The 72,089-nt window shown below is 45.7% G+C and overlaps 1 protein-coding gene and 1 long non-coding RNA gene across 2 annotated transcripts; both read right to left on the bottom strand.

The window, feature by feature from the left end:
• Nucleotides 1–37,277: 37,277 nt before the first annotated feature.
• LOC143783468 (uncharacterized) lies at nt 37,278–38,525 on the bottom strand. Its single transcript, XR_013217189.1, has 3 exons — nt 38,420–38,525; nt 38,257–38,343; nt 37,278–37,425 (listed from the first exon to the last, which is right to left on the bottom strand). It is a non-coding gene; the product is annotated as an uncharacterized LOC143783468 (long non-coding RNA).
• A 5,994-nt stretch (nt 38,526–44,519) lies between these two features.
• LOC143783223 (uncharacterized) lies at nt 44,520–46,246 on the bottom strand. The gene is made up of 4 exons (XM_077271641.1): nt 46,194–46,246; nt 45,906–45,949; nt 45,535–45,848; nt 44,520–45,124 (listed from the first exon to the last, which is right to left on the bottom strand). Exons 1-4 carry the CDS (start codon nt 46,244–46,246, stop codon nt 44,594–44,596), a joined length of 942 nt encoding a protein of 313 aa, XP_077127756.1. The 3' UTR covers nt 44,520–44,593.
• Nucleotides 46,247–72,089: the final 25,843 nt, after the last annotated feature.

Below are 72,089 nucleotides of genomic sequence, written 5' to 3'. Positions count from 1 at the left end.
TTTGGCCATGTGAGGGCTCATTTTTTGCGGGACGAGTTGTACTTTTGAACGACATCATTGGTTTTACCATGTCGTGTACTAGAAAACGGGAAAAAAATTCCAAGTGCAGTGAAATTGCAAAAAAAGTGCAATCCCACACTTGTTTTTTGCTTGCCTATTTTGCTAGGTTCACTAAATGCTAAAACTGACCTGCCATTATGATTTTCCAGGTCAGTACGAGTTCATAGACACCAAACATGACTAGGTTCTTTTTTACCTAAGTGGTGAAAAAAAATTCCAAACTTTGCAAAAAAATAAATAAATAAAATTGCGCCATTTTCCGATACCCGTAGCGTCTCCATTTTTCGTGATCTGGGGTCGGGTGAGGGCTTATTTTTTGCGTGCCGAGCTGGCATTTTTAATGATAGCATTTCGGTGCAGATACGTTCTTTTGATCGCCCGTTATTGCATTTTAATGCAATGTCGTGGCGACCAAAAAAACGTAAATCTGGCGTTTCGATTTTTATTTTCATTACGCCGTTTAGCGATCAGGTTAATGCTTTTTTTTTATTGATAGATCGGGCGATTCTGAACGCGGCGATACCAAATATGTGTAGGTTGGGCTTTTTTTTTATTGATTTATTTTGATTGGGGCGAAAGGGGGGTGATTTAAACTTTTATATTTTTTTTATTTTTTTCACATTTTTTTTTACTTTTTTTTTTAACTTTTACCATGCTTCTATAGCCTCCATGGGAGGCTAGAAGCAGGCACAGCCCGATCGGCTCTGCTACATAACAGCGATCATCAGATCGCTGTTATGTAGCTAAAATGCAGGTGTGCTGTGAGCGCCGACCACAGGGGGGCGCTCACAGCCACCGGCAATCAGTAACCATAGAGGTCTCCAGGACCTCTATGGTTACAATGCACAAGCATCGCCGACCCCCGATCATGTGACAGGGGTCGGCGATGCGCTCATATCCGGCCGCACGGCCGGATGCGGTAGTTAAATGCCGCTGTCTGAGTTTGACAGCGGCATTTAACTAGTTAATAGCGGCGGGTGATCGCGATTTCACCCGCCGCTATTGCGCGCACATGTCAGCTGTAAAAAACAGCTGACATGTCGCGACTTTGATGTGCGCTCACCGCCGGAGCGCACATCAAAGCGGGGGTCCCGACATGTGACGTACTATTACGTCACATGTCGGGAAGGGGTTAAAAAGGTGAAAAACATATTTCCCGGTAAATATAATTTTAACTTTTTACTAGTACTTTATCTAGGCTTGTGGTGTCTGGGACATGGTGAGACACATCCTGGTTAATTTATGAAGGATGGACTGTGATATGCCGCCAAGCCCATGCAGACAATTAAAGAACTGTTATTAATTAGAAGTAGGAGGGACTAAGATACACACTGTATTACACATAAAAGAGGGTCACATACACATTCTGTTAAAATTCTTAGTTACTGTGACTCCTACATTCATAAAGCCAATGAACTATGCACTATGTGCAAAGGCTAACAAAAATTAGAGGGAGGCTCTCTGATACACCATGCAAGTGAGGGCATCAGACGCAAAGACACATAAAGGAGAGACTCTGATAAAATTCTGGTACTATTTGTAAAAGATTTTGACTCCAAAACTGGCAAAGGCTATGCAGTCACTGGGAAGCCTAGCTAAATTTGCAAGGAGTCATTGCTATACAACTAACAAGACACGCAGAGGGGGGACTCTGAATACATTTTTAGCCAAATTTAAAAATATTGCCAGTTGGATTGGATGAAGAATATATTTTTGGGCAATTTTAAAAAGATTGTCAATTGGATTGCATAGAATAGGGCAACAAATGCATTGAAAGAAGGCCTCATGCTGTGTCCATTTTTGGACAATTTTAAAAAGATTGTCAATTGGATTGGATGAAAAACACATTTTTGGACAAGTTTAAAAATATTGTCAGTTGGATTTGATGAAGAATACATTTTTGGGCAATTTTAGAAAGATTGTCAATTGGGAATTCCTGTCTACCCATGACAATAAAGAGACAGTATCGAATAATCAATGCATGGACAGAAGAAGAATCCCTACCAAATATATCATATAAACCTAATAAAACCCTTGGAGGATAGGAAGCCTCTTGAAACCTCTTGCTTTTTGGCCCAGTCATAAGCGAACATTGAATATATGATAGTTGTAAAATCGTCGTCACCCTGCCAAAACCCACAGGGTAGGGATTAGGAATTGTTAAACCAAAATAAGAACAGGTTTTCGGACTTACCAGGTTTCACTCGTATCACTGAGCATGAGATACTCACTGAGCCTCATGTTCTGGTCAATTTAAAGCCTGGTAAGATTCCTGAAGCCCACCAGCAGATAATCTCAAAGGAGGTTAAATGTTTACCAAACCAGAGGGTAATTGAGGAGTCAAAGAGTCACATGTTAAGCCCCACAGTGTTAGTGCCAAAGCCAGATGGGGAATTGTGATTTTGTAATGACTGCTGAAAACTTAATGTGGTTTCTAAGTTTGAAGCCTACCCAAATTCCCTGTGTAAATGAGCTTATTGAAAGGCTAGGGCCAGCTTGATACAACAGAACCCTAGATCTCACAAAAGGGTACTGGCAGATTTCCCTATCCAAGGAGGCCAACTAAAAGATGACCTTCTCAATAGCAGAGGGATGTTATGAATATGTCAGGATGCCTTTTGGGTTACAGGGGGCTCCAGACACTTTTCATAGATCCATGGACCGGGTTCACTCCTCGCAAAAATTATGCTGCTGCCTACTTGGATGACATTGTCATCTTCAACCAGGATTGGGGGAGTCATTTGAGTAAAGTCCAGGCAGTTTTCAAGGCTCTAAGGAAAGCTGGTGTTACTATTAATCCAAAGAAATATGTCATGGGATGTAGGAAGCCAAATATAAGCAGGGGCAAGATCAAACCTAACGTATTCAAGGTGGAGGTGATAGAAAGCTGGTCATGCCCCTCATGAAAAAACAGGACATAACATACCTGGGAACCGGGAATCATAGGCTATTACAGTAGATTTGTTCCTAATTTTGTTGTAATAGCAGCGCCTCTACCCAATCTCCTAAAGGGCATAAAATCAGTTATGGCTAAGTGGTCTGCCGAGGACAAGAAGACAATTCAAAACCTAAAATTTTCCCTCTATAGGCAGCCAGTGTTGGTAGCGCCAAACCACTCCAAAGAGTTCCTATCCCTTACAGTTGCATCAGATGTCAGGCTAGGGTTTATCATATCCCAGGAGATCAATGGGGAGGAACACTCAATAGTCTACTTTAGTAGAAAGCCTTACCCATGCAAAAAAACTATTTAGTTGTAGAGAAAGAGTGCATGACCATCAAATGGGCATTGGATGCTTTGAGATATTACTTGTTGATCTGAAAATTTAAGCAGGTATCAAATCATGGCCCGCTAATGTGGATGCAGGAGAAAAGCGGGAACAATGCTAGGGTAACCCGCTGGTTTTTGTATCTACAAGATTTCAATTTTCATATAGAGCATAGACCCCAGAAGCTACATGTAAATGTGGATGCTCTGTCAAGAGTACACTGTTTTTTGACAGGAGGTGACCTTTGGCTTTGGGCAGAGGGGGTCTATGTAAGAAAGCAGGAAGTAAGATCCTGGAAAGCAGATATGTGTTGCAGAGGCGGTTGACCTCGGTGATGTAAGCACCATGGGAATAAGCATCAAAAACAATCAGTTACTGAGATGGTTTTATTTTTGACTGGATTTTGAGTCTGGGATTTAGGAGTGACCAAAAGAGCCTGTGTGGAAAAGGTTGCACTCATACGCCATTCCTAGTCTTTCATGTCTAAGAATCGGCAGCTGGGTTAGCTCAGCAGTATGTGTTGTGTTTCTGGGTAAAGACTGTTCATGGTGGACAGTCTTCTTTCCTAGAGCTTGAGAAGTACCTGTAATACCAAGTTGGTGAGACCGTTTTGATTTATTTTCTCTTACCCAAAGAAAGGGCTGTTTTGTTATTCATCTGTGCTGAAAAAAGGGACTGTTTTGCTATTCATTTGTGGTGAAGAAAGATTGTTTTCATTTTGAAACTGTAAAGTCTATGAAGGACAATACATTTTATTCTGTTTTGATATAAAAACCCTGTGCCTATGCATATCCACGCGGCTACCAAAGAGCAGAAACCCCCACACCGGGTTCAGACAGCCCTATTAAAACTTGTGCCAGACACGTCCACAAATTGTGGATGTGACTGGCTCGGTGTGAAGCTCCATGTGCTTGTCCGCAGAGCAAATGAGTTGAGGAACTGTTTGCTATTTAAATTAACTAGTCTGGTCTATAAATTGGACCAAAATGTTGCATAATGTGATTTTATCTTTAGTAGTGCAGAACATTGGCCATGTTCCCTGGCACACTGGCTATAAGTGGCTCATGCGCTCTCCATGTGCTGTCTCTGGTACACAAGGACAGGGCATGTACATACAATACTCTCTTCTCAATGAGCTCTAAGGTGGTTTGTCAGTATCTTTTTCTAGAATCTTCAATTTGTAGTAAATAATCCCACCACTTGAGCAGATTATTTAGCCAGTTAGGAAATAGGTTTGCAATCAGTTTCCAGCTGTCCACAGCACATAAAAATTATGGAGAAAATGAAGCGCTAAGGTGTTTCACTTTGGCGATATTTTCATAGTCTGATTGCTGTTGCATATTTTAATAATTTCCTTTCACAATAATGTGTCTGTAACCATGATCCCTTTTCTTTGTATTTTGGTTTAAACAATAGAGCCATGTACAAGCCTTCAGATGAAGCAGCAGGGAGGTAGCCTAAGTGAATAGGTTACTGCTCACCGTTTTTTATTTGTGCCTGTGCTGTATGAATTATATATGAATTTCTATTCTTAGGCATAAAATTTTGATGACATAAAATCCCATAGCTGTGTGTCATTGCCAAGTCTCATCTGAGATTCTGGTTTAGTCTGTTGGTAAATAAACTTCATTCTCTTTCTTTATTTTTAAACATTTATCTTGTGTTACAGTATTTGTGGCTTGGATTTTTCTCCAAGGCTGAAGAAATAAATATATACGTATATAGGATTTATCAACAAAAGAAAATATTTATATAACGGTTAGAATAAACCTTCTACAACTACAATGAAAAATAGCAATAAAATAAATGAAGCATGAGAAGCAGCCATAAATGCAATTTCCATACAGTTGTATATTATTTATCTGTAAGGCCCTATCCACGTGTCTAAGTTTTGCAAACGTATTCTATTATTTTTTGCGACTTTTCCTATTTTGTTCTGATTTACATATCAAAGTCGCTCATTCAAGTAAATGGGCATGAAAAAAAAACAGGCAGCAAATGGATGGCATGTTTGTTGCACCTGAGTGCGGTCCGTTTTTCACTGACTAAGGCCTTTTTCACGCTTCTGTCTTTTGGCGTCAGTCTGAAACCGCCATTTTCGTCAAATAGCGGATCCGCCATTTTTTTTGGGCGGATCCGCTATTTTCCCATAGACATGCATTAGCGACGGATTGTGGCGGATGGTCGTCTGTTCCATCCGCCATGCGACGGATCCGTCGACATCATCTAGACATTGACGGCCATTGGAACGTTTTTTGTCTGCACCAAAATGGCGGTTCACGACGGATCCGTCGAGTCCGCCATTCCATAGAATGGGCGCCTATGGGCGACAGATCTGTCGTGACCGTCATTTCGGCGGATCCGTCGCCCCAATCCGCTTTTTCAATTGCGCATGCTCCAAAAAGTAGATACTTTTCCCAAGTAACGGATCCGTCAAAAAAACGGATCCGTTAGAACCGTTTTCTCAACAATTGTGACGGATCCATCGATCTGTCACTATGTCGGAGCTGACTGACGCCAAACAACTGAAGTGTGAAAGAAGCCTAAGGATGGATTCAAATGACCATATAGCTTGTCATTCATATGACATCAATGTGAAATCCATTTCTCTGCATCAACAATTAAAAAAATTTACAAGGCCAAATACAGTTTCCTATGCTAAGAATAGGAATGTAACAGCTAAATATAAAATCCATAGTGCCCGCTTGGCATCTGCTTTGATTACACACTTATTACTTTTATTGGTAAGTCTCATCTGACAAAATGGATCAATGCATGCTGGTATTTTTAATTGTGAACCATTAGTCCACATGTAAAAAACCTTAATATGAATAATCCCATTCACTTGCATTAGTTCATGTGCAGTCTGTTTGGCACACGAACAATGTACAGACCAAAAATTGGGATACCTCAACCAGTTTTTATTTTTCTCATTTGAGAATAATGGATTATACACAGAACACACAGACCAAAATCAGATGAAAATTAGATCCAGGATCCAGTCCATTTTTTTTCTCAAAAGAATAAAAACTGACGTGTGAATCCAGCCTTAAAATCATGGGGTATGAGGTCCCAGTTCTGTTTTAACGTAAAGTGGTTGTCCACTACTTGGTAACCCCAGCTTAATCACTTCAGGCCTATATAGAAACTAAAAACAATCTAAACTCACTTTCTGTCGTGGGACCGTTCCGTTGATCTTGTCGCTGATATTCCCGGTGGGTCAAGTGACATTGATGTCACATAAATATTGCAGCCAATCAGCAGCCACTGATCAGGTGTCACTCATCAATACTGCATCATTGTGGACGTTCACTCTGATGAAATAGTAGAGGCTGCAGCAATTTGTGGCCGCTGATTGGCTGCTGTTGTGTTATGACACAACAATGTCACATGATCTGCCAATCATAGCATCTGCAACATCTCTGGATGAGCACCGCTGTGGTAGGTGAGTATAGTTTGTTTTTATTTTCAATAGGGGCTTGATGTGCTTTAATATTAATATGATAAGACTAAGATAGGCTGAGAATTTAAATTAGTGAGACCATTCTTTTTTTTTTAACATGTATAACATTTGTATATTTCATGTAGTCATAGGTTGCAGTGTTCTGACACACAGTGTACGTATATATGTTTGCATACTGGCGTATTTGTCCACCTGCATATTAATGTAATTAATTTGTAAATCACAGATCAAGCTATTCACAGTCAAACTGAATCTGCTGGTCCTGCACCTCCATATATCTCTCTTGAATATTTGCATTATTATTCACACACTGAGACTAGCACAGCAATTGCCAATGTGATTCATCACTGCAGTAGTTCACCACAATCAGATATAGGGCTTTTTACATACTTATGTATAATGAGCTGTGAACTTTGACCTCCTATCCATAAGCTTGCCGTGTCCTCCTTTTTTATAGTCCCCCGACCTGCGGCCTACAGAAAGGAGAGCGGTAGTGCAGGGAGATTGTGTCTCTCTGCTCTGCCACAGAGCTTAACTATAGCGGTATACTGCGAATGCTGATATAGTTAACAGTAGCATTTTTTTGTGATCTTTGTGAATCGAATAGCAAATAGTCTAGTTTGTTAGGAAAAGCGAATTTCTGAAAACTCAACTTGAAGTACATTTGCAGTTGATTGATCAGCTTATTTCTAGCAATAACTATTATTTGTACAGCATTATAGCCCTGGGAAACACAATTATTGTTGAGTCAGATCTGACATATTTCAATAAACTTTTGACTTCTGAATCCAAAAGTGACCCCAGTATTTTTTTAATCACAACAACTTTTTTGCTACAGGAATGCCTTACTTTGTCTATAAAATCACAGAAAATGTACATACAATGGAAAATAATGGATAAATAATCTTGGAGGAATCATTTGCATTGCTCATCACTAACTGCACCAAGGTTTTCAGGGTAGTTAGCAAGATGGCTATGCAGAAAATGCACCTTGATGCTCATGTTTCAACCAAGCATTTTGTAGCTCTCCAAGAGTTTCTGGACAATTTCAGTTTAATTGCTTTCTCATATATTTCCAAGAAAATCATTGTCAAGGTCTTTGAATGATAACCAAGCATTCTTTTAGAGCTCTGATATTGTTTAAGGATGAAATGTTTATCTTTAATGAGCTGCTGAATCTGTAGACCATGAAAAACAACGGCCTTTATTTTCTCAAATGACAGTGTCACACTGTCATGGTCTTTGGAAAGGAAGGGGGGCTTCAGACTGTCCCAGGAACTGAGACCCTAACTATCCCTGTTCCGGGAGTACTTTTAAAGGCCATAGTCTCCGATCTTACTATGCTCCTATTAAAACCCTCATCTGTCCCCTCCTCCACCCCATGAGACATGGGACAGAAATCTAAGGTAAACAAGACACAAAGACACAACAAGGATAACAGAAAACCTCTATCATACAAAAGCACCAAACAACAATAGGGAGGAGGATAGAGACAGGGAGGAATAAACTAAATGGAAACAGGGAGCAGGAAATAAACACATATGTACTACAGCAAACCACAGAACACTACTACAACAACTCTACTTCAACCACTTATCTTTAGCACATAGAACAGGAAACAAATCTTTCACTGGCAGGGCCAAGAAGAACAGCCCAAACAACCAATCAATGGATTACCAGAGAAGCACCACACAGGTAATAGATTATAAAATGCCTTTATTAATTATTGATGGCACAATTAACAAACAAATATCTGTGCGCATGACAGGACTAATCAGCAACACATATAGTTGCTTACACACCAAAAAAATAAATAAAATAGTAATGGTCGACCCCACATATATATATATACTGTAGATATATATATACGAATGAATCCCTCAGTGATAAAACTCTAAAATGTGCAAATATATAATTATGTGCTCAAATGATTCAAAAAAATATATACATAGAGTGTATCAAGTCCAGGTGTAAAACATTATCATATACAAGGTGCAATGTGCAAGAGCAGCAATTCAAATATCAATCTAATCACACAACCAAGTGTTTCAATAGAGCCAAAAGTGCTATGTGCAAAAAGAGGGATAAACAAATAAAAAAAATATACTCAGTATCTACCTTATGGGGTCACCACGTCCCGTAATTGTGCACCCCGATGCGCGTTTCGGAGGTTATCCTTCGTCAGGGGGCCAAGAAGCTCTGACCAGTTTTAATAGGAAGAAGTAATGACCAAATCAGAAACAGCTGAAATGGAGCTGCATGTTTCTGACCAGCATAGAAAGGATCGCTAACCTCTTCAGCACAAGAGAAAACTAAATCCATTTAATATGGGACACAACTCACACCATCTCTAAGGAAGACCTACGATTCATCACACGACATGGTGATCTAACTACAGGTCTTCCAGGAGGATGTGAAACCCTTGTGACAGACAGGCTAGGAAATGCCAAAATAAGGTACTTGAAACAGTCTCCTTCAGTTGGCAAAACTTTAACGAATTGCTTCATGAGACCAAGTTTCATGTGCAGCTATGGGAATATAATGTTCTTTCTGTCAACAAGTTGCTCATGTACAATGTTTGGCTCATTAGGTTCGAGGTCAGATCTTGGAGGCCAATTTCTGTCCACCCCTTCCTTCTTACAAGCTCTGCTGTCCCACATACACAGAAAAGAAGGATACTTGGTGTATCTGCATTGCTGAGCAACAAGTAAGCATACCATTTTAAGGTCAACACAGACGATCAAATTGTGTTTGTGATATTGCAACAACTCAATGACTCTGAGTCTCTTTATGTCTTCGCATTCTTCCCAAAAATGAAATGAATAGCCCTCCGGCTGGGATCCGTTTTGAGCTATTAATGAACAATCGCCATTCATTTGAGTTACAAATTGGAATGACTAATTCCTCAATTAAACTATGTATGTTATAGAATTACACAAAGCCACCATCACTTCTAAAGTGTTACAGGAATATACTTTCTCTGTATCACGCTGCTGCAATGCAAGTAGAAGCTAGCTCTGCTAGGTGGTGATAGAGTGGAGAGAAGTCATGTACACAGATGAAGCAGACCTGCCATGCAGCCGTGAAGCTACCACCATGTGGCAGCAGACAAGTCAAACAAGCCAGGTAAAATCCAAGACTGTAGCGCAGTACCAAAGGAATAAGCAAACTCAGGGTCAGAGAAAAGTCAGAGGACCAGAAACGGTGAGGAGCAGATATGCCAAAGACAAGAGACAAAAGCAGGTCAGGGTCAAAGCTAAGTTAAAGTACCAAGAAGTCCAGACACAAAGGAGACACACAGAGACAGGACAGGGATCAGGGTCTAACACAGACACGGGTTGAGTCAGGAATAACAGCAGAACAAGTCAGGTTGAAACAGAGCTACTCACGCCATAGGCAGAACCATAACTGACACCACCTGCAGGATAAAGTGAAGAGAAATAGCTAGCCTAAAGTCAAAACGAGGCAGAGAAAGATTAACTCTTGACATTATCAGACCGGGAAAGAAAGACAGAATACAAAACCCGGTCTGGATAATGACATTCTGTATCGAAAGTAGGATTCCTTTGCTCTTTTTTCAATCAAGTTTTCTCATGTTGTCTTGATGCTAGGAGTTCTGAAGCCTTTTTTTTAGAGTTCCAAATCTCATGTCAAATCGTTCAACTCATGCTGGTTAAATCCTTTATGAACTAAGACATTTTCAATTTCAAAATCTTAATCATTGCTGTAGTTTGTTCTTCACCATAATGCTGTTCTTGAAAACAGGGTAATTCAAGGAAAACTGCACTGGGATTTCAGCTGAATGAGGAGCTGGACGAATAGCTAATGGTAAACTAGGATTCTCTATTTTACATTTATTTTTCTTGATATATCCTGAAGTTTTCACTTTAAAAAAGTAACAGTCACTGGAATGATCTCTTGGCTCTCACCAAACCATAGGTATACCAAATGGCATCCCATCACGTCTTCGTCCACATCCATAAATTCTCTGAACACTGCTTTCAAACTTTGTGTGGGGCCCAAGACTTATCTTGATCACCAAGTTTTACTTTGAAATATGCAAAATAGGCTTGTTGACAAATGTTCTGATGTTCGTCCTGGGAATGGTGAAACTGCCACAGATATAACAAAGGAATCAGGGCTGTTTAGGCACTTACGACCAGAAATAAAAGGGACAGATATGATCTAAAAGAAAAGAAATAAGTATATAAATAAAAAAAATAATTCTGCTTACCCCTTGTATACAGACTTTCAGAATACGTTTCAATGTATAGAGCGGTCTCCAAGCTGTCACCACACTGTCTCACATGTATCTGAATAGTCTACAAAAACAGCAACCTGTTGCCGGTTGCAAAGGTCATCCTCAATCCCTCTCCACTCGAGGGCGGTTTGCTCTTGGCCAATAGGAGATCATTACCACTACCCCCGATTCAGCTTGGAGTAATCGTTTTAAGATAAGCTGTGGAGAAAAAACCTGACGTAATAAAAGAAAACTAACCACAGTTTTGAAATCAGCATGTCTATTTAAGTCTAAAGCAGCAGAAAAATCAAACTCAACAAAAATTATGTTCAAAATTCTTTACCAGTATAATTTAAGAGCAATGATAACTGACAGTTTCATTATTGATCTTATCTTTGACTAAACATGAGCAATCAGCATTGATCAGATATGTGCAATTCACTAATTGGTGAGTGTAAGTGGGTCTTTATTGGGGACATATTCAGTCTGAATGCCTAGGGCAGTACCAGCTGTAAATACAGCCCTGGAGAAAGAGGTAAAATAAGGTAATGCATTATATTACAAAAATTCAAAATATTGCAATGGCTTATCAATAGTGTTGAGCATTCCGATACCGCAAGTATCGGGTATCGGCCGATACTTGCGGTATCGGAATTCCGATACCGGGATTCCGATACTTGCCGCGTATCGGATACCGGAATCGGAAGTTCCAAGATTCAAAATGCAGAAATTCAGCCAATGAGAATGATTCCAAGTGTGGGCACATCCTGTTTAGCATGGAGGGCATGAAACTACTGGCAAGGCTGTGATTGGCTGCTGAAATGATGTCATGATGCAGTTTAAAAGTCGCTGGCGCCATTTTGCGATCACTCTGCTGTGAATTCAGTTAGTGACAGGACGCTGTTTGCTGACTGAGGGACAGTTTAGAGATAGCGATTTGCTTCTTTGTGCTTTCCAAAGGCTAATTTAGCAACCGCTGTGTTCACCTACTATTCACCTTGCTTTTGCCTTGTAGCGCTGTTTTCACAGCGATCTGCAAGGTCTGTGTGTGTGTGTGTGTGTGTGAGTGCAGCCCACTCTCTAGTCTGAGTGCAGCCACATAGGCCATCCATAGCTGGTTGTATTCAGTTCAGGGAGGGTGGTTCATTGCCTCATACTGTTCTTTTTTTTTTTTTTTTTTCAAGTAGTGTAGTCTGCTGCTAATTTATTCAAAAAAATCCTATTAGTGTCTTTCCACCCGTCTCCAGCTAATTTGTGGAAAAACACTACATAGGATAACGTAGAGGAGGGTTTTTGGGCCTTGCAGCGCCGTTTACGGCTGTCTGCACGGTCTCCGTGTGATTGCAGCTCGCCCTGTAGTCTGTGAGCAGCCATAGCCTGGTTGTCTCCAGCTCAGGGTTGTTCACTGCGTCATACCGCCAAATCAATTTTCATTTTGTTTTAAGTAGTGCAGGCTGCTGCACATTTTTTCAAAAAATTCCTATTAGTGTCTTTCCACCCGTCTCCAGCTAATTTGTGGAAAAACACTACATAGGATAACGTAGAGGAGGGTTTTTGGGCCTTGCAGCGCCGTTTACGGCTGTCTGCACGGTCTCCGTGTGACTGCAGCTCGCCCTGTAGTCTGTGAGCAGCCATAGCCTGGTTGTCTCCAGCTCAGGGTTCTTCACTGCGTCATACCGCCAAATCAATTTTCATTTTGTTTTAAGTAGTGCAGGCTGCTGCACATTTTTTTCAAAAAAATCCTATTAGTGTCTTTCCACCCGTCTCCAGCTAACTTGTGGAAAAACACTACATAGGATAACGTAGAGGAGGGTTTTTGGGCCTTGCAGCGCCGTTTACGTCTGTCTGCACGGTCTCCGTGTGACTGCAGCTCTATCCGTTGTCAGTTCAGCCCCCAAAAAATAAATAAATAATAAATTTCACCAAACACACCAGTGACACCACTTTACATTTGTGTAGGCCACATTAGCTCATATTAAAGTCTAGTCCACACTTTAGAAAATTAGTGTTTCTTATACCTGTTAGGAGGAGTTGCTCAGGAATAAGCACACAAAGCCGTTAGTACTTTTCTGCTTATCTTTATCAGTCAACCAAGATGAAGAAGGCAGTGAGTAAGGCACGTGGGCGTGGGCGTGGGCGCGGAGCAGGGAGGGGACGTGGGGATTCTGTGCCTGCTGCGGGCACCGGTGACTCATCAGCACCCACTTTCACCAGGCAACAGTCATTCTTGCGCAGCTTTGTGTCAGAGCGCCGTACACCGCTGCTGCGTGAAGATCAAATTGAAGCCGTTGTCGGATGGATGGCAGCTAATGCATCAACTTCAATTAGTGCCACATCCTCTCAGACACAGAGCACTGGAGAGCAGCCATCTGTCTCTTCACCACCTGCCAAATTGCCCAGGCAGACAGAGAGCCCAGGACAGGAGCCGTCTCTACTTCTGTTCTCTGAATCTCTTGGCTTGGAAACAGGGGGCCAGCCAAGCAGCATTGGAGAAATGGAAGAAGAGGCAGGGTGCAGTGATGCCCAACAGCTTTTTCTCTCTTCCTCTGAAGAGGCGGGTGGGCCAGTGGCTCCGGTCACCACATCGCAGGCCGCATCAGCTGATGATGACACTCAGGTGCCACTTACTGGTGCGTGCTCTGCTGCTGAGACTACCCAGGAGGAGCAGTTGGGGGCAGAGGGTAGTGTAGATGATGAGGTCCTTGACCCATCTTGGCGTGAGGGACAGGAAGGTGGTGGGAGCAGCTCTGAGGAAGAGATTCCCCGTACGGCCCAAAGAGGGAGAGGGAGGGGGAAGACTGCGGATCCTGCAGCCTCCGCTTTGGCACCCGTTAGGAGCATGTCTCTTCCAAAAGCCAAAAAGGGCGCTCCCAAGACTTGCAGTGCCTGGTCCTTTTTTGACACAGTTGCAGATGACATTTGCTATGTCAGATGCAAGGTGTGTCATCAAAAAGTCAAAAGAGGTCGAAATGTCAGCAACCTCAATACCTCCAACATGTGGAAACATGTGCGCAACAGGCACCCGGCGGAGTTAGAAAAACACACTGAAGAGCTAGGCCAACCAACAGCGGCAGCTACCACCTCTTCAGCTCGTGTTGCCTCTTCCTCTAGCTCACACGCAGCTGGTTCGGCTTCCTCCCAGGATCGCCGTGGAAGAACCTCTGGCCCTGTTGTCCAGAGACCCGCTGTAATTCCACCCGCAGCACCACTTTCCCAGTCATCCACACACTCCCAGCCCAGTTTACAGCCATCGGTAGTACAGGCATGGGAGAAAAGGCGGCCTTTCTCGTCAAACCACCCACGAGCACAGGCTCTGACTGCAGGCATTGCCAAACTTCTGTCACTGGAAATGCTGTCATTCAGGCTGGTGGAGACTGACAGCTTCCGTGACTTGATGTCATTGGCAGTCCCACAGTACAATGTGCCCAGCCGCTTTTACTTCAGCAGGCAAGCCGTCCCTGCCCTGCACAAGCATGTGGAGGGACACATAAAACACGCGCTACTGAACGCCGTCAGTAGCAAGGTCCACCTCACCACCGATGCGTGGACCAGTCAACATGGACAGGGGCGATACCTTTCCCTCACTGCCCATTGGGTTAATGTCGTTGAGCCGGGTACAGACCGTGCGAGTGGCGCAAGACGTGTCCTGCCCACTCCAAGGATTGCAGGAATCCATTCTGTACGCATTGACTCCTCCTCTTACACCAGTTCCTCAGAATCATCGCTGCAGGAGCCGTCACAGTCCACCTCCACATGGACCCGTGATGAACGTGTACCTGTTACGACCGACATGAGCACAGCCGTGGCCAAACGTCAACAGGCCGTCTTGAAATTAATTTTTTTGGGGAATCGTAGCCACACAGCGCAGGAGCTCTGGAATGCCATCAAGCAGGAGAGCGATGTGTGGTTTGTGCCAGCGAATCTCCAGCCAGGCATGGTAGTGTGTGATAATGGCCGAAATCTGGTGGCAGCTCTGGGCCTCGGCAACCTCACTCACATCCCATGTCTGGCACATGTGCTCAATTTGGTCGTGCAGAGCTTTTTGAGGGACTATCCAGATCTTGATGCACTGCTGCACAAGGTCCGCCTAGAGTGTGCTCACTTGCGGCGTTCCAGCACGGCAAAAGCGCGCATTGCGGCTCTGCAGCGCCGACACCGCCTGCCGGAACATCGCATCATATGTGACCTACCTACCAGGTGGAATTCCACGTTACATATGTTGGAGCGGTTGTGTGAGCAGCAGCAAGCTGTAATGGAGTACCAGCTGCTTCAGGCGCAAAGAAGTCGCACTCAGCGCCGTACAGACTTCACAACCACAGAGTGGGCCACTATGAATGACGTCTGCCAGGTTTTGCGTCCCTTCGATTATTCCACGCGGATGGCGAGTGCAGATGATGCACTAGTCAGCATGACTGTCCCCCTTATCTGCCTGCTTGAAAAATCACTGCAAGCGCTAAGGGATGATGTTGTGGAAGAGGTGGAGGATGAGGATTCACCATTTCCATCATCTTCTGGACAGTCAGCGCCACGTGGTTCCTCACAAACGCGTAGGCAGGGGACAGTTTGTGAGGAGGATGAGGAGGAGTCAATGGAGGAGGAAGACATCCGTCCAGAGGAGGGAGTTACCGAATTGTCCAGTACTCAGTGTGTACAGCGAGGGTGGGGTGATGACGAGCGGGCAGATATCACGCCTCCAGCAGGGGACAGCGTTTCTTGGGCAGTTGGCAGTCTGCAGCACATGGTGGATTACATGCTGCAGTGCCTGAGAAACGATCGCCGCATCGCCCACATTCTCAACATGTCTGATTATTGGGTGTTCACCCTCCTCGATCCTCGCTACCGGGACAACGTAGAAAGCCTCATCACACCGTTGAACCGGGAGCGAAAAATGCGGGAGTACCAAGACACACTGGTCAATTCCATCATCTTCTCCATTCCAACTGAGAGAAGTGCTGCTAGTGCATTCCAAAGCAGCTCAGTGCGTCCAGGCAGTGGTGGAGGCTCTGCACAAAGAGGGAGCAGAAGCAGTGCCTCTGCCCAAGGCAAGACCAGTATGGCCCAACTGTGGCACAGTTTTCTGTGCCCCCCACAAAAGTCTACACCATCACAGATGGCTCCAGTCAGCAGGAGGCAACGGTTCCGTCAGATGGTGACAGACTACATGTCTTGCCCTCTTGCTGTACTCCCAGACGGCTCTTCCCCTTTCAAGTTTTGGGTCTCAAAGCTGGATACATGGCCAGAGCTAAGCCAGTATGCATTGGAGGTGCTGTCTTGCCCTGCGGCCAGTGTATTATCGGAACGTGTCTTTAGTGCTGCAGGTGGTGTACTAACTGACCGTCGCATGCGACTATCCTCCGATAACGTTGACCAGCTTACTTTCCTGAAAATGAACAAGGCCTGGATCTCGCAGGAATTTGCCACTCCTCCTCCTGATTAAATAATTAGGTCACTGTATACGTTATCCAGGTCTCCTGTTGTGTTCATCTTTCTACCACCTGAACTTAAATTCCTGGGCTCCAACACCGCCAGTTGAGGCTCAGAAGTGCCGTCTGCACAGTCAAAACATACGACCCAGTGTTATGTAATGCTGCACAAGGAAAAGGTAGCTATTTTGGTTTAGCTCCTTGCACACGCAGAACTTAACACTTATAAAATGTGTCCACTGATACCGTAAAACCGTCCCGGAGGTGGGACTTTCCTTCGTAATATGACGCAGCACAGCCGTCATTCCTCCCCCCCCCGGCGCCGTGCCCCGGCTCCTCAGCGTTGTTTGATTCCGTCCCGGAGCCTGCGCTGTTATGTTATCCCGTGGCCAGGCACACTTAGCGCTGCCCGTCTTCTGGCATCATTTGGTGTCAGGATGGCTGCGCCTGTGCGGCCGCGCTGGCCGAGGGCCCGCCTCGCAGTGTCTTCTGATTTAATCCCACTGGGGGCCTGGGATCCATGGACATGCGCAGTGCATATCTGAACCTCCACCTCTCACTCATCTCCCTACGGCTTCTTCAGACTGTTCGGTGTCAGCTGGTCCCTAATAGCATGCCACGGCCGTGACACCGCACAGTCTTAAGAAGCCGTAGGGAGGGGAGTGAGAGGCGAGGATATGCACTGCGCATGGCCATGGATCCCAGGCCCCCAGTGGGATAAAATCAGAAGACACTGCGAGGCGGGCTCTCGGCCAGCGCGGCCGCACAGGCGAAGCCAGCCTGACACCAAATGATGTCAGAAGATGGGCAGCGCTAAGTGTGCCTGGCCAAGGGATAACATAACAGCGCAGGCTCCGGGACGGAATCAAACTACGCTGAGGAGCCGGGGCGCGGCGCCCGGGGGGGAGGAATGACGGCTGTGCTGCGTCATATTACGAAGGAAAGTCCCACCTCCGGGACGGTTTCACGGTTTCAGGGGACACATTTTATAAGTGTTTAGTTCTGTGTTTGCAAGGAGCATGATGAAAAGAGCCACCTTTTCCTTTTGCATCTTTTGTGCTGCACAAGCTGGCTCTTTCAGCTACAAACGCCTTGGTGGGGGGTTAAAGGTTCCCTTTCGACTTTCTCAGGCTTCGGCCTACATTGTGTTCCTCTGCTTTTCCACCTGTCCCTGGGCTCCAACACCGCCAGTTGCCGTCCAGAAGTGCTGTACGCACAGTCAACAGTCCCTCCTCTGTTATTGGGGTTCAGTAACGTCAGCTGTTCCCCTGCTGTGTGTGTGGCAATCCCTCCTACCTCCTCCTACCTCCTCCTCCTCCACCTGTCCCTGGGCTCCAACACCGCTAGTTGTTGCCTGGTAGTGCTGTACGCACAGTCCCGACAGTCCCTCCTCTGTTATTGGGGTACAGTAACGTCAGCTGTTCCCCTGCTGTGTGTGTGGCAATCCCTCCTACCTCCTCCTACCTCCTCCTCCTCCACCTGTCCCTGGGCTCCAACACCGCCAGTTGCCGTCCAGAAGTGCTGTCCGCACAGAGCCAAACACCTCGCCAATGTGTTAGTGGGGTTCAGCACCGCCAGCTGTTCCCCTGCTGTGCAGCCGGCAACGTGTACTGCGACCGCCACGCAGGCACAACAAGTTAAATTTAAGGGAACCTGCCCCCCCCCCCCAGGCGTTTGTTACTGAAGGAGCAACCTTGTGCAGCAGTAATGATGCAAAGGGAAAAAGTGCCTCTTTTCGTGGTGCTCCTTGCACATGCTGATCCTAACACTTATGAAAAGTGTCCCCTCCTACCGTGATACCGTACGGTTGGTGGAACTTTCCTTTGTGATGTGACGCAGCACAGCCGTCATTCTTACCCCCTTGGAGCCGTGCGCCGCCTCCTCAGCGTTGTTTGAATCAGTCCCGGAGCCTGCGCTGTTAGGTTAGCCCTTGGCCATGCACACATTTTGCGCTGCCCGTCTTCTGACATCATTTGGTGTCAGGCTGGCTGCGCCTGTGCGGCCGCGCTGGCCGAGAGCCCGCCTCGTACTGTCTTCTGATTTAATCCCACTGCGGGCCTGAGATCCATGGACATGCGCAGTGCATATCTGAACCTCCACCTCTCACTCATCTCCCTATGGCTTCTTCAGACTGTTCGGTGTCAGCTGGTCCCTAATAGCATGCCACGGCCGTGACACCGCACAGTCAGAAGAAGCCGTAGGGAGATGAGTGAGAGGTGGAGGTTCAGATATGCACTGCGCATGTCCATGGATATCAGGCCCCCAGTGGGATTAAATCAGAAGACAGTACGAGGCGGGCTCTCGGCCAGCGCGGCCGCACAGGCGCAGCCAGCCTGACACCAAATGATGTCAGAAGACGGGCAGCGCAAAATGTGTGCATGGCCAAGGGCTAACCTAACAGCGCAGGCTCCGGGACTGATTCAAACAACGCTGAGGAGGCGGCGCACGGCGCCAAGGGGGTAAGAATGACGGCTGTGCTGCATCACATCACAAAGGAAAGTTCCACCTACCGGACGGTATCACGGTAGGAGGGGACACTTTTTATAAGTGTTAGGTTCAGCATGTGCAAGGACCATAATTAAAAGAGCTAAGTTTACCTTTTCCAGCATTAGTGCTGTACACGATGGCTCTTTCAGCTACAAACGCCTGGGGGGGGGTTAAAGTTTCCCTTTCAACTTGCTCCAGTGCAGGCTTCGGCCTACACTCTGCTCCCTCTCCTCCTCCTGCTGACCCTGGGCTCTAACACCGCCAGTTGGGGCCCAGATGTGCTAGCTGCACAGAGCCAAACACCAGCCAATGTGTCAGTGGGGTTCAGCACCGCCAGCTGTTCCCCTGCTGTGTAGCCGGCAACGTGTCCTGCGACCGCCACGCAGGCACAACAGACCCAAAGCTGCCGCCAGTGCAGGCTTCGGCCTACACTCCCCTCCCCCTTGCTCCTCCTCCTGCTCCTCCTCCTGCTGACCCTGGGCTCTAACACCGCCAGTTGGGGCCCGGTACTGCTAGCTGCACAGAGAAAAACACCAGCCAATGTGTCAGTGGGGTCCAGCACCGCCAGCTGTTCCCCTGCTGTGTAGCCGGCAACGTGTCCTGCGACAGCCACGCAGACACAAGAACTGAAATTGAAGGGAACCTGTCCCCCCTCCCCCAGGTGTTTCTATGCTTTACAGCCACCTCGTACAGCGGTAATGCTGCATGTGTGCAAGGTGGCTCATAAACGTATTCTCCTCGCACATGTGGAACTGAAAACACGTCTAAAATGTGTCTTCTGTGTGACCATTTAACCGTCACGGTGGTGTGACTTTCCTTTGTAATGACACGCTGCAACCCCCTTGGTAGCGCTGCCCGTCTTCTGGCATCATTGTTTGGCTGCCTGCTCCTCTGCGGCCGCCCTGACCCACACAACGCCCCTCGGTGTCTTATTTATTGGGACTGCGAGGGTGTGATTGATGGGCATGAGCGGTGCATATCTTCGCCTGTTGTCACTCATCTCCTTCCGCCTTCTTCAGACTGTGCGGCTTCATGGCCGTGGCATGCGATAAGGGATCAGCTGACGCCGCACAGTCTGAAGCAGGTGTAAGGACCCGAGTGCGAGAGGCGAACATATGTGCTGCGCCAGGCCATGAATCCCAGCCCCGCAGTGTTTTAACAATGTTAAGACACTGCGGGGCTGGGATTGATGGTCATCGCCAACCGCACCGGCCGACATTACATGAGGTCAGAAGATGGGCAGCGCTAACAGCGCTAGGCCGGGGGATAACACGACAGAGCAGACTCCTGTACAGCAAATAACAACGCTCAGGAGGCTGCACCCAGCACCAAGGTGGGATTCTTGACATCTGTGCTGCGTCTCATTACAAAGGGAACTCGCGCCTCCAACACAGTTTGACTGTATAAAGGGCTAAATGTTATACGTGTTTCATTCGGCGTGTGCAAGGAGAAAAATTAAAAGAGCAACCTTTGACCTGTGCGGCACTACTGCTGCATAAGCTGTGGCTCTTCTAGTTTGTAACCCCTGAGGGGGGGTTAAAGGTTACCTTTGAAATTGGTTCAAGTAGGCTTCGGCCTACACTCTGCTCCCCCTGCAGAGCCCGGGCTCCAACACCGCCAGTTGGGGCCCGGTACTGCTAGCTGCACAGAGCCAAACACCAGCCAATGTGTCAGTGGGGTTCAGCACCGCCAGCTGTTCCCCTGCTGTGCAGCCGGCAACGTGTCCTGCAACTGCCACGCAGGCACAACAGACCCAAAGCTGCCGCCAGTGCAGGCTTCGGCCTACACTCTGCTCCATCTCCTCCTCCTGCTGACCCCGGGCTCTAACACCGCCAGTTGGGGCCCGGTACTGCTAGCTGCACAGAGAAAAACACCAGCCAATGTGTCAGTGGGGTTCAGCACCGCCAGCTGTTCCCCTGCTGTGCAGCCGGCATCGTGTCCTGCAAAAGCCACGCAGACACTTGCTCTTGTACCTTCTGCTCCCCATCCTGGTTCCAGTACCGTCAGCTGGTTCTGGGCAGAGCCTTTGGCTTAGGTGCCTCCCTCTGGGTATCCGAGTTCCACCAACGTCAGGTGGTCCTTGGTAGTGCTTTCAGGCACGGGTACCTCCTGCTTAGTAACCGGGTTCCAGTAACGTCAGCTGGTCCTCGGTAGTTCCATTGGCTCTTGGACCTTCGGCTACCCATCCGGGTTCCAGCACCGTCAGCTGGTTCTCGGCAGTGTCTTTTGCTCTTGTACCTTCTGCTCCCCATCCTGGTTCCAGTACCGTCAGCTGGTTCCGGGCAGAGCCTTTGGCTTAGGTGCCTCCCTCTGGGTATCCGAGTTCCACCAACGTCAGGTGGTCCTTGGTAGTGCTTTCAGGCACGGGTACCTCCTGCTTAGTAACCGGGTTCCAGTAACGTCAGCTGGTCCTCGGTAGTTCCATTGGCTCTTGGACCTTCGGGTAGCCATCCGAGTTCCAGTTCCATCAGCTGGTTCTCGGCATTTTCTCAGCCTTCTTGTACCTTCTGCTACATTTCCAAGTTCAAGAGACTAAACACGATGACCCGGAAGACCACCCCTAAGATGACGACGACACCAGAGACGACAACCACCATGATGACGACGACCCTGGAGACGATGACCCTGAAGACCACCCCGATGACGACGACCCCGGAGACGACGACCCTGGAGACGACGACGACCTGGAAGACCGAGAAGCAGAAGAACAAGAGGCTGCAGAACAAAGAGCAGAAGAACATTAAGCATAACACTAAATATCAGAGCAAAAAATATTATCTAAATTATAAGCAGAAGAAGACTAAGCAGTGTATGGGGGTGAGTCCGTTCCTCCTCGTGGTGCCCCTGGATAAAGCCTGATGCTGCAGGCCAAACTGAACACGGACAAATGTAACTCTTTTGTGACAGGCAGAACGGAAGGTGTAATCTTCAAACTTTTATAGATAACAACTACGGGAATGCCTGTCACAAATAAGAATATGATGAAGAAGTAGAATATGATGAAGATAATAGTAAAATAAAAAGAATATGAACAATGTAACCAAAAAAATAATAGGTAGAAGATGAAGAAGAAGATGAATAAGGTGAAGAAGTTGATGTCAAAGAAGCTGATGATGAGGATAATGAAGAAGAAAGTGTGGGAGAAGTAAAAAAGAAGGTGAAGGGCGTGGAAGTAGTGAAACATCAATATCTGACAAAATAAAAAAAAAATTAACATAGTCAAAATCTTTCTACCGACGAACGTCATAAAAAAACCCAAAATCCTGCTATTCTATTACATTGGGCTAAACCTCTGTGCCTTTAATGTCTCCGCCACGTCCCCCAATACATCCTACATTATTCTTAGTTGTTTTCCTTCATGTAGAATTAACCTACAAGGAAAGAAAGGGTTTATTTTAATTCCGATATTTTCGTCCCATTGACTTGCATTGGGATCGGGTATCGGTATCGGATTAGATCCGATATTTTGACGGTATCGGCCGATACTTTCCGATACCGATACTTTCCGATATCGGAAAGTATCGCTCAACACTACTTATCAATAAATAAAAATAGTTTAGTTGCTCTGTAACGTGATTGCTAATGAGGTCCATTGGACTCACCAGTTACACAAAGGTACATGCAAGAGTGAATGTGAAGCATAGTGAGTAAATGTGGCTATTGACTTCGTGTTGCTTCGTGTGGGATAACTGACACTGAACAATATGAGTCAAGAATTGAGCTAATAGCAACGGTCACTGAGGAGGTTGTATATAAATTGAGTCACATTGCTAAAAGTAATAATGAACAGTACATTGTCACCAAGAAGGACAAGGGTGCTAATATTGCTGTAGATAAAAAGATAACCCACAGGGGCCTAATCAGTTTCCTTGTAATCATATAACTTTTACTGTTGGGGTGATCCGAAGCCACTGACCTCAGTAATATAACGCATGACACTGCTGAGGGCAATTGTTGGCTGCAGCGGTGCCTTGGGGGTAGCAAATAGGACTATAGAGCAGCGATGCCAAAGAAACAGGAGATATATCAGGTAAGCCATTTTTTTTGTTATTTTAAGCCTAATTTTTGTGGATACTTCAAAAATCCTCTGACACCTTGCCTATACGGTTAGGGCACATACACACACAGCTCGGTCAAGATAACGCTAAGAATGATGTGAAAAGAAAATAATCTGGTAAAAGGGATCAAAGGGACTTCAACAAAAGGGGTCAGAGCATGATGGCAAGTGTCACTTTAGAGACCAGGCAGGGCATATCAAAGCAAATTGCTGCCGAATGTAACGCAGGTGCCACAAATGCAGACAACCAGTTTAAAACTATTGTCGTCCAAGGGAAACAAAAAGGCAAGACTCAAGTAAGTAAAAATTGGATCATTGACATGAGAAAAACATTGCTGGTCAGATGATTTCAGATTCCTGATGCTCTATTCTGATGGAGAGTCCAACATGCTACTAGATCGGTGTCTTTAATGAAGTGGCCAATCATTGTTTTCAAAATGTCAGCAATCGTTCCATAATTGTGAAAAGTAAGTTCTACTATGGGTATTATGCAAGCAAATATGTATCTCATGATAGCCAGGACACGCCTGTGCATAACCAATGCTAAATGCTTTGAGTTGAGCATATATAAAGCCAACAAAATAAATCCAAGACGTTTTGAGAGAGAAACAGGTTTTAAAGGTTAAATGCAAGCACAGGAACTTGGCAGCTTCATCTTGAAACAATAAGGCTCTCATCAAGCTTTTCAAATCAGTTAAACATCCATATATCACATGTTAAAACCCCAAATCATGCCAGACACCGCAAGAGACTGGGTGACACACCCATCCAATATAAAACGTAGAGTTGTCTTCTAAATGCCTATTCAGATTCACTTTTCATTTATTTTGGCCAAGATTTCCTTTTCTTCTCATATGAATCATAATTACCATGTACATAACCCTTGGAGGCTCCAAGATATCTTTTTTCTTTCAGTAGTAAATTCCATAGGCTGTCAATAAAATACATTCATATTTAGGCCAGTGTTTTATATGTTTATTTTATGATACAGCAATATCGAAAAAAAAAAGAAATCAGGAATGTGAAAATTAAAGCTGTTATAACGCAATAAAATATTTATAAGTTTGGCTTTTTATAAGAAAAGCAACTGATAGTTGTCTTGGAAATTACAGTCATTGTACAATATTTGAAACTTAATAAAGTTGTGGTTTCTAGTTATCTTATTAGTCATACCGCTTTGTGTAGAAATTACAAAGAAAATGTTCTGGAACTTGAGAAGTCTAGTGGAATTGAAGAAGAAAAGTCTTGAGTACTTGGAAGGCTGAAGGAGATGAAATCTATTCAATAATGTTTAGTTTTGCGTGTTTGGAAGGACTTAGGTCTTGTTCACAGAACGCTTTTTTAAAGGTGGTCAAAAACTACAAGTTTTTCAAGTAGAAACTGCTTCAGGAAACACTGGTGTTTTTTGTGTCCTGATGTGTTTTTATTTACATTTTCTATAATGTTTTGTATACCTTCTTCTTATACATTTTCTTTTAAAAGTTTTTTAAGCATTTTTCAGTTTTTTTAAGCAGTTTGGTCACATTTTTTAAAATCTATTAAGCAATGAATAAAATGCTATACAGTAGAGGCAAAATTTAGACGCTTACAAAATGTTAAAAAATGTGTCCAGAACCTTTTATTTTCTTATACCCTTTCGACAGACTTCAATAATAAAGTATGGCAGAAAATGACTTCCTTCGACCGAATGTTGCTTTTGTATAGCGGTTCAAACAATTGTCCAAAGTCTGAACAAATGCCATTGTTCAATAAGAATTAAGTGAAAGAGTCTATCAAGCATTTTGTGAGAACTCTTTCAGGTGTTTGTGGAGCTGACCCACTTTTAGAAAAATGCATGAAAAAAATGTGTGAATATAAGATAAGTGTGTTTAAAGAGGATCTGTCACCAGATTTCAAAATACGGAGTGAAACCTTTGTGAAACCAATATATTACACACTAGCTGTACTACCCGGCTTCGCCCGGGTTAATAACTGCTGTTAGCGAAATAGAATGTGTTAACAAAAATTTATTCATGTCTGCAAGCCTCGCTTCCCTCTCCTCAGAAAGTTCATTGGCTCTTGAGGAAGCAGCTCTTGTTCTCTTGTCTGCAAGCCTCACTTCCCTCTCCTCAGAAAGTTAATTGGCCCTTGAGGAAGCAGCTCTTGCTTTCATGTCTGCAAGCCTTGCTTCCCTCTCCTCAGGAACTTCATTGGCTCTTGAGGAAGCAGCTCTTGTTTTCATGTCTGCAAGCCTCACTTCCCTCTCCTCAGAAAGTTCATTGTCCCTTGAGGAAGCAGCTCTTGTTTTCATGTCTGCAAGCCTCACTTCCCTCTCCTCAGAAAGTTCATTGTCCCTTGAGGAAGCAGCTCTTGTTTTTATGTCTGCAAGCCTCACTTCCCTCTCCTCAGAAAGTTCATTGGCTCTTGAGGAAGCAGCTCTTGTTTTCATGTCTGCAAGCCTCGCTTCCCTCTCCTCAGAAAGTTCATTGGCGCTTGAGGAAACAGCTGCTGTTCTCATGTGTGTCAGCCTTGTTTCTCGGTCTTCACATTTTTCATTGGCCCATAATGCAACTTTTCTTTTCGCATTAGCTGACATTCATGCCATGGAATTCTTTTTCTTATAAGGCATTATTGTGGTAAAAATAGTCTGTAACTGGCAGTTTCTATATCCTCTCACATAGAGGTAATGTGACTGACATCAGCCTTTCCACCAACACACCCTAAGTGACATGTGTTATGATCCTTAGTGGTTGAGGATCACAAATTACTCCAGCAAGGTGACTAAAAATAGGACAAGCTCTAGGGAGGTGGAAAACTGGACTGACCGCAAAACTGAACCTATCCAACCACACTAGAGGCAGCCGGTGAACGTGTCTAAAATCCCAGACGTCTCGAGCCAGCCTGAGAAACTAACTACCCCTAGAGAGAAAGAAAGACCTCTCTTGCCTCCAGAGAAATAATCCCCAAAAGATATAGAAGCCCCCAACAGATAATAACGGTGAGGTAAGATGAAGGCACATACACAGGGGTGAAAGCAGAGTCAGCAAAAGAGGCCCACTTATTCTAGATAGCAGAAAATAGAAAAGAGGTCTATGCGGTCAGTAAAAAACCCTTACAAAATATCCACACTGAGATTTCAAGAACCCCCACACCAACTAACGGTGTGAGGGGAGAAACTCAGTCCCCTAGAGCAACCAGCAAGTAAGAAATCACATTTTAACAAGCTGGACAAAAAACATGATGAACGCTGATAATCAGAAACTGAACAAACAAAAACTTAGCTTGTCTTGGAGAGACTGGGAGCAAGGTAGTCACCAGGAATCTGAAGAGCACTGAATACATTGATAGCAGGCAAGGAACTGAGTATCCAGGTGAACTAAATAGGAAACCAACCAAGGATAACGAACCAGGTGATGAAGCCAACCTGCAGAAAGACAACACTACACAGTACCGCTTGTGACCACTAGAGGGAGCCCAAAAATAGAGTTCACAACAGTACCCCCCCTTGAGGAGGGGTCACCGAACCCTCATCAAGACTCCCAGGGCGATCAGGACGAGCTGCGTGGAAGGCACGAACCAAATCGGCCGCATGAACATCAGAGGCGACAACCCAGGAATTATCCTCCTGACCATAGCCCTTCCACTTAACCAGATACTGAAGTCTCCGTCTAGAGATACGAGAATCCAAAATCTTCTCCACCACGTACTCCAATTCGCCCTCGACCAGCACCGGAGCAGGAGGCTCAACAGAAGGAACCACAGGTACCACATACCTCCGCAACAAAGACCTATGGAACACATTATGGATGGCAAAAGATGCCGGGAGATCCAAACGAAAAGACACCGGGTTAAGGATTTCCAAGATCTTATAAGGACCGATGAAGCGAGGCTTAAACTTAGGAGATGAAACCTTCATAGGAACATACCGAGAAGACAGCCACACCAAATCCCCAACACGAAGTCCGGGACCCACACCGCGGCGGCGGTTGGCAAAGCGCTGAGCCCTCTCCTATGACAATTTCAGATTGTCCAAATCTGCTGCAACCTATCCACCACAGAATCCACCCCAGGACAGTCAGAAGACTCAACCTGACCCGAGGAAAAACGAGGATGGAAACCAGAATTGCAGAAAAAAGGTGAAACCAAGGTAGCAGAACTAGCCCGATTATTAAGGGCAAACTCGGCCAATGGCAAAAAAGTCACCCAATCATCCTGATCAGCAGAAACAAAACATCTCAAATGAGTCTCCAACGTCTGATTAGTTCGCTCAGTTTGGCAATTAGTCTGAGGATGGAAGGCCGACGAAAAAGACAAATCAATGCCCATGTTAGCACAAAAAGACCGCCAAAATCTGGACACAAACTGGGATCCTCTGTCAGACACAATGTTCTCCGGAATACCATGTAAACGAACCACATTCTGAAAAAATAGAGGAACCAAATCGGAAGAGGAAGGCAGCTTAGGCAAGGGCACCAAATGGACCATCTTGGAAAAACGATCACACACCACCCAGATGACAGACATTTTCTGAGATACTGGCAGATCCGAAATAAAATCCATGGAAATGTGTGTCCAAGGCCTTTTCGGGACAGGCAAAGGCAAAAGCAAACCGCAAGCACGAGAACAGCAAGGCTTAGCCCGAGCACAAATCCCACAAGACTGCACAAAGGAACGCACATCCCGTGACAAGGAAGGCCACCAGAAGGAACTAGCCACCAAATCTCTGGTACCAAAAATCCCAGGATGACCCGCCAACACCGAAGAATGAACCTCGGAAATAACTCTGCTGGTCCATCTATCCGGGACAAACAGTCTCTCTGGTGGACAACAGTCAGGTCTATCCGCCTGAAATTTATGCAGCACTCGTCGCAAATCTGGAGAAATGGCAGACAAAATCACTCCCTCTCTGAGAATACCAGCCGGCTCAGAAACTCCCGGAGAGTCAGGCACAAAACTCCTAGAAAGTGCATCAGCTTTCACGTTCTTCGAACCAGGCAGGTACGAGACCACGAAGTTGAAACGGGAGAAAAACAACGACCAACGAGCCTGTCTAGGATTCAGGCGCTTGGCAGACTCGAGGTAAATCAGATTTTTGTGATCAGTCAGGACCACCACACGATGTTTAGCTCCTTCGAGCCAATGTCGCCACTCCTCAAATGCCCACTTCATAGCCAACAACTCCCGATTACCAACATCATAATTTCGCTCGGCAGGCGAAAACTTTCTTGAAAAGAAAGCACACGGCTTCATCACAGAGCCCTCAGAGCTTCTCTGTGACAAAACAGCCCCTGCTCCAATCTCGGAAGCATCAACCTCGACCTGGAAGGGGAGAGAGACATCTGGCTGACATAAGACTGGAGCTGAAGAAAACCGGTGCTTAAGCTCCCGAAAGGCCTCCACGGCCCCAGGAGACCAATTAGTCACATCAGAGCCCTTCTTGGTCAAATCCGTCAAAGGTTTAACCACACTAGAAAAATTAGCGATGAAACGACAATAAAAATTAGCAAAACCCAAGAACTTCTGAAGACTCTTAACAGACGTGGGCTGAGTCCAGTCATGAATAGCCTGGACCTTGACTGGGTCCATCTCCACAGTAGAAGGAGAAAAAATAAAACCCAAAAAGGAGACCTTCTGTACTCCGAAGAGGCATTTTGAGCCCTTCACAAATAAAGCATTAGCACGCAGGACCTGAAACACCATCCTGACCTGCTTCACATGAGACTCCCAATCATCAGAAAAAAACAAAATGTCATCCAGATAAACAATCATAGATTTATCCAGATATTCTCGGAAAATGTCATGCATGAAGGACTGAAACACAGAAGGAGCATTAGAGAGTCCAAAAGGCATCACCAAGTACTCAAAATGGCCTTCGGGCGTATTAAATGCTGTTTTCCATTCATCTCCCTGCTTAATGCGCACAAGATTATACGCACCACGGAGATCTATCTTGGTGAACCAACTGGCACCCTTAATCCGAGCAAACAAATCAGACAATAGTGGCAAAGGATACTGAAATTTGACTGTGATTTTATTCAGAAGGTGATAATCTATACACGGTCTCAAAGAACCGTCCTTCTTGGCCACAAAAAAGAATCCTGCACCAAGAGGGGAAGAGGATGGGCGAATATGTCCCTTCTCCAAAGACTCCTTTATATAACTCCGCATCACGGCATGCTCTGGTATAGACAAATTAAAAAGTCGTCCCTTAGGGAATTTACTACCAGGAATTAAATTTATAGCACAGTCACAATCCCTATGAGGGGGCAGGACACTGGACCTGGGCTCATCAAATACATCCTGGTAGTCAGACAAAAACTCAGGGACCACAGAAGGAGTGGAAGAAGCAATAGACACCAATGGAGTATCGCCATGAATTCCCTGACAACCCCAACTAGACACAGACATAGCTTTCCAATCTAAAACTGGATTATGAGCCTGCAGCCATGGCAGACCCAAAACGACAACATCATGTAAATTATGCAGAACAAGAAAGCGAATCACCTCCTGATGAACGGGAGTCATGCACATGGTCATTTGCGTCCAATACTGAGGTTTATTCTCAGCCAATGGCGTAGCATCAATTCCCCTCAGAGGAATAGGAAATTCCAAAGGCTCCAGGACAAAACAACAGCGCCTGCCAAATGACAAATCCATCAGATTCAGGGCAGCACCCGAATCCACAAAGGCCATAACCGAGTAGGACGACAAAGAACAAATCAAAGTAACAGACAAAATAAATTTAGGCTGTATAGTACCAATGGTGACAGGTTTAGCAACCTCTTTTAAGCGTTTAGAGCATGCTGAGATAACATGAGCAGAATCACCACAGTAAAAGCACAACCCATTTTGACGTCTATGACTTTGTCGCTCAATTCTGGTCAGAGTTCGATCATATTGCATAGACTCAGGTCCCTGTTCAGAAAATACCGCCAAAGGATGAGCAGATTTGCGCTCCCGCAAAAGCAGATCAACCTGAATGGCTAAAGCCATAGAATCACTCAGACTTGTAGGGGTGGGGAACCCCACCATAACATCCTTAATTGCTTCAGAAAGACCTTCTCTGAAATTTGCAGCCAGGGCACACTCATTCCATTGAGTAAGCACTGACCATTTCCGAAATTTTTGACAATACACCTCTGCTTCATCCTGCCCTTGAAAGAGGGCCAGCAACGCTTTTTCTGCCTGATTCTCAAGGTTAGGCTCCTCATAAAGCAATCCAAGAGCCAGAAAAAACGCATCCACATTAAGCAATGCAGGATCTCCTGGCGCCAGAGAGAAAGCCCAATCCTGCGGGTCGCCACGCAACAAGGAGATAACAATTTTTACTTGCTGAGCGGAATCACCAGAGGAACGAGGTCTCAGAGATAGAAATAACTTACAATTATTCTTAAAATTCTGAAACCTAGATCTATCTCCAGAAAACAACTCAGGAATGGGTATCTTTGGTTCTGACATAGGGCTATGAATAACAAAATCCTGAATACTTTGCACCCGTGCAGCAAGATGATCCACACTAGAAGTCAGAGTCTGAACATCCATGTCTGCAGCTGAGCTCAAAACCACTCAGAGTTCAAGGGGATGAAAGAAGCTAGACAGACTGCAGCACAAAAAAAAAAAAAAAGTACTTAGGTCTTCTTTTAATCCCACTTCTGCGATGCATAAAACACTTTTTGGCCTGCTATACTGTTATGATCCTTAGTGGTTGAGGATCACAAATTACTCCAGCAAGGTGACTAAAAATAGGACAAGCTCTAGGGAGGTGGAAAACTGGACTATCCACAAAACTGAACCTATCCAACCACACTAGAGGCAGCCGGTGAACGTGTCTAAAATCCTAGACGTCTCGAGCCAGCCTGAGGAACTAACTACCCCTAGAGAGAAAGAAAGACCTCTCTTGCCTCCAGAGAAATAATCCCCAAAAGATATAGAAGCCCCCAACAGATAATAACGGTGAGGTAAGAGGAAGGCACATACACAGGGGTGAAAGCAGAGTCAGCAAAAGAGGCCCACTTATTCTAGATAGCAGAAAATAGAAAAGAGGTCTATGCGGTCAGTAAAAAACCCTTACAAAATATCCACACTGAGATTTCAAGAACCCCCACACCAACTAACGGTGTGAGGGGAGAAACTCAGTCCCCTAGAGCAACCAGCAAGTAAGAAATCACATTTTAACAAGCTGGACAAAAAACATGATGAACGCTGATAATCAGAAACTGAACAAACAAAAACTTAGCTTGTCTTGGAGAGACTGGGAGCAAGGTAGTCACCAGGAATCTGAAGAGCACTGAATACATTGATAGCAGGCAAGGAACCAGGGCCGGACTGGCCATCGGGCACTTCTGGCAAATGCCAGAAGGGCCGGTGCCAGTAGTGGGCCGCTGCACTGTTTCTCCCCCTCCCCCCCCCGCCAGTGCCGCCGCCGCATTTAACTAGTTCAATAGTTCAATGCAATGACGGAGGAGAGAGCGTCACCTGACGCCCCCTCTCCCATCATTCCCCGCTCTGCCTCTGACACTGCGGGTGCGCGATGACGTCATTTCATCGCGCACCTGCTGTGTCCCGGGCAGACTGCAGCCGCCGAGACAGGAGACAGGAGCCAGGAGCAGTGCGCAGCGCGGGCAAAAGGAAAGGTGAGGAGAGTGTTTGTTTTTTTTTAACTGGACTGTGGGGCCATTATCGGGGGGGGGGTGACGAGATGTGGACTCTGCTGTATATACCCCTGTGTGGGCTCTGCTATATACACCCCTGTGTGGGCTCTGCTGTATACACCCCTGTGTGGGCTCTGCTGTATACTGTGTGGGCTCTGCTGTATACTGTGTGGGCTCTGCTGTATACTGTGTGGGCTCTGCTGTATATACCCCTGTGTGGGCTCTGCTGTATACTGTGTGGGCTCTGCTGTATATACCCCTGTGTGGGCTCTGCTGTATATACCCCTGTGTGGGCTCTGCTGTATATACCCCTGTGTGGGCTCTGCTGTATATACCCCTGTGTGGGCTGGGCTGTATATACCCCTGTGCTGTGCTGTATATACCCCTGTGTGGGCTTGGCTGTATATACCCCTGTGTGGGCTTGGCTGTATATACCCCTGTGTGGGCTGGGCTGTATAAACCCCTGTGTGGGCTGGGCTGTATATACCCCTGTGTGGGCTGGGCTGTATATACCCCTGTGCGGGCTGGGCTGTATATACCCCTGTGTGGGCTGGGCTGTATATACCCCTGTGCTGTGCTGTATATACCCCTGTGTGGGCTTGGCTGTATATACCCCTGTGTGGGCTTGGCTGTATATACCCCTGTGTGGGCTGGGCTGTATAAACCCCTGTGTGGGCTGGGCTGTATATACCCCTGTGCGGGCTGGGCTGTATATACCCCTGTGCGGGCAGTGCTCTATATACCCCTGTGCGGGCTGTGCTCTATATACCCCTGTGCGGGCTGTGCTCTATATACCCCTGTGCGGGCTGTGCTCTATATACCCCTGTGCGGGCTGTGCTCTATATACCCCTGTGCGGGCTGTGCTCTATATACCCCTGCGGGCTGTGCTCTATATACCCCTGTGCGGGCTGTGCTCTATATACCCCTGTGCGGGCTGTGCTCTATATACCCCTGTGCGGGCTGTGCTCTATATACCCCTGTGCGGGCTGTGCTCTATATACCCCTGTGCGGGCTGTGCTCTATATACCCCTGTGCGGGCTGTGCTCTATATACCCCTGTGCGGGCTGTGCTCTATATACCCCTGCGGGCTGTGCTCTATATACCCCTGTGCGGGCTGTGCTCTATATACCCCTGTGCGGGCTGTGCTCTATATACCCCTGTGCGGGCTGTGCTCTATATACCCCTGTGCGGGCTGTGCTCTATATACCCCTGTGCGGGCTGTGCTCTATATACCCCTGTGCGGGCTGTGCTCTATATACCCCTGTGCGGGCTGTGCTCTATATACCCCTGTGCGGGCTGTGCTCTATATACCCCTGTGTGGGCTGTGCTGTATACTACGCGGGCTGTGATATATTATGCAGGCTGTGCTATATACTATGCAAGTTGTGCTATATACTATGCGGGCTTTGCTATATACTATAGGGGGTATATTATATTCTATGGGGGAGGCCATGTTATATACTATGTGGCTGTGTTATATACTATTGCGGGGGTATATTATGTTCTGTAGGGGAGGCTGTGTTATACTATGGGGGTATATTATATTCTATGGGGGAGGCTGTCTTATACTATGGGGGGCTGCATTATATATTATGGGGAGGTGGGCTGTATTATATTCTATGGGGGGCTGTATTAGATTTTATGAGGGTAGATTGCATCATACTCTGATGGGGCTGCATTATATTCTATGGGGAGGTGGGCTGTATTCTATTCTATTTGGGGCTACATTAAATTCTATGGGGGGGGGGCTGTATTATATATACACTCACTGGCCACTTTATTAGGTACACCTGTCCAACTTCTTGTTAACACTTAATTTCTAATCAGCCAATCACATGGCGGCAACTCAGTGCATTTAGGCATGTAGACATGGTCAAGACAATCTCCTGCAGTTCAAACCGAGCATCAGTATGGGGAAGAAAGGTGATTTGAGTGCCTTTGAACGTGGCATGGTTGTTGGTGCCAGAAGGGCTGGTCTGAGTATTTCAGAAACTGCTGATCTACTGGGATTTTCACGCACAACCATCTCTAGGGTTTACAGAGAATGGTCCGAAAAAGAAAAAAAATCCAGTGAGCGGCAGTTCTGTGGGCGGAAATGCCTTGTTGATGCCAGAGGTCAGAGGAGAATGGGCAGACTGGTTCGAGCTGATAGAAAGGCAACAGTGACTCAAATCGCCACCCGTTACAACCAAGGTAGGCCTAAGAGCATCTCTGAACGCACAGTGCGTCGAACTTTGAGGCAGATGGGCTACAGCAGCAGAAGACCACACCAGGTACCACTCCTTTCAGCTAAGAACAGGAAACTGAGGCTACAATTTGCACAAGCTCATCGAAATTGGACAGTAGAAGATTGGAAAAACGTTGCTTGGTCTGATGAGTCTCGATTTCTGCTGCGACATTCGGATGGTAGGGTCAGAATTTGGCGTAAACAACATGAAATCTTTGGGATGTGGTGGAACGGGAGATTCGCATCAGGGATGTGCAGCCGACAAATCTGCGGCAACTGTGTGATGCCATCATGTCAATATGGACCAAAATCTCTGAGGAATGCTTCCAGCACCTTGTTGAATCTATGCCACGAAAAATTGAGGCAGTTCGGAAGGCAAAAGGGGTCCAACCCGTTACTAGCATGGTGTACCTAATAAAGTGGCCAGTGAGTGTATATTCTATGAGGGGTGATTTCATCATACTCTATTGGGGGGGCTGCATTATATTCTATGGGGGGTTACATTATACTCTGTAGGGTGGTTGCTGCATTATACTGTATGTGGGCTGCATTATACTGTATCGAGGACTATGGGGAATACGTTATACTATATGAAGAACTATGGGGTGCATTATACTATGGGAAGTGAATTGTACTACATGGATGACTATGGCGGTGCATTATACTATATGGAGCACTATGAGGAGTGTATTATGCTCTGTGGAGGACTGAGCAGTGTATTTTAATATATGGAGGACTATGGTGCACATTATAATATATGGAGGACTATGGGGTATATTTTACTAAACAAGTAAAATGCTGCATATTCAGATTGTTTTTGCCGGAACAAAAATCATTGTTCTCAGCAGCACCTCGCCAGCGTAAACTGTAGATGTGCTGCTGATAACATGATACTGTATGGTGATCTGTTAGTGATCGTTCTGTCTTATCATTCTGTCTCAGACGGTGGAAAGAGGCCGGGAAACAAGCGTTGAACAACTTCAGTATGGTCGATCAAACTCATTTAGCGGCCTGAGATCAGCGCATGTAAGTAAATACAACCGAAATGCTTTTGTGTGATGTGCAATATGTTAGCATTTGGGGCCCCATTTTAAACTTTGCCTAGGGCCCCACTTTGCCTAAAACCGGCCCTGCCTACAAGTGTACAAAGGTATTATACAGTCACCGTGTGACAAGTGGGCCTGTGTAACTTCAAATGCCAGGGCTGAATTTTAGTCCCAGTCCGGCCCTGCAAGGAACTGAGTATCCAGGTGAACTAAATAGGAAACCAACCAAGGATAACGAACCAGGTGATGAAGCCAACCTGCAGAAAGACAACACTACACAGTACCGCTTGTGACCACTAGAGGGAGCCCAAAAATAGAGTTCACAACAGACATGCTATTACCTCACACAAGCTTTGATATACTGAGAATGTCCTTTGTTGCCTATATTAACCAATCAGAGCTCAGATTAATTAACTGTAGCAAAATAGAAACTGAGCTGTGATTGGTTGCTATTGGCAGCCTGATAAATCCCCAGCCAACAGGAAGCCCTCCCACCTGGCAGTATATATTAGCTCACACATACACATAATAGACAGGTCATGTGACTGACAGCTGCCGTATTTCCTATATGGTACATTTATTGCTATTGTAGTTTGCTTATTAATCAGATTTTTATTTTTGAAGGATTATACCAGATTTGTGTGTGTTTTAGGGCGAGTTTCATGTGTCAAGTTGTGTGTGTTGAGTTTTGTGTGGCGACATGCATGTAGCGACTTTTGTGAGATGAGTTTTGTGTCGTGACATGCGTGTAGCAACTTTTTGTGTGTCGAGTTGCATGTGACAGGTTAGTGTAGCAAGTTGTGTGCGGCAAGTTTTGCGCACGGCAAGTTTTGCGCGTGGCGAGTTTTATGTGTTGTGCGTTATGAGTATGTGCAAGTTTTGTGTGAGGCAACTTTTGCACGTGTTGCAACTTTTGTGCATGTGGCAATTTTTCCGCGTGTGCAAGTTTTGCGTGTGGCGAGTATTCACTCAAGGCATTTTATGAGTGACTTGGACACACCTGTGTGTCTGAATTTTCTGTAACATTCATTGTCCAGTGGCTGTTTGTTTTGAAGTTTGCACAATCCAGTTCCTTCAGCTGGATTTTTACTGTTCCTCAGACCTGCTGAATAATCCATCATTGCTGCAAGCATTACATACTGTTTTCTAGAGACTGTTTATATTACACTGTAGTCATCTCTGCAAACTCCTGTGAATTCTACAAACTGTATCTACTGCTCCCCTGACCTGATGATTAACCTATCATCTCCTGTAAGCATTACAAACTATTATCTAGAGAATGTTCACATTATGGTGCAATTATCTCTGCTTGCTCCTGTGGTCTACATCGACATACTGGTTCAAACCTGCTGTTTAAAAATCCATCTGCTGCAAGCATACCAAGCAGTTACCAGGACTTGTTAACATTACTTCAGCTCTTGTCTACACTTCTGGTTCTCTGGCTTCCAATGTGCCTTGCTCTGCTTGTTTTTATGTTGTGCATTCCACTTGTCATATGGCAAGTCAAGTCTGCTGGGCCATTGTCTTCAGTCCATGTGTTCGACTAAACACGCGCCTTAAGGTACCGTCACACTAAACGACGCTGCAGCGATATAGACAACGACCCGACTAAAATGCGATTGTTGTAGCGTCGCTGTTTAGATCGCTGTAGAGACGTCAAACACACCAACTACCGAACGATGCAGGAGCGATACAGTGACGTAACAGCGACTCACAGATCGTTCTCGCTGGTTGTTTGCTCCATGTCAAACAGCAGTGGTAACGATCTGACAGATTACAAGCGTAGCCAGATAGGTGTGTTTTTCCACTGGGAGACACCCAGGATGTGACGTTCCGGCGTCCCGGAATATAAACAGCGACTCTACAGCGACTGATTCATATTGTTTGAGAGCTGCGTCTTCACGTTCTTCTGCCTATCCAGCGTCCTTCACCAGCTACGATCTCTTCTCCGTGAATGTTCTGTCCGGAACGCCGTACTCTATACTGCCAGCATCTTCATCGGTTCTCTTCTTGCACATCAACGGTAAGAAAAATCTTTGAGTTGTTGTTTGTTTCTTTTGTGTATAGTTATGGCTATGTAGCAATGCTTATCTACGTACACAGTATAATGATGTATAAAACATCTCTGGCAGCTATCTTGTGCATCTGGCAAGCGGACGCACAAGATGGAGGCACTTTAGGATGTTGTTTGCAAACTCTTTTGCGCTGTCTGCCATTTTTTTTGCACACTTTATGGAAAGGTAAACCAACTCTTTTGTGTCTGCCTTGGCTTGGCTGGCCCTGGCCTGCTCTGCTAGTAAATAGAAACAGCACACAAAATAAAGGTAATAATAACTTTGTTTTTATAAAACAACTTTTTAAACATTTTTTTTTTTTTTTAAACAAAAAAAAACTAAATCCTCCCACGGCGGTGGGCTAACAGGTGTCGCAGCGTGCGTCCCTGCTGTTTCACCTGCTTCAGCAGGCGCTCTGCTGTCCCCTCCAGCCGCTTCTGCTTGGCCAGCAGCTCTCTCACGGTGGTCGATTCTGTGGATAGAAGAGGTCGGAGAACGGACGGTGATTACGCTGTAAATACGGCATGTGTGAACATTCCCTGAGATTTACTACACACTCAATTTGGTCCTGTCCCAGAGGGCGAGAATGTTTTTTTTTTTTTTTTTTTATCGCTCTTGTCATTGTCAAATGTAGTGTTGAGCGATACCTTCCAATATGCATTGGTATCGGATAGTATTGGCCGATACCGGCAAAATATCGGATCTCGCCGATACCGATACCCGATACCAATGCATTTCAATGGGACGCAAAGTATCGGAATGGTTCCCAGGGTCTGAAGGAGAGGAAACTCTTTCAGGCACTGGGATCCATATTCATGTGTAAAATAAAAAAAATAAAAAATATGGATATACTCCCCTCTCTGGAAGTCCCTGGACCTTACCGATGTAATTGGGAGTCTCCGTTCCTAAGAATGAGTGCGTGACGGGCCTTCGATCACGTCGCGGCTTCTGATTGGTCGCGTGACCGCTCATGTGACCGCTCACGCGACCAATCAGAAGCCGCGACGTCATTGCAGGTCCTTCACGGGCTCATTCTTAGGAACCGAGGCTCCCGGTTACATAGGTAAGGTCCAGGGGCCTCCGGAGAGGTGAGTATATCCATATTTTTTATTTTAATTCTTTATTTTACACATGAATATGGATCCGATACCAATTCCCGATACCACAAAAGTATCGGAACTCTGTATCGGAATTCCGATACCGCAAGTATTGGCCGATACCCGATACTTGCGGTATCGGAATGCTCAACACTAGTCAAATGTGACATCCCACCGATAACCCCTCCCACTGTCTGTATACTTACGTAGAAGGGACGCCGGCTGTTCATCCCCGGAAGAGGTGGAAGAGCTGCTCACCTCCCATCCCCTCGCTCGTGCCACAGCTGCCGCAGCTAAAAGGAAGCAAATACATATCTGGTTAACAATTGAACACGCTGTGGTGAAGCACTCGCAGTTTTGGTCACTTACGAATGGTGGCCTCTGGGGAGAATGCCGCCGACCCGGGGGAGGATGATGAGTGGCGGAAGGGTGGTGTTGTGGCCTGCGGTGGGGTGCTATCGCGCCTGGTCCTTACTGCGTCTGTAATGTATACAATATTTTAGCTCCCCTCTAATTTTCCGTATGCAGTAATACAATTGCAAAGAATGATGGTTAACATACGTGATGTCCCGGGCTGTGGGCTGCCGCTGGTGGCGGATGAAGGCATGCTGGCTGGTGCTGGTGGCTGTTGCCGGCGCCACCTCTCTAAACAAACATTAAAGAAGCGCAATATTTTGACACCAAAAGTACAGGGCTCCAGAATCAATAAAAATACCTAGGCGCCATTGGCAGCAAAAGTTAGGAGCCAAATGAAATGCTCCCCTCTAATGTCCCGTATGCAGTAATAAAATTGCAATGAATAATGGTTAACATACGTGATGTCCCGGACTGTGGGCCGCCGCTGGTGGCGGATGGAGGCGTGCTGGCCGGTGCTGGTGCCTGTTGCCGGCGCCGTCTCTCTAAACAAACATTAAAGAAGCGCAATATTTTGACACCAAAAGTACAGGGCTCCAGAATCAATAAAAATACCTAGGCGCCATTGGCAGCAAAAGCTAGGAGCCAAATGAAATGCTCCCCTCTAATGTCCCGTATGCAGTAATAAAATTGCAATGAATAATGGTTAACATACGTGATGTCCCGGACTGTGGGCCGCCGCTGGTGGCGGATGGAGGCGTGCTGGCCGGTGCTGGTGCCTGTTGCCTGCGATGTCTCTCTACACAAACATGAAAGAACCGCAATATTTAGACACCAAAAGTACAGGGCTCCAGAATGTAAAAAAAATACCTAGGCGCCATTGGCGGCAAAAGTTAGGAGCCAAATGAATTTTTTAGTCGCCAAATGTACGTACATATACAGAAAATAGAGATCACTCTTCCCAGTGATGCTAGACTCTGCATTGTCTGGGGGCTCTGGTATTGAATGGTCTACCTGGCCTGAGACACGTATTATTGCATAACTAGGAAGTGCCTCATGGCAGCGCGCGTTTCCTGATTCCCCCGCACGGCAATTGCGGACATCCCAAAATTTTATATCTCGGTGGAGATTCTGTAACCCCTGACCTGACCATTTTTCACATTCCAACCCAGAGGTGTATCTAGCGTTTCTAGCACCCGGGGCAAGAATTCATTTCGGCGCCTCCCCCCCCCCACACACACACACACACACACCGCGCCGCACACAGTACTACGACATACACACCGCGCCACACACAATATGGAGCACACACCGTGCCACACACAATATGGAGCACACACCGCGCCGTGCACAATATGGAGCACACACCGCGCCGTGCACAATATGGAGCACACACAGCGCCGCGCACAATATGGAGCACACACAGCGCCGAATAACAATACGGAGCACACACAGCACCGCGTCACATACAATACGGAGCACACACAGCACCGCGTCACATACAATACGGAGCACACACAGCACCGCGTCACATACAATACAGAGCACACACCGCGCCGCACACACTACGACGTACACACCGCGCCGCACCCGATTCCCCCATACTGGTACTTACCACGCCTTGTTTCCGTCCGCAACTCTGCCAGAAGCTGTGGGGTCTTGTAGCGGAGGTCAGCCCACTTCTTCCGCAGCTGCAGCGCACTGCGGCGGATGGCGAACCTCCTCTCCATTATATGCTGAATGCGGCGCAGCACCTCCTGCTTGTGGAGGTTGGGGTGGGCAGGTCCAGTCTCCAGGCCCTCATAATCCAGGGCATACATTTTTTGCACAAAAAAAACAAGTTCAGGCCGCCCCAGAGGAGCTGAACGTTGGCGCGCCGCCATTTTGCCTGTAACAACGCTGAACCACCTAACCACGCCCAGAGGAGGGACTCACGTGTGTTGACGCGCGATCCGCATCGCTATAGCGTCTCAGTTTCTGCACAGCGTCGCGGTTGTTACGCCGGCTCCAGAAATCCCCTTTTTTTTTTTTGGCGTTCTTGTTATCAAGCCGCAGCGCTCATCGTCCTTGTTTCTGTGTTTCAGTGGTTTGGGTATCCATGGGGAACGGCTGTTGTGTCAACGCTGTTTATTAGCCATGTATATGTATTGTACCTTTAATCTTTTGTTAACATTTTTTGTTGAGCGGTGCAGCGTCGGACACGCAACTCAGAATGCAAATGTAAATGCATTACCAATGCAGCATTTTGTGACACATGCATTAACTTTTAAATGGTTTTAGGGGCACCAAAAAAATGCATCATGCGGTGTCCTCTGCGCCCTGACGCATGCGTCACAAAACGCTAGGGCAACACATGTCCATGCGGCCCCCATCTTTAGTATAGGGGCGCATGACACATGCATTGCCGCGGAAGCGCCAAACGCAACGCTAATGTTAACTTTGCCTTATAAGCGGCAAAAAAAAATATGTGTAAACGCTACATTACAGTATTGAATGTCTTGTGTCACTTAAACAAATCATATGTAGTAATTTTTTATTTATTTATTTTTTTTCCTTTCTCAGGTTGCCATGTCTCTTTCGGATGTACCTGTGATTGTTGCGGCTGCGTTGTTGGTAGAAGCTCACAACCTGCAGGAGGCTCAAGCGCGAAACAATCGTGCAAAGCGACAGCGCCGCATGTGGACCAGACAGTGGCTGCAGAAGAGGAATCAATTGTCCCATATGGGCCTTATAAGGGAACTGCAGGAGAACAACCCACATGATTTCCGGAACTACCTGCGAATGTCTGAGGATTCATTTAATGTGCTGCTTGCAGGTGTGGAACCTTATATCAGGCGGCAAAATACCAAGATGAGAGCTGCTATCCCTGTGGATGAGAGACTGGCTGTCACGCTGCGGTTCCTGGCGACTGGCAGGTCTATGCAAGACTTGCATTACTGCGCAGCTATTTCCCGAACCCTGCTCAGCGTCCTCATCCCAGAGACATGTAAAGCAATTATCTCTGCTTTACACCACACTTACATGCCTTTCCCGGAGACCCCGGATGATTGGCAACAGATTTCCCAGGGATTTGAGCAGCAGTGGCAGTTCCCTAATTGCGGTGGGGCCTTGGATGGGAAACATGTCCGCATCACCCAACCACCACACTCCGGCTCCTTTTATTACAACTATATGGGATATTTCAGCGTTATTCTCATGGCCCTCGTTAATGCTAACTATGAATTCATAAGTGTGGCTGTAGGGATCAATGGTAGAGTTTCTGATGGCGGAGTTTTGGAGCACACCGATTTTGGGGAACGCTTGAAAGAACACAAACTGGCCTTGCCGCCCAACAGCGACACTACTGAAAACCTGAACTTTGTGTTTGTCGGAGATGAGGCGTTCCCACTGCATCCCAACCTTCTGAAGCCCTTCTCCCAGAAAACTCTGACACCGGAGCGGCGCATTTTTAATTACCGACTTTCCAGAGCTCGCCGCGTTGTGGAGAATGCTTTTGGCATTATGGCAAACCGATTTCGGGTTTTCCACACTCCACTAAACATGAAACTAACGTCTATTGACTCTGTGGTGCTTGCCTGTTGCGTCCTGCACAACTTTCTCCGCCGCCGTGATGCCAGTGCATACAGCCCTCCACAGTATGTTGACTCTGTTGACCCTGCAAACGGAGATGTAACCCAGGGCGAATGGCGTCTAGACGAGCACAGGGTTTCTGGCTTGGAAAGTCTGGGATCCGGAAGGAACTCTGATGATTAGTGTTGAGCATTCCGATGCTGCAAGTATCGGGTATCGGCCGATACTTGCTGTATCGGAATTCCGATACCGGGATTCCGATACTCTTGTGGTATCGGGTATCGGGTATCGGAACAACATTAATGTTAAAATGTGTAAAATAGAGAATTAAAATAAAAAATATCGCTATACTCACCTGTCCGACGCAGCCGGGACCTCAGCGCAGGAACCGGCAGCGTTGTTTGTTTAAAATTCCCGCTTTTACATGGTTACGCGAAGTCCCGGCTTGTGATTGGTCAGGGCGGCCATGTTGCCGGGCCGCGGACCAATCACAGCAAGCCGTGACGAAAATACGTCACGGCTTGCTGTGATTGGTCCGCGTCCCGGCAACATGGCCGCCATTAACCAATCACAAGCCGTGACGTCACGGGAGGCTGGAAACGCGCTCATTTTAAAAAGGGCGCGTGTCCAGCCTCCCGTGACGTCACGGCTTGTGATTGGTTGCGTCGCGGTCAACCAATCACAAGCCGGGAGGCTGGACACGCGCCCATTTCAAAATGAGCGCGTCCAGCCTCCCGGCTTGTGATTGGTTGATCGCGGCGCAACCAATCACAAGCCGTGACGTCACGGGAGGCTGGACACGCGCCCATTTCAAAATGAGCGCGTCCAGCCTCCCGGCTTGTGATTGGTTGATCGCGGCGCAACCAATCACAAGCCGTGACGTCACGGGAGGCTGGACACGCGCCCATTTCAAAATGAGCGCGTCCAGCCTCCCGGCTTGTGATTGGTTGATCGCGGCGCAACCAATCACAAGCCGTGACGTCACGGGAGGCTGGACACGCGCCCATTTTAAAATGAGCGCGTGTCCAGCCTCCCGTGACGTCCCGGCTTGTGATTGGTCAGGGCGGCCATGTTGCCGGGACGCGGACCAATCACAGCAAGCCGTGACGTAATTTCGTCACGGCTTGCTGTGATTGGTCCGCGTCCCGGCAACATGGCCGACCTGACCAATCACAAGCCGGGAATTCACGTAACCAAGTAATAGCGCGATTTTTAAACAAACAACGCTGCCGGTTCCCTCGCTGAAGTCCCGGCTGCGTCGGACAGGTGAGTATAGCGATAATTTTTATTTTAATTCTTTCTTTTACACATTTATATGGTTCCCAGGGCCTGAAGGAGAGTTTCCTCTCCTTCAGACCCTGGGAACCATCAGGGATACCGTCCGATACATGAGTCCCATTGACTTGTATTGGTATCGGGTATCGGTATCGGATTGGATTCCGATACTGTGACGGTATCGGCCGATACTTTCCGATACCGATACTTTCAAGTATCGGACGGTATCGCTCAACACTACTGATGATGCTATGATCTGCAGGGAGAAGTACTGTAACTTTTTCAATGGGCCAGGGGCTGTCCCATGGCAGCATGTTCAGCAGTAGCACAACTGTTGTTATTACGTGTCATAACTTTTAGCATGTATTATGCACTACATTCTGTGGGGTAGATGTGCTCTCGTGTTCCATTTGGTTGAAGACCCATTAAATTCATTTTCTGTTTCAATGTCTACATGAAGATATATCTATCTAGTCACATTACTCAACTTCTGTATCAAACATAAGAATAAATATATCTATGTATGCAACATACTCTAGTTCTGTATCAGACATATGAATCTTGGGAGTCCGCAGCATTGTCTGTCCTCGTGCTTTACTGATTTTAAGATTATATATATATATATATATATATATATATATATACACACACACACACACACCCCTGCCATTCCATATGTATCTCTCCCCCCATCACGCTCGCTATGTGTCTCACCCCTGCCATTCCATATATATCTCTCCCCATGACGCTCCCTATGTGTCTCACCCCTGCCATTCCATATATATCTCTCTCCCCATGACGCTCCCCATGTGTCTCACCCCTGCCATTCCATATATATCTCTCTCCCCATGACGCTCCCGATGTGTCTCACCCCTGCCATTCCATATATATCTCTCTCCCCATGACGCTCCCTATGTGTCTCACCCCTGCCATTCCATATATATCTCTCTCCCCATGACGCTCCCCATGTGTCTCACCCCTGCCATTCCATATATATCTCTCTCCCCATATCACTCCCTATGTGTCTCACCCCTGCCATTCCATATATATCTCTCTCCCCATGATGCTCCCCCATGTGTCTCACCCCTGCTATATATATATATATATATATATATATATATATATATATATATATATATATATATATTCATTCATACATTGTGTGACACAGTAAACAATAAATCAAAATAAATTGTTACATGTAAAACTTACAAAGTTTATTAACATATTACAACCGTAACTGGGGAAAAATGTGGCTCAGTAACCAAAAGGTAAAAAAAAAAAAAAAAGGGAAGGCATAAAGTGCTTATGAAACGGAAGTCTATTGGTTTCTGTCCAAGAACACTACAGCTGCTGATAGTAGTTGTCAATCTCGCTGTACGGCTGTGTGGCCGTAGAAGGTCCTTGCAAATAGTCACCAAAAGAAGGGTGTGGAGGTGGTGTACGGAACTGCAAATGAGGTGGGGCCGGTCTGCGGACAGGAGTGCTGTGAATGGGCTCCTGCTGGGGCCCCCAATAAAGCTGGCCACTGGGCTGACGGTCGCCGATGGTCATCATTGAAGTGTCACTCAGTTTGCCAGCGTCTGCCGCGTTCAACACCTCAAGTATCAATCTCTCCGCGTTTCTTCGCTGGGTCTGGTCCAGACTGTTTAACCGTTCCCCTACGAAGGTTGGAAAGCCGGAGAGCCGGGTTGTGTCATGCTGGATCATTATCTTGTTGGCCAGTGCCAGGAGATCCACCGGTTGACCTGCAGTTGCCTTTCTTTTGCGAGATGGCCGCTTTTCACCTGTCTGCTCCTCAACACACGGGCTTGCGGAGAAATGAGGGGTATCGCTATCGGTCCCTTCCAGTGTATCGAGCTGTTCAGGAGGCACCTGCAAGTACAGGAAAAAAAATAAAAAGTCAATAACATACAAACATCACAGCCCTAGAGAGCCCCCACCTCCCCAACACCAGTATGCCCGTGCGTGGGAAGCAATGAGGAACAGTTATTATCTAGGTATCAAACCACAGGGGTTACAGAGCTTAACTACTTTTGCCGGCTATACTGCACGATTGTGCGGAAGACAAAAAATTTACATTATAGTAGACTTTAGCAATAAGACAGCATTGTAAGGTTGGGAAGGACTGTTTGGACATAGTTATCTGAACAGGAAGTGGCAACTGTTATTATCTGGTGGATTAAACATGAAAAACGTGAATTATTATAATTGGAAACCATGCAGTCTCACATACATATAAGACACACGGCATCCTACAAGCAGGGAAGCTAGGGGGTACTTACATGCTCGTCAGGAGACTCTTCAGCTGATGGCGCACAAAGACTTGTCACAGTCTGGGCCGGGCGAGGGATTTCCTGGTCCCGTGTGAACGCCAGCAGGTCAAAGTACCACAACTTGGGCACATACACGTCGTCGGCTCCGGCCCCAGACTTCTTGGACTTTTCAACCTTGTTCAGCTCTTTTTTGTAGACTGTGCGGAGAGCCTGTAACTTTTTACGCACAATCGTTTCATCCACAGATTCTGTGGGATGATGCTCTTTGTGAAGGGCCACCAGCTTCTCGTATGCAGCTCTCTTCAAGTTGCGGTTGCTATAATCTAATAAATATAAATATAATAAACTTTATTTTCCACAGACAGGGCAGAGAGCGGTACATATCAATGAGTGTCCGCACAAATTCATTGTCATTGGTAGACATCTGAAAGAAAGAAATAGTTAAGTTACATTAAGAAATTTAACGCTCAAAATGGCTGCCAACAAGCGCAACAGCGTAATTGTTTAAAAACTTGCACGCTCAAACGGATCTCTGCAGAGATCTCGTATACATCACTCTACAATACACATAAATTAGCATTGCTGCATGGCAAATGAAACAAACATGGCAAATCAAAATCAAGTAACACGTTAAATTGTCAGACACCGGCTATGAAAAGTGAAATTACCTGACCTCCAAATGTAGGATGGGGAGGATAGCCACATATAGCATGTGTTGCATGCCTTCACACTACCACAAATGTAATCAATATCCAGGCATAATCAGTTTCAATACATTTCTCATAATGCCAATGTCTTATAGTAGTCTTGTAGAATATATATGCCATAAGTGGCATCTAGAATTAATGCAAAGTTGAATGGCATATCTGATTGTCTCATAAAACCAATGGGTAAGAGGTAAGTCCAAATCTGGAAAGAAATCATAACTTTTATATGCAGTTTATTTTTTAATAATATTCATGTTAAAGCTTTTTATAGCTCTGTATGTTTTACACATTATTATTCTGTTATTTTCCGCACCCTGCTGTTATGAAGATTAACATTTTGCCAAACCAGACTCTTCACGTCCTTAGCAGTTCATAATGTAAAAAATATTACTCATTATGGCACGGATTGGAATGTGAGTGAAGGAGGTCTAGGAAATCATGGTTGGCACATACCGTAGTAATTGTACATAATATTCAGTACGCATGGCTTTGAACAATCTGCAGTTGACAGCCAGAGAGTAGCCGTGAGAAAAATGCTTTGGAAAATTAAGAAGATAAAGCCAAGATATTTCTACCCTGCTTCCAAGCTTATTTACGTTTCATTAAACCAGTGCACCGGAATGAAAATTGGAGAGACAATTATTGGAAATGTATGTCTGGACCTTGATATTAGTAGTATCAAAATGCATTCATAAAAATAACCAAGACCAATTAAATAAAGTGTATAGTAAATAAGCATATATCAATTCTATATTACTTTTTTCTACAGATTAGATATTCAGAAAAAAAATGTTATACAGTTTAAAATACAAATGTAACCATTTACTCAGTCCATAAAATAAGGGAAAAAAACAAAAGGAATAACAAGACAAAACAAAATCAAGTGAGGCTAGGATCACACGAGCGTGTTAAAAATTGGTACGATTTTCATCCAAAAAAGTGGGACTATTTGTTTTCTCACATGTTATCCATGTACAAACCGTTTTTTCACTCAGCAGCTATTAATCTTTTACAGGACTATTTCCAGTTTCCTATGTTACAGAACTGTAATGTATCTGTAAAAATTGGGTGTCATACTGATGGTCCACATGGGATCAATTTTCTTTTCGCACCCATCCGATTTCCGAGTGAAATTGCAGCATGTTGCGATTTTTTCTCACAGACAGATTCTGTCATCAGCACTACCCCATTGAATAACATTGGTCCGAGCGCGATCCATTAAATAATGGAATAGCACTCATCCGTTTTATACGGTGGTGTGAGCGAGCCCTGACAGGTTGAAAAGCGCATACACTTCATATATGGATATAAAACATGCAAGTCTTTACTAGTGATGAGTAGGGATGAGCGAATATCTTTAGCTCCCTCCTTATTCAGCAAGCTATAGCACTTACAGAATAAGCTGCAGCAGGAACCTGGATACCAGGATCGCTCTTGCTGATCAGCTGTGCAGTGCTGCAGCTGCATGTGTCGTGGCTGTGTGACAGTTGCAACAAATGCATGGAGAGCCCAACAAACAGGCTAAGGGTTTGGACCCTTTCACATTTTGGTCTTCCAAAATGGATGCGTGGCCTCAGTTCGCCTCACACACCTTGAAGGTTTGATTATGCCCGGCAGCCAGCGTTCTCTCAGAACGTGTCTTCAGTGCTGCTGGTGGTATCCTGATGGATAAGTGCAGCCGGCTGTCACCTGAAAGTGTAGACCGCCTAACTTTCATCAAGATGAACAAGTCATGGATCTCAAAGTACTTTTTCACCCCAATCGCAGACTGTACAGACAAGGCGATGTTACATTTTTTAGTATGCTGCATTAATCTCGCGGAACTGCACTCTGTGATATCTTTAGTGTCGCTTCTGTCCCTGCTGTTGCTGCTGCTGCAGATGTTAACACAAATTTGTGGAAATGTTAACAGTCATGGTTGGTCCATATCGAATGGGTTAGCTGTAGGGGAAGACGTGTCGGTCCCTATTATACTATTTCTACTCTCATGACATTGATGCCACTTCTGTGGTGTCAGGCCCTAATTTTTTTAAATTTGAAAACTCCTGGTTGGGTGTACAACTGTCCATCTCCTGGGTTGGGTGTAGTGTAAGACCTGTCGGTTCCTATTATACTATTTATACTGTGGTGAAATTGATGCCACTTTGGTGGTGTCTGCCAATAATTTTGGAAATGTGAACACTCCTGGTTGGGTGTCCATCTGCTTGGTTGGGTGTAGTGGAAGACCTGTCAGTCCCTATTATACTATTTATACTGTGGTGAAATTGATGCCATTTTGGTGGTGTCTGCCAATAATTTTTGGAAATGTGAACACTCCTGGTTGGGTGTCCATCTGTGTCAGGACTCTGAACATTTTTTACCTTTTGTGCATTACTGCCCTCTTCCAAGATGGCGTCTTTGGTCTCATGTGCACTGTGTCTTCCTGCTATAAAACTCCACCCCAGCCTTCAGTCTGTGCTAGAGTATTCTGCCTTGCATCCAGCTCCTGACCTCTGATTACTCCCTGGCTATACACCTGCTCCTGTGAACCTGTGTGGTGATCCTGCTACTCTGCTCTGCGTTCCTGCTGCATACACAAGTTTCCAGTAATCCTCCTTCATCTGCTGCTCGTGTTTACTTCATCTGCATTTGCTGGACATGTAAGCTGCTGCTGCTTTACTATAACCTGAGACTATTAACCAGGCCTCCCTGGTTGAGCTAAGATATGATTTGAACTGCCTATAAGCATATCTATCTGTGTCTGGACTAAGACAAGGATTTATTCGTGTCAAGTATCCTCAAGAATAACTGTGCTTCATAGACTTTCTGCTTGATTGCATTTTTCTCTGAAGACTGCTAAGCTGTGTTTATTATTTGCACCAAGTGTTGTGGACTTGAGTTTCTCTCTGCACCTGTTTGAATCACCGTGTGATAATATAGACTTTACCACTTATAAAACTGTGTCCTGTAGTTGTCTTGTTCCACGCAAAGAGTCTCCTGAGTTATCCCCTATAACTATTACAATCTGCTTGGTTGGGTGTAGTGGAAGACCTGTTGGTCCCTATTTTACTATTTCTACTCTCGTGAAATTTATGCCACTTTGGTGGTGTCTGCCAATAATTTTTGGAAATTTGAACACATCCTGGTTGGGTATCCATCTGCTGGATTGGGTGTAGTGGAAGACATGCAACCTGCAACAGTGACCCCATTCCTTCACATATCTTGCAGTCTCTCTCACCAGTGGTCACCACTCACCTGACTAAAATATTTAACCTCTCTCTTTCTTCAGGTATCTTTCCCTCCTCATTTAAACATGCCATCATAACCCCTTTACTTAAAAAGCCATCCCTGGACCAGAACTGCACTGCTAACTACAGACCTGTCTCTAACCTTTCCTTCATCTCTAAACTCCTGGAACGCTTGGTCCACTCCCGTCTAATCCGCTATCTCTCAGATAACTCTCTTCTTGACCCCTTACAATCTGGTTTCCGCTCTTTACACTCCACTGAAACTGCCCTCACTAAAGTCTCTAATGATCTTATAACAGCTAAATCCAAAGGTCATTGCTCTCTGCTGATTCTCCTGGATCTTTCTGCCATATTTGACACTGTGGATAACCAGCTCCTCCTCACTATGCTCTGCTCTATAGGCCTCAAGGACACAGCCCTCTCCTGGTTCTCCTCCTACCTCTCTGACTGCTCCTTCACTGTATCTTTTGCCGGCTCCTCTTCCTCTCCTCGTCCCCTTACTATCGGGGTTCCACAAGGCTCAGTCCTAGGCCCCCTCCTCTCTTTACTCGGCCCCTATTGGACAAACAATCAGCAGATTTGGGTTCCAGTATCATCTCTATGCTGATGACACACAATTATACACTTCTTCCCCCGACATCACCCCTACCCTAATTCAAAATACCAAGGATTGTCTGTCTGCTGTCTTGAACATCATGTCCTCCCTCTCCAAAACGGAACTTCTTGTGTTTCTCCCTTCTACCAACCTCACTCTACCCAACATCGAAATTACCCTGGAGGGTTCAACCATAACTCCCAATCAGCATGCCCGCTGTCTTGGGGTCATATTCGACACCGAACTTTCCCTTACTCCCTATATCCAATCACTCACTTGCTCTTGTCACCTGCATCTTAAAAACATCTCCAGAATCCGACCTTTTCTCACCATTGAAACTGATAAGACTCTTACTGTCGCTCTTATTCATTCTCGTCTGGACTACTGCAACTCTCTTCTAATCGGTCTCCCTCTTGCCAAACTTTCTCCTCTCCAATCCATCTTGATTGCTGCAGCCAGAGTCATATTTCTGTCCAGCCGCTTCACCGATGCCTCCATCTTGTGCCAGTCATTACACTGGCTACCCATTCGCTACAAGGTCCAGTATAAACTCATCTCTCTCACCCACTAAGCTCCCCACAGTTCTGCACCGCCTTATATCTCCTCTCTCATCTCTGTCTATCGCCCTACACGTGCCCTCCGTTCTACAAACGACCTAAGACTAAGATCCCCTGTAATCCGAACCTCGCACCCGCATCTCCAAGACTTTTCTCGTGCTGCGCCAGCTCTCTGGAATGCACTTCCCCAGACAATCAGACTGATACCTAGCCCCGACCTATTCAAGCGCGCTTTGAAAACCCATCTCTTCAAACAAGCCTACCACATCAACTACTCAGTAAACTAACTTTGCCCTGTTCCCTCCTTCCAAATATTACTCTGAATCTGCACCCTACTATTCATCTGTCTCCACACCCTCCATGCACATGATAACTGCTCTTGATACTTGACTATTGCACTTAAACACACGGGGTGATGACCGGATCATGCAGCTTTGTATGAAAATCCCTATTTATTATTATTGCCAGACCTGAAATAACAATCACTTTTCACCTATTGTGTCCCCCCCATTTCCTTGTAGATTGTAAGCTTGCGAGCAGGGACCTCACTCCTAATGTCACTGTTTAAATTGTCTTAAACTCGTACCGAATTTATTGTTTGTACATGTCCCCGCTTAATTGTAAAGTGCTGCGGAATATGTTGGCGCTATATAAATGAAAATTATTATTTATTATTATTATTATTATTATTATTAAGACATGTCGGTTCCTATTATACTATTTATACTTTGGTGAAATTGATGCCACTTTGGAAAACGGCACAATTTTTTTTAGCAAACTTTGGATTTTTTTTCACCACTTAAATAAAAAATAATCTAGACATGTTTGGTGTCTATGAACTCATAATGAGCTGGAGAATCACAATGGCAGGTCAGTTTTAGCATTTATTGAATATGGTAAAAAAAAAAATACACTGTAGGATTGCACTTTTTTTGTAATTTCACTGCACTTGGATTTTATTTCCTATTTTCCAGTACATGATATATTGAAACCAATGGTGTCACTCTAAAGTACAACTCATACCACACAAAACAAGCCATAACATGGCCATTTTTGCCAAAAACTAAAAAAGTTATGGCTCTGAGAAGAAGGGGAGCAAAAAATGAAAATGCAAAAATAGCTCTGGTCATTAACCCCTTAATCCCGTATGACGTACTATCCCGTCAAGGTGACCTGGGACTTAATTCCCGGTGATGGGATAGTACGTCATACGCGATCGGCCGCGCTCACAGGGGGAGCGCGGCCGATCGCGGCCGGGTGTCAGCTGCCTATCGCAGCTGACATCCGGCACTATGTGCCAGGAGCGGTCACGGACCGCCCCCGGCACATTAACCCCCGGCACACCGCGATCAAACATGATCGCAGTGTACCAGCGGTATAGGGAAGCATCGCGCAGGGAGGGGGCTCCCTGCGGGCTTCCCTGAGACCCCCGGAGCAACGCGATGTGATCGCGTTGCTGCGAGGGTCTCCTACCTCCTTCCTCGCTGCAGGTCCCGGATCCAAGATGGCCGCGGCATCCGGGTCCTGCAGGGAGGGAGGTGGCTTACCGAGTGTCTGCTCAGAGCAGACACTGGTAAGCCTGCACCGATGTAAGTGAGATCGGTGATCTGACAGTGCTGTGCACACTATCAGATCATCGATCTGTGATGTCCCCCCCTGGGACAAAGTAAAAAAGTAAAAAAAATAATTTTCCACATGTGTAAAAAAAATAAATAAAAAAAAAAAAAATTCCTAAATAAATAATAAAAAAAAAAAATATATTATTCCCATAAATACATTTCTTTATCTAAATAAAAAAAACAAAACAATAAAAGTACACATATTTAGTATCGCCGCGTCCGTAACGACCCAACCTATAAAACTGCCCCATAAGTTAACCCCTTCAGTAAACACCGTAAGAGAAAAAAAAAAAACGAGGCAAAAAACAACGCTTTATTACCATACTGCCGAACAAAAAGTGGAATAACACGCGATCAAAAAAACAGATATAAATAACCATGGTACCGCTGAAAACATCATCTTGTCCCGCAAAAAACAAGCCACCACACAGCATCATCAGCAAAAAAATAAAAAAGTTATAGTCCTGAGAATAAAGCGATACCAAAATAATTATTTTTTCTATAAAATAGTTTTTATCGTATAAAAGCGCCAAAACATAAAAAAATGATATAAATGAGATATCGCTGTAATCGTACTGACCCGTCGAATAAAACTGCTTTATCAATTTTACCAAACGCGGAACGGTATAAACGCCTCTCCCAAAAGAAATTCATGAATAGCAGGTTTTTGGTCATTCTGCCTCACAAAAATCGGAATAAAAAGTGATAAAAAATGGTCACGTGTCCGAAAATGTTACCAATAAAAACGTCAACTCGTCCCGCAAAAAACAAGACCTCACATGACTCTGTGGACCAAAATGTGGAAAAATTATAGGTCTCAAAATGTGGAGACGCAAAAACTTTTTTGCTATAAAAAGCGTCGCTGGTTTCACACTTGCGTTTTTGTCTGCAGCGTTTTTTGCACAAAAAAACGCATGCGTTTTTTCCCTATATTTAACATTGAAAATGCATGCGTTTTTTTGTACACGTTTGGTCGCGTTTTCAAACGCATGCGTTTTTTTTCTGCATGCGTTCATTTTCAGAAATACAACCTGCAGTATTTTCTTGCGCTTTTAAGCACATGCGTTTGCGTTAAAAACGCATGCGTTTTTATCGGAAAAAAAACAGAAAACACACTGAAAAGCCACCCACCATCAAGGTGATAAAGGGATCCAAACCCTAACCCTAACTCTACCCCTAACCTCACCCCTAACCATTTAATGAACATTTTCTGACAGTCATAGTGCCACGTATTTAAGTGCCACGTATTTCAGTGCCACGTATTTCAGTGCCACGTATTTCAGTGCCACGTATCACGTATTTCAGTGCCACGTGTTTCAGTGCCACGTATTTAAGTGCCACGTATCACATATTTCAGTGCCACGTATCACGTATTTCAGTGCCACATATTTTAGTGCCACGTATTTAAGTACCACGTATTTCAGTGCCACGTATTTCAGTGCCACGTATTTCAGTGCCACGTATTTCAATGCCACGTATTTAAGTGCCACGTATTTCAGTGCCACGTATTGCAGTGCCACGTATTGCAGTGCCACGTATTTCAGTGCCACGTATTTCAGTGCCACGTATTTCAGTGCCACGTATTTCAATGCCATGAATTTAAGTGCCACGTATTGCCACGTATTTAAGTGCCACGTATTTAAGTGCCACGTATTTAAGTGCCACGTATTTAAGTGCCACGTATTTCAGTGCCACGTATTTCAGTGCCACATATTTCAGTGCCACGTATTTCAGTGCCACGTATTTCAGTGCCACGTATTTAAGTGCCACATATTGCCACGTATTTAAGTGCCACGTATTTAAGTGCCACGTATTTCAGTGCCACGTATTTCAGTGCCACGTATTTCAGTGCCACGTATTTAAGTCACGTTTAGGGTTAGGGTTAGGGGTAGGGTTAGGGTTAGGGTTAGGGCTAGGGTTAGGGCTAGGGTTGGAGGTAAAGTTAGGGTTAGGGTTGGGGCTAAAGTTAGGGTTGGGGCTAAAGTTAGGGTTAGGGTTTGGATTACATTTACGGTTTGGATTAGGGTTGGGATTAGAATTATGGGTGTGTCAGGGCTAGGGGTGTGGTTAGGGTTACCGTTGGGATTAGGGTTAGGGGTGTGTTTGGGTTAGGGTTTCAGGTAGAATTGGGGAGTTTCCACTGTTCAGGCGCATCAGGGGCTCTCCAAACGCGACATGGTGTCCAATCTCAATTCCAGCCAATTCTGCGTTGAAAAAGTAAAACAGTGCTCCTTCCCTTCCGAGCTCTCCCGTGCGCCCAAAAAGGGGTTTACCCCAACATATGGGTTATCAACGTACTCGGGACAAATTGAACAACAACTTCTGGGGTCCAAGTTCTCTTGTTATCCTTAGGAAAATAAAAATTTGGGGGGCTAAAATCATTTTTGTGGGAAAAAAAAGATGTTTTATTTTCACGGCTCTGCGTTATAAACTGTAGTGAAACACTTGGGGGTTCAAAGTTCTCACAACACATCTAGATAAGTTCCTTGGGAGGTCTAGTTTCCAATATGGGGTCACTTGTGGGGGGTTTGTACTGTTTGGGTACATCAGGGGCTCTGCAAATGCAACGTGACACCTGCAGACCAATCCATTTAAGGCTGCATTCCAAATGGCGCTCCTTCCCTTCCGAGCTCTGTCATGCACCCAAACAGTGGTTCCCCCCCACATATGGGGTATCAGCGTACTCAGGACAAATTGGACAACAACTTTTGGGGTCTAATTTATCCTGTTACCCTTGTGAAAATACAAAACTGGGGGCTAAAAAAATCATTTTTGTGAAAAAAAAAAGAATTTTTATTTTCACGGCTTTGCGCTATAAACTTTAGTGAAACACTTGGGGGTTCAAAGTTCTCAAAACACATCTAGATAAGTTCCTTGGGAGGTCTAGTTTCCAATATGGGGTCACTTGTGGGGGGTTTGTACTGTTTGGGTACATCAGGGGCTCTGCAAATGCAACGTGACGGCTGCTGACCAATCCATTTAAGTCTGCATTCCAAATGGCGCTCCTTCCCTTCCGAGCTCTGTCATGCGCCCAAACAGTGGTTCCCCCCCACATATGGGGTATCAGCGTACTCAGGACAAATTGGAAAACAAATTTTGGGGTCCAATTTATTCTGTTACCCTTGTAAAAATACAAAGCTGGGGGCTAAAAAATCATTTTCTCTGCGTTATAATCTGTAGTGAAACACTTGGGGGTTCAAAGCTCTCAAAACACATCTAGATAAGTTCCTTAGGGGGTCTACTTTCCAAAATGGTGTCACTTGTAGGGAGTTTCAATGTTTAGGCACATCAGGGGCTCTCCAAACGCAACATGGCGTCACATGTAAATTCCAGTCAATTTTGCATTGAAAAGTCAAATGACGCTCCTTCCCTTCCAAGCTCTGCCATGCGCCCAAACAATGGTTTACACCCACATATGGGGTATCAGCGTACTCAGGACAAATTGCACAACATTTTTTGGGGTCCAATTTCTTCTCTTACCCTTAAGAAAATAAAAAATTGGGGGCGAAAAGATAATTTTTGTGAAAAAATATGATTTTTTATTTTTACGGCTCTGCATTATAAACTTCTGTGAAGCACTTGGTGGGTCAAAGTGCTCACCACACATCTAGATAAGTTCCTTAGGGGGTCTACTTTCCAAAATAGTGTCACTTGTAGGGGGTTTCAGTGTTTAGGCACATCAGGGGCTCTCCAAACGCAACATGGCGTCCCATCTCAATTCCAGTCAATTTTGCATTGAAAAGTCAAATGGCGCTCCTTTCCTTCCGAGCTCTGCCATGCGCCCAAACAGTGGTTTACCCCCACATATGGGGTATCAGCGTACTCAGGACAAATTGTACAACAACTTTGGGGGTCCATTTTCTCCTGTTACCCTTGGTAAAATAAAACAAATTGGAGCTGAAATAAATTTTGTGTGAAAAAAAGTTAAATGTTCATTTTTATTTAAACATTCCAAAAATTCCTGTGAAACACCTGAAGGGTTAATAAACTTCTTGAATGTGGTTTTGAGCACCTTGAGAGGTGCAGTTTTTAGAATGGTGTCACACTTGGGTATTTTCTATCATATAGACCCCTCAAAATGACTTCAAATGAGATGTGGTCCCTAAAAAAAAATGGTGTTGTAAAAATGAGAAATTGCTGGTCAACTTTTAACCCTTATAACTCCGTCACAAAAAAAAATTTTGGTTCCAAATTTGTACTGATGTAAAGTAGACATGTGGGAAATGTTACTTATTAAGTATTTTGCGTGACATATCTCTGTGATTTAAGGGCATAAAATTCAAAGTTGGAAAATTGCGAAATTTTCAAAATTTTCGCCAAATTTCCATTTTTTTCACAAATAAACGCAAGTTATATCGAATAAATTTTACCACTATCATGAAGTACAATATGTCACGAGAAAACAATGTCAGAATCGCCAAGATCCTTTGAAGCGTTCCAGAGTTATAGCCTCATAAAGGGACAGTGGTCAGAATTGTAAAAATTGGCCCGGTCATTAACGTGCAAACTACCCTCGGGGCTTAAGGGGTTAAGGGGTTAAATTATTAATTAAATTGTTGCCAGATTACAGTATGATATACAGTATGAAAACGTTAAGCTTATGTTTTCATAAGGTAGATTTGTTGCATAATTTTGCGAACAGTCCCATATATCCAAAAGACGCTTACATAAACTGCCATGCAGTACATGCTGCAAAAACAACCCATTCACATGTGTGGAAAGTATTTAGTGGGAGAAATTAGGCTACGAGCGTATATGGTCCAAAAATGCAATGGAATACTTATGTAAGGTAATGCAATAACAATCCTGAAGTGCTGTGCACATGATCAGTAAATTTCTGTCCGTATTTGCAGCGTTTTATTTTCTGAATCATGTCAATTATTTTTGCCAACTGGTCATTGCAGTAATACCATTGTCCTCTAGGGGGAGTGATGTTACGTCTGAAGGTAAAAAAGGAGATCTCTTTACCAGGTATCACAAACCATGCAACAAACTTCACACTCCAGTCCACCAAGGGGAGCTAAGCTCCTATTTATTAGGGCACTCTTCACAATTAGGTAAAACTGGTGGTCTGGATAGGAAGTTAGTCAGAAGCTGACTGGGCTTCACCCAGGCAGCACCTGTCAGGCAGACAGAGGGGAAGGAAGAACATCTAACAGTTGCCGACAGAGTGGGCCCCTGACAGGGGTGGGATCCTGTCAGAGGCCTAGACAGAAGGCCACGGAGCTGCGCCTGCCCCACGTGCGGCAGCATCCTAAGAAAGAGACACGAACAGCGAATTGTATTGTAGAGGGTGAGAAATGAAGTCATAGCAAAATGAGAGGAAACCAGAAGGAGTTCTGCCCTGCAAAAGGCTGCCTCCTTCTGAGGCGCAGGATCCGGTAGCTGGAACACCGAGGGAGCAATCGTCTTCATGCCTTGCTCCAGAGACCGGCAGGACAGCTAATTCCATGTTACCTGCCCGACCTATACCCAGGAGGCACGGTGGCAACTTGTGGGGGCCGGGGCGTGCTAGAATCCCTGTAAAAAGCCTCAGGCCATCAGTCATACGGGTTTGTTCCTATCCATCTACCGGACAGAGAGAGAGACATAACATCTGTAAGACCAACATCAGTTGTTAGGACCTTACGGGAAGCTCCTAAAACACCCAGGCGCTAGAGGAAGGCTGTTGTGAACTCTATTTCTGGGCTCCCTCTTGTGGTCACAAGTGGTACTGTGTGAGTGCTGTCTTTCTGCAGGTTTGTGACTGGCATCAGCTGTCTCGTTATCTGTGGGCTGGTTTTCTATTTAAGCTCACTTGGACTCTCAGTCTATGCCTGCTGTCGTTGTATTCAGTGCTATTCTGATTGCTCCTGTCTATATAAAGGAGTCTTTAGAGAAGGGACATATTCGCCCGTCCTCCTCCCCTCTAGGTGCAGGATTCTTTTTTGTGGCCAAGAAGGATGGTTCTCTGAGACCTTGTATAGATTATCGTCTTCTAAATAAAATCACGGTCAAATTTCAGTATCCTTTGCCATTATTGTCTGATCTGTTTGCTCGGATTAAGGGGTCCAGTTGGTTCACCAAGATAGATCTTCGTGGTGCGTATAACCTTGTGCGTATTAAGCAGGGGGATGAATGGAAAACAGCATTTAATACGCCCGAAGGCCATTTTGAGTACTTGGTGATGCCTTTTGGACTCTCTAATGCTCCTTCTGTGTTTCAGTCCTTCATGCATGACATCTTCCGAGAATATCTGGATAAATTTATGATTGTGTATCTGGATGACATTTTGGTCTTTTCTGATGATTGGGAGTCCCATGTGAAGCAGGTCAGGATGGTATTTCAGGTCCTGCGTGCTAATGCCTTATTTGTGAAGGGCTCAAAATGTCTCTTCGGAGTACAGAAGGATTCCTTTTTGGGTTTTATTTTTTCTCCTTCTACTATTGAGATGGACCCAGTCAAGGTCCAGGCTATTCATGACTGGACTCAGCCTACATCTGTTAAGAGTCTTCAGAAGTTCTTGGGTTTTGCTAATTTTTACCGTCGCTTAATTGCTAATTTTTCTGGCGTGGTTAAGCCCTTGACGAATTTGACCAAGAAAGGTTCTGATGTGACTAATTGGTCTCCTGCGGCAGTGGAAGCCTTTCGGGAGCTGAAGCGCCGGTTTTCTTCAGCTCCAGTATTATCTCAGCCTGATATCTCTCTTCCTTTCCAGGTCGAGGTGGATGCTTCTGAGATTGGAGCAGGGGCTGTTTTGTCGCAGAGAAGCTCTGATGGCTCTGTAATGAAGCCTTGTGCCTTCTTTTCAAGAAAGTTTTCGCCTGCCGAGCGGAATTATGATGTTGGTAATTGGGAATTATTGGCTATGAAGTGGGCATTTGAGGAGTGGCGACATTGGCTCGAGGGAGCTAGGCATCGTGTGGTGGTCTTGACTGATCACAAAAATCTGATTTATCTTGAGTCTGCCAAGCGCATGAATCCTAGACAGGCTCGTTGGTCGTTGTTTTTCTCCCGTTTCGATTTCGTGGTCTCGTACCTGCCTGGTTCGAAGAACGTGAAGGCTGATGCCCTTTCTAGGAGTTTTGTGCCTGACTCTCCGGGAGTTTCAGAGCCGGCTGGTATCCTCAAAAAGGGAGTGATTTTGTCTGCCATTTCCCCAGATTTGCGACGAGTGCTGCAGAAATTTCAGGCTGATAGACCTGACCGTTGCCCACCAGAGAGACTGTTTGTCCCAGATAGATGGACCAGCAGAGTTATTTCCGAGGTTCATTCTTCGGTGTTGGCAGGTCATCCTGGGATTTTTGGTACCAGAGATTTGGTGGCCTTCCTTGTCGCGGGATGTGCTTTCCTTTGTGCAGTCCTGTGGGATTTGTGCTCGGGCTAAGCCTTGCTGTTCTCGTGCCAGCGGTTTGCTTTTGCCTTTGCCTGTCCTGAAGAGGCCTTGGACGCACATTTCCATGGATTTTATTTCAGATCTTCCAGTATCTCAGAGAATGTCTGTCATCTGGGTGGTGTGTGATCGTTTTTCCAAAATGGTCCATTTGGTGCCCTTGCCTAAGTTGCCTTCCTCCTCCGATTTGGTTCCTTTATTTTTTCAGAATGTGGTTCGCTTGCACGGCATCCCTGAAAATATTGTGTCTGACAGAGGATCCCAGTTTGTGTCCAGATTTTGGCTGATTTTTTGTGCTAAGATGGGCATTGAGTTGTCTTTTTCGTCGGCCTTCCATCCTCAGACGAATGGCCATACCGAGCGAACTAATCAGACGTTGGAAACTTATTTGAGATGTTTTGTTTCTGCTGATCAGGATGATTGGGTGACTTTTTTGCCATTGGCCGAGTTTGCCCTTAATAATCGGGCTAGTTCTGCTACTTTGGTTTCGCCCTTTTTCTGCAATTCTGGTTTTCATCCTCGTTTTTCCTCGGGTCAGGTTGAGCCTTCTGACTGTCCGGGGGTGGATTCTGTGGTGGATAGGTTGCAGCAGATTTGGAACCATGTGGTGGACAATTTGAAGTTGTCACAGGAGAAGGCTCAGCGCTTTGCCAACCGCCGTCGCGGTGTTGGTCCCCGACTTCGTGTTGGGGATTTGGTATGGCTGTCTTCTCGGTATGTTCCTATGAAGGTTTCCTCTCCTAAATTCAAGCCTCGCTTCATCGGTCCTTATAAGATTTTGGAAATCCTTAACCCGGTGTCTTTTCGTTTGGACCTCCCAGCATCGTTTGCCATTCATAATGTGTTCCATAGGTCTTTGTTGCGGAGGTATATGGTGCCTGTGGTTCCTTCTGTTGAGCCTCCTGCTCCGGTGCTGGTTGAGGGCGAATTGGAGTACGTGGTGGAGAAGATCTTGGATTCTCGTATTTCCAGACGGAGGCTTCAGTACTTAGTTAAGTGGAAGGGCTATGGTCAGGAGGATAATTCCTGGGTTGTCGCCTCTGATGTTCATGCGGCCGATTTGGTTCATGCCTTCCATGCGGCTCATCCTGATCGCCCTGGGGGTCTTGATGAGGGTTCGGTGACCCCTCCTCAAGGGGGGGGGTACTGTTGTGAACTCTATTTCTGGGCTCCCTCTTGTGGTCACAAGTGGTACTGTGTGAGTGCTGTCTTTCTGCAGGTTTGTGACTGGCATCAGCTGTCTCGTTATCTGTGGGCTGGTTTTCTATTTAAGCTCACTTGGACTCTCAGTCTATGCCTGCTGTCGTTGTATTCAGTGCTATTCTGATTGCTCCTGTCTACATCCGTTATCAGTCTCTCCATGAGAAGCTAAGTTCTGTTTGCTTATTTTTGCTCATCTATGTTCAATATGTTTCCTAGAATATTATGAGTTTTGTCCAGTTTGCTAATATGTGATTTCTCTGCTTGCTGGTAGCTCTGGGGTGCTGAGTTGCTTCCCCCACATCGTTAGTTGGTGTGGGGGTTCTCGCATTCTCTGCGTGGATATTTTTGTATAGGGTTTTTTACTGACCGCACAGATCCCTTGCTATTTTCTGCTATCTAGTGTTAGCGGGCCTCATTTGCTTAACCTGTTTCATCTCTGCGTTTGTCTTTTCCTCTTAACTCACCGTTATTATTTGTGGGGGGCTGTTCTATATCTTTGGGGTTATTTCTCTGAGGCAAGTGAGGTCTTACTTTATCTCTAGGGGTACTCAGTTTCTCAGGCCGTGAAGAGACGTCTAGGATTTCAGGAAACTTTCCACGGCTACCTTTAGTGTGTTTGGTTAGGATCAGGTTTGCGGTCAGTCCAGTTACCACATCCCCAGAGCTTGTCCTATTATCTCTTACTTAGCTGGTTAGATTTGTGATCCTAAACCACTGGGATCATAACAGAAGGCTACTGATTTCCACCTGGATAAGGGGACTCTGGAATTGCCTTCAGACCGGCCGGACTCTGCCTGCCCTGTGATCTGGTGCTCTGGACTGTGGATGCTGAAGCCTTCAGTAAAGGTTAAGAGACTGCAACCATGTGTCCTCGTTCTTCACTGCGTCTCACACCATCCACCATCTACACACTTGGGGACATACTTCACCTGTGGGAAGGTAGACCATCTAGCTGCCATAACATCACCCCAGCGGACCCCTAAGCAGCGTCTGTCACCCTGACTGAATACCATAGGTGGCGTCATGAACATTTCCCCTTTAAAGACCTTTCCCTTTTACATGGACGCTCCCTAGGGCCACGGACTGGGTCTGCCACCGTGACATCCCCCTTGAGAACCGAAGGACCCGGTACCGAGTACCCCACTGCCCTCAGGGGGGCGATCCATACCCATGCGACGTGTATACTCAGGCATCATGTGATGTGATGGGACTACTACTCCCATTGGGCTATGTCTTTTGTCACATATAACAGAGACAGCATGAGTCGATGATGGGAGAATAGTCTCATCATCCAGCGCCTGTGTTCAATTGTAAAAAAAATCAAAACATTTACATAATTACATACATTCACATATAAAATACATACTCGCCGAATGCCTAATGCCCGATGTCCGTGTCTCCTGCAAACAATCAAAAATAATAAACCAACATATACTCACTTTTCCACCGTAGTCCATTTAATACTGAGTGTCCCACATCGATCTCACCCGGCCGCCGGCGATACACTGACAGGAGGTAATCGTTCCCGCAGTGTATCACTGAGCCAAGGTGAAAGTTCACTGGAGATCATCAGCTGATCAGCTCCGGTGCTCTCACTTATGGCACCGCTGCATGAGAAAGTTCTCACACAGCGGTAGTGCCGTAAGTGAGAGCACCGGAGCTGATGAACTCCAGTGAACCCTCATGGCAGCTCAGTGATACACTGCGGGAGAGATTACCTCCTGTCAGTGTATTGCCAGCGGCTGGGTAGAGCGGTTACATCTCCCAATGTGACTGTTCTACATGTGAGATTGCCGTGGGACACTCGGTATTAAGTGGACTACGTCGGACAGGATAGTATTATATGTTGGTTTATTATTTTTTGATTGTTTGCAGGAGACGAGGGCGTCGGAGATTAGGCGTTCAGTAAGTATGGTAAATTTAGATTCAATAAAGGAGTCTGTGTGATTATTTCAAATAAAGGACTTTATTCTGGGTAACTGTGTTTTTTTACAATATCACTATTGGGGTTAGTAATGGATAGGTGTCTAATAGACGCCTCTCCATTGCTAACCCGTGGGCTTGATGTCACCTGACAATAAAGAGGTGACATCAACCCCACAAATATGGACCCCACTTGCCACCGCTACAGGGCAAGTGGGAAGAGCGAGGCTAAGTGCCAAAATTATCACATCTATAAGATGCGCCATTTCTGAGGTGGCTGAGAGCTGCTGTTTTTAGCCTGGGAGGTGCCAGAATCCATGGCCCCTTCCCAGACTATTAATATCAACATGCAGCTGTCTGCCTAGCCTTCGCTAGTTCGATTTTATAGGGGGATCCCATGTCAATTTTTTTCTGGGGTTCCCCTGTAAACTAGCCAGTAAAGGCTAAACAAACAGCTGTGAGCTGATATTAATAGCCTGGGAACCTTTGGCTATTGGCTCCTTCCTAGAATATTAACATCTGCCCTCAGCCGTCAGCTTTCAGATTTTGCACAGATATCTGACAGTTGCTGTTTTGTTACAGCATATGTAGGTTAATTATGTTAACCCCTTAGTGACAGAGCCAATTTGGTACTTAATGAGCGAGCCAATTTTTACAATTCTGACCACTGTCACTTTATGAGGTTATAACTCTGAAATGCTTTAATGGATCCCGCTGATTCTGAGACTGTTTTTTCGTGACATATTGTACTTCATGTTAGTGGTAAAATTTCTTCGATATTACTTGTGTTTATGTATGAAAAAAATGGAAATATGGCAAAAAAAATTTAACATTTTGCCATTTTCAAACTATGAATTTTTATGCCCTTAAATCAGAGAGATATGTCACACAAAATAGCTAATAAATAAAATTTCCCACACGTCATCTTTACATCAGCACAATTTTGGAAACAAATTTTCAAATTTTGAATTTTTATGCCCTTAAATCAGAGAGATATGTCACACAAAATAGCTAATAAATAACATTTATCACATGTCATCTTTACATCAGCACAATTTTGGAAACAAATTTGTTTTTGATAGTAAGTTATAAGGGTTAAAAGTTGACCAGCAATTTCTCATTTTTACAACAAAATTTACAAAACCATTTTTTTAGGGACCATCTCACATTTGAAGTCACTTTGTGGGGTGTTCATGACATAAAATACCCAAAAGTGACACCATTCTAAAAACTACACCTCTCAATGTGCTCAAAACCACATTCAAGAATTTTATTAACCCTTTACGTGCTTCACAGGAAGTGAAGCAATGTGGAAGGAAAAAATTAACATTTTACTTTTTTTTACAAACATTTTAATTCAGAACCATTTTTTTTATTTTCACAAGTGTAAAAAGAGAAAATGAACCACAAAATTTTTTTGTGCACTTTCTCCTCAATATGCCGATACCCCATTTGTGGGGGTAAACCACTGTTTGGGCGCAAGGCAGAGCTTGGAAAGGAAGGAGTGCCATTTGACTCACAATTGGCTGGAATTGAGATCAGACGCCATGTTGTGTTTAGAGAGCCCCTGATGTACCTAACCAGTGGAAACCCCCCATAAGTGACACCATTTTGGAAACTAGACCCTTTAAGGAACTTATTTAGAAAATACAAACGTAGAAATGAAACAGGTTTAGCAAATGAGGCCCGCTAACACTAGATAGACAGAAAATAGATACGAATCTGTGCGGTCAGTACAAAAACTATCAAAAATAAACCACGCAGAGAATACAAGAACCCCCACACCGACTCACGATGTGAGGGGCGCACTCTGCACCCCAGAACTAACCAGCAAGCAAAAAATCACATAAAAGCAAGCTGGACTGAACTCATCATATACTGAGAAACATTTTCAAGGAAATAATGAGCAAAATGAACAAGCAAACTTAGCTTCTCCAGCAGGAGACTGGTCACAAGGAATATTCAGGAGAGCTGAGAATCAGGACTGAATACACCGACAGCAGGCAACAAATGAAGGTCCAGGTGAGTTAAATAGGCCCAGCATAGAAGGAAATGAAGCAGCTGAGCCCAGCCATATCGCTAAAGGCCACCAGAGGGAGCCAAAGAACAAACTCACACAGTACCACTCATGACCACAGGAGGGAGCCCGAGAACGGAATTCACAACAGTACCCACCCCTTGAGGAGGGGTCACCGAACCCTCACCAGAGCTCCCACGCCGATCAGGACGAGCCGAATGAAAGGCACGAACCAAATCGGCCGCATGGACATCGGAGGCGACAACCCAGGAATTATCCTCCTGACCATAGCCCTTCCATTTAACTAAGTACTGAAGCTTCCGTCTCGAAATACGAGAATCCAAGATCTTCTCCACCACATACTCCAACTCCCCCTCGACCAAGACAGGAGCAGGAGGATCAACAGAAGGGACCACAGGCACCACATATCTCCGCAACAATGACCTATGGAACACATTATGAATGGCAAACGATGTTGGGAGGTCCAAACGAAATGACACAGGGTTGAGGATTTCCAAAATCTTATAAGGACCGAAGAAACGAGGCTTGAACTTAGGAGAGGAAACCTTCATCGGGACATAACGAGAAGACAACCACACCAAATCCCCCACACGAAGTCGGGGACCCACACAGCGACAGCGGTTAGCAAAGCGCTGAGCCTTCTCTTGGGACAACGTCAAATTGTCCACCACATGGTTCCAAATCTGCTGCAACCTATCCACCACAGAATCCACCCCAGGACAGTCAGAGGGCTCAACCTGACCCGAGGAAAAACGAGGATGAAAACCAGAATTGCAAAAGAAAGGTGAAACCAAAGTAGCAGAACTAGCCCGATTATTGAGGGCGAACTCAGCCAATGGCAAAAAGGTCACCCAATCATCCTGATCAGCAGAAACAAAACATCTCAAATAAGTTTCCAAGGTCTGATTAGTTCGTTCAGTTTGGCCATTCGTCTGAGGATGGAAGGCCGACGAAAAAGACAATTCAATGCCCATGTTAGCACAAAAGGACCGCCAAAATCTGGACACAAACTGGGATCCTCTGTCAGACACAATGTTCTCCGGAATACCATGTAAACGAACCACATTCTGAAAAAACAGTGGCACCAAATCGGAGGAGGAAGGCAGCTTAGGCAAAGGTACCAAATGGACCATTTTAGAAAAACGATCACAAACCACCCAGATGACAGACATCCTCTGAGAGACAGGAAGATCCGAAATAAAATCCATGGAAATATGCGTCCAAGGCCTCTTCGGGACAGGCAAAGGCAAAAGCAATCCACTGGCACGAGAACAGCAAGGCTTGGCCCGAGCACAAATCCCACAGGACTGCACATCCCGCGACAAGGAAGGCCACCTAAAGGACCTCGCCACCAAATCCCTGGTACCAAAAATCCCAGGATGACCCGCCAACACCGAAGAATGAACCTCGGAAATAACTCTACTGGTCCATCTGTCCGGGACAAACAGTCTCTCCGGTGGACAACGGTCAGGTCTATTGGCCTGAAACTCCTGCAACACCCGTCGCAGATCAGGAGAGATGGCAGACAAAATCACCCCCTCTTTGAGGACACCAGTCGGTTCAGAAACTTCCGGGGAGTCAGGTACAAAACTCCTAGAAAGGGTATCAGCCTTCACGTTTTTCGAACCCGGAAGATATGAAACCACGAAATTGAAACGAGAGAAAAACAGCGACCATCGAGCCTGTCTCGGATTCAACCGTTTGGCAGACTCGAGATAAGTCAAATTCTTGTGATCCGTCAAGACCACCACACAATGCTTGGCCCCCTCAAGCCAATGTCGCCACTCCTCAAATGCCCACTTCATTGCCAACAACTCACGATTACCAACATCATAATTCTGCTCGGCAGTAGTGTTGAGCGATACCGTCCGATACTTGAAAGTATCGGTATCGGAAAGTATCGGCCGATACCGGCAAAGTATCGGATCCAATCCGATACCGATACCCGATACCAATACAAGTCAATGGGACTCAAGTATCGGACGGTATCCCTGATGGTTCCCAGGGTCTGAAGGAGAGGAAACTCTCCTTCAGGCCCTGGGATCCATATAAATGTGTAAAAGAAAGAATTAAAATAAAAAATATTGCTATACTCACCTCTCCGACGCAGCCTGGACCTCACGGAGGGAACCGGCAGCGTTCTTTGCTTAAAATTTGCACGTTTACTTCCTTCCGTGAAGTCCCGGCTTGTGATTGGTCGCGTGCCGCCCATGTGGCCGCGACGCGACCAATCACAGCAAGCCATGACGTAATTTCAGGTCCTTCAGTGATTTTAAAATTACGTTCTGGCTTGTGATTGGTCGCGTCGCGGTCACATGGGCGACGCGACCAATCACAAGCCGTGACGACATGGGAGGCAGGACACGCGCTCATTTTAAAATGCGCGCGTGTCCTACCTCCCGTGACGTCACGGCTTGTGATTGGTCGCGTCGCCCATGTGGCCGCGACGCGACCAATCACAGCAAGCCGTGACGTAATTTCAGGTCCTTCAGGATTTTAAAATTACGTTCTGGCTTGTGATTGGTCGCATCGCGGTCACATGGGCGACGCGACCAATCACAAGCCGTGACGTCATGGGAGGCAGGACACGCGCGCATTTTAAAATGAGCGCGTGTCCTGCCTCCCATGACGTCACGGCTTGTGATTGGTCGCGTCGCCCATGTGACCGCGACGCGACCAATCACAAGCCAGAACGTAATTTTAAAATCACTGAAGGACCTGAAATTATGTCACGGCTTGCTGTGATTGGTCGCGTCGCGGCCACATGGGCGGCACGCGACCAATCACAAGCCGGGACTTCACGGAAGGAAGTAAACGCGCAAATTTTAAGCAAAGAACGCTGCCGGTTCCCTCCGTGAGGTCCAGGCTGCGTCGGAGAGGTGTATAGCAATATTTTTTATTTTAATTCTTTCTTTTACACATTATTACATTAATGTTGTTTCGATACCGATACCCGATACCACAAAAGTATCGGATCTCGGTATCGGAATTCCGATACCTGCAAGTATCGGCCGATACCCGATACTTGCGGTATCGGAATGCTCAACACTACTCGGCAGGCGAAAACTTTCTTGAAAAGAAAGCACATGGTCTCATCACAGAGCCATCAGAGCTTCTCTGCGACAAGACAGCCCCTGCTCCAATCTTAGAAGCATCAACCTCGACCTGAAAGGGAAGAGAGACATCGGGCTGGCGCAAGACAGGAGCCGAAGAAAATCGACGTTTCAGCTCCTGAAAGGCCTCCACGGCCGCAGGAGACCAATTTGTCACATCAGAACTAGTGTTGAGCATTCCGATACTGCAAGTATCGGGTATCGGCCGATACTTGCTGTATCGGAATTCCGATACCGAGATCCGATATTTTTGTGATATCGGGTATCGGTATCGAAACAACATTAATGTAAAAATGTGTAAAAGAGAGAATTAAAATAAAAAATATTGCTATACTCACCTCTCCGACGCAGCCTGCACCTTACCGAGGGAAGCGGCAGCGTTCTTTGTTTAAAATTCGCACTTTTCTTTCCTTTACGTGAGTCCCGGCTTGTGATTGGTTGCGTGCCGCCCATGTGACCGGGACGCAACCAATCACAGCAAGCCGTGACGTAATTTCAGGTCCTTCAGGATTTTAAAATTACGTTCCGGCGTTGTGATTGGTTGCGTCGCAGTCACATGGGCGACACAACCAATCACAGCAAGCCGTGACGTAATTTCAGGTCCTTAAGGATTTTAAAATTACGTCCTGGCTTTGTGATTGGTTGCGTCGCAGTCACATGGGAGACGCAACCAATCACAAGCCGTGACGTCACGGGAGGCTGGACACGCGCGCATTTTAAAATGGGCGCGTGTCCAGCCTCCCGTGACGTCCCGGCTTGTGATTGGTTGCGCCGCGATCAACCAATCACAAGCCGGGAGGCTGGACATGCGCGCATTTTAAAATTTTAAAATGCGCGCGTGTCCAGCCTCCCGGTTTGTGATTGGTTGACCGCGGCGCAACCAATCACAAGCCGGGACGTCACGGGAGGCTGGACACGCGCCCATTTTAAAATTTTAAAATGCGCGCGTGTCCAGCCTCCCGGCTTGTGATTGGTTGACCGCGGCGCACAAAATGAGTGAGGATGAACTAAACCAAACAAGGGGAAACTGCCAATGTTGTCAAAACATCAATTATTGCATAATAAGTTTGGTCGAATTTGCAGGATGTGTCTCACATTCCCATGTATCACCTCTCAGCTGATGTATTATACAAGCCTCCCGGCTTGTGATTGGTTGACCGCGGCGCAACCAATCACAAGCCGGGACGTCACGGGAGGCTGGACACGTGCCCATTTTAAAAAGCGCGCGTGTCCAGCCTGTCGTGACGTCACGGCTTGTGATTGGTTAATGGCGGCCAGGTTGCCAGGACGCGGACCAATCACAGCAAGCCGTGACGTAATTTCGTCACGGCTTGCTGTGATTGGTCCGCGTCCCGGCAACATGGCGCCGTGACCAATCATAAGCCGGGACGTCACTGGAGGCTGGACACGCGCGCTTTTTAAAAAGCGCGCGTGTCCAGCCTCCCGTGACGTCACGGCTTGTGATTGGTTAATGGCGGCCATGTTGCCGGGACGCGGACCAATCACAGCAAGCCGTGACGTAATTTCGTCACGGCTTGCTGTGATTGGTCCGCGTCCCGGCAACATGGCCGCCCTGACCAATCACAAGCCGGGACTTCACGTAACCAAGTAAAAGCGCGAATTTTAAACAAACAACGCTGCCGGTTCCCTCGCTGAGGTCCAGGCTGCGTCGGACAGGTGAGTATAGCGATATTTTTTATTTTAATTCTTTCTTTTACACATTTATATGGATCCCAGGGCCTGAAGGAGAGTTTCCTCTCCTTCAGACCCTGGGAACCATCAGGAATACCGTCCGATACTTGAGTCCCATTGACTTGTATTGGTATCGGGTATCGGTATCGGATTGGATCCGATACTTTGCCGGTATCGGCCGATACTTTCCGATACCGATACTTTCAAGTATCGGACGGTATCGCTCAACACTAATCAGAACCCTTCTTGGTCAAATCAGTCAAAGGCTTAACCACACTAGAAAAATTAGTGATGAAGCGACGGTAAAAATTAGCAAAACCCAAGAACTTCTGAAGACTCTTCACAGATGTAGGTTGAGTCCAGTCATAAATAGCCTGGACCTTGACTGGATCCATCTCAATAGTAGAAGGAGAAAAAATAAAGCCCAAAAAGGAAACCTTCTGGACTCCGAAGAGACATTTAGAGCCCTTCACAAACAAGGCATTGGCACGCAGGACCTGAAATACCATCCTGACCTGCTTCACATGAGACTCCCAATCATCAGAAAAGACCAAAATATCATCCAGGTACACAATCATAAATCTATCCAGATACTCTCGGAAGATGTCATGCATGAAGAACTGAAACACAGAGGGGGCATTAGAAAGCCCAAAAGGCATCACCAAGTACTCAAAATGGCCTTCGGGCATATTAAATGCTGTTTTCCATTCGTCGCCCTGCTTTATGCGCACAAGATTATACGCTCCTCGAAGATCTATCTTGGTGAACCAACTGGCCCCCCTAATCCGGGCAAACAGATCGGACAACAGTGGCAAGGGGTACTGAAATTTGACCGTGATGTTATTTAGAAGGCGATAATCAATACAGGGTCTCAGAGAACCATCCTTCTTGGCCACAAAAAAGAACCCCGCACCCAAAGGGGACGAGGACGGGCGAATATGCCCCTTCTCCAAGGACTCCTTTATATAACTCCGCATAGCGGCATGTTCTGGTACAGATAAATTAAAAAGTCGTCCCTTAGGGAACTTACTACCAGGAATCAGATTTGGGCTCATCAAATACATCCTGGTAGTCCGAAAAAAATTCAGGGACCTCAGAAGGAGTAGAAGAAGCAATTGACAGCAAAGGAGCATCGCCATGAATTCCCTGGCAACCCCAACTTGACACAGACATTGCTTTCCAATCCAGGACTGGATTATGAGCCTGCAGCCATGGCAGACCCAACACTACAACATCATGCAAATTATGTAGCACAAGAAAGCGAATCACCTCCTGATGTGCAGGAGCCATGCACATGGTCACTTGGGTCCAGTACTGAGGTTTATTCTTGGCCAATGGCGTAGCATCAATTCCCTTTAGTGGGATAGGGAATTGTAAAGGCTCCAAGGTAAAACCACAGCGCCTGGCAAATGACAAATCCATCAAATTCAGGGCGGCACCTGAATCCACAAAGGCCATAACTGAGTATGATGACAGAGAGCAAATCAAAGTAACAGACAAAATGAATTTAGGTTGTACAGTACCAATGGTGACAGACTTGGCGAACCTTTTTGTGCGCCTAGAACACTCTGAGATAACATGAGTAGAATCACCACAGTAAAAGCACAACCCATTCTGACGTCTGAGGTTTTGCCGTTCAACTCTGGTCAGAATCCTGTCGCATTGCATAGGCTCAGGTTTCTGCTCAGAAAATACCGCCAGATGGTGCACAGGTTTGCGCTCCCGCAAACGCCGATCAATCTGAATGGCCAAAGACATTGACTCATTCAGACCCGCAGGCGTCCACCATAACAGAAAGACCCTTTCTGAAAATCGCCGCCAGGGCGCACTCATTCCATTGAGTGAGCACAGACCACTTCCTAAACTTCTGACAGTAAACCTCTGCTTCATCTTGACCCTGAGAGAGAGCCAGCAAAACCTTCTCTGCTTGGTCTACCAGATTAGGTTCCTCATAAAGCACTCCAAGCGCCAGAAAAAACGCATCCACATTTAGCAATGCAGGATCTCCTGGCGCCAGAGAGAATGCCCAATCTTGAGGGTCACCACGTAACAAAGAAATAACAATTTTAACTTGCTGAACAGAATCACCAGAGGAGCGAGGTCTCAGAGAAAGGAATAACTTACAATTATTCTTAAAGTTCAAAAACCTAGATCTATCTCTGGAGAACAGCTCAGGAATTGGTATTTTAGGCTCTGACATAGGACTGCGGACTACATAATCCTGAATGCCCTGTACCCTTGCAGTGAGATGATCCACACTAGAAGACAGACTCTGAATGTCCATATCTGCAGCTGACTTCAGAACCACCCAGAGATTAAGGGGAGGAGAAAGGCTAAACACAGTGCAGAGAAGAAAAAAAAATGACTTCAGGATTTCTCTTCTCCCTCTTCTGCTGCATTAACACTTTGTGGTCTGCTGTACTGTTATGATCCGGTGGTAGGATCTCAAAACTGACCTGATACATATAACCAGAATGTTAGGACAAGTTCTGGGGATGTGGAAGCTATACTGACCGCA

The sequence above is a fragment of the Ranitomeya variabilis genome, chromosome 6, assembly GCF_051348905.1.
Source record: "Ranitomeya variabilis isolate aRanVar5 chromosome 6, aRanVar5.hap1, whole genome shotgun sequence".
Lineage (NCBI taxonomy): Eukaryota > Metazoa > Chordata > Amphibia > Anura > Dendrobatidae > Ranitomeya > Ranitomeya variabilis.
This window is presented reverse-complemented; position numbering and strand designations above follow the sequence as displayed.

Coding starts and splice junctions, on each gene's coding strand:
- LOC143783223 (XM_077271641.1), bottom strand. CDS start 46,246: ATGCAACACATGCTATATGTGGCTATCCTCCCCATCCTACATTTGGAG. Junction 45,950..46,193: donor ATCCTACATTTGGAGGTCAG/GTAATTTCACTT, acceptor TCTTTCTTTCAG/ATGTCTACCAATGACAATGA. Junction 45,849..45,905: donor GTGCGGACACTCATTGATAT/GTACCGCTCTCT, acceptor TATATTTATTAG/ATTATAGCAACCGCAACTTG.